This window comes from Hyperoodon ampullatus, assembly GCF_949752795.1.
Source record: "Hyperoodon ampullatus genome assembly, chromosome: 2".
In the NCBI taxonomy this organism is placed as follows: Eukaryota; Metazoa; Chordata; class Mammalia; order Artiodactyla; family Ziphiidae; genus Hyperoodon; species Hyperoodon ampullatus.
This window is the reverse complement of record NC_136915.1, coordinates 51992935-52065023: the sequence shown is the minus strand read 5'-3', so window position 1 is coordinate 52065023 and position 72089 is coordinate 51992935. Positions and strand designations below refer to the sequence as shown.

At 41.0% G+C, this 72089-nt stretch overlaps 1 protein-coding gene across 1 annotated transcript; it reads left to right on the top strand.

Annotated features, from left to right (window-relative positions):
* Nucleotides 1–19353: 19353 nt before the first annotated feature.
* Nucleotides 19354–58067, top strand: CYP2J2 (cytochrome P450 family 2 subfamily J member 2; the record flags this gene model as incomplete). The annotated part of the gene is made up of 9 exons (XM_079728387.1): nt 19354–19563; nt 37717–37879; nt 40652–40801; nt 41195–41355; nt 43976–44152; nt 45965–46106; nt 49079–49266; nt 52303–52441; nt 57889–58067. The coding sequence occupies 9 exons, from the start codon at nt 19354–19356 to the stop codon at nt 58065–58067; spliced, it is 1509 nt and encodes a 502-aa protein (XP_079584513.1).
* Between the last annotated feature and the right edge of the window lie 14022 nt (nt 58068–72089).

The following is a 72089-nucleotide window of genomic DNA, read 5'->3' as shown; positions in this document are numbered from 1 at the left end:
CTGCTGTGCACTAGACTTTATGCTATATCATCTAAGAGGTAAGGGAGATATATAGGACCCAAGCCTATTTACAGGATTCTAGCAGGCTTATGTGAAAGATAAAACCCTATACATTAACTGAAATATTAAGACACTATGGGAAGCTTCTGATTTAGTTATCTGAAATAGAGACATTTTTGCTTTATTTTTTAATGTGAAGGACCTCAAGAAAAAATGCCATAGACGGGTAAGTTGGAGGACTGTTTATTTCAAGCTTGGAAAAATTGGAAAGGTAGAATTTTTTCTGAGCCTTGAAGCCATGTGGAAATTGGACATACAAACATGTAGTCAGGAAAAGCTTTAGAGATAAATTAAAAGGAAGTCTTAAAGCAGTGTAGTGTGGTGGGAAAGAACATGAACATGGCAGTCAAATTAATCAGAGTCAAATTTTGGCCCTGTCACTTAGCCGTTGAGTGACCTTGAGCAAGTTAGTTAACCTCTCCATGCTTCCATTTCCTCAGCTGGTGTGGAAATTGTTTGCAAAAGTGGCTGCAACATTCCTTCTCATACTCCTTGTAAAGTGACTTCACCACTCTTCCCTTCAAAAGGAGGACTCTGGTGCCTCCCTTCAGTTTAGGCTGGTTACCTGTTTTGGCCAATAGAATATCACAAAGTGATGCTGTGCCAATCAAGCCTTGGGCCTGAAGAAGCCTTGCAGTGCCTGCTTTCCCCCTCTTGGAAGCCAGCCACCATAGAAAGAAACTCAAGCCAGACTACTGAGTGGTGGCAGACCACGTGGAGAGAGAGGCCACGTGGTGGAGAATCAAGGTGTCTCAGCAGAGAGCCAGCACAAGGCCTCAGACATTAACACGAAACCACATTGGATCTCCCAGTCTCAATCAAGCCCCTGCAGGCAGGACCGCAAGGATGAACATCTTTGCTGAGCTCTGGAAGTCCAAAGTCCTGACCCATAGAATTGAGAGCAATGCAATGGCTGTTGTTCTAAACCCCTACATTTGAGGATGATTTAGATACCTGCTACAGATGGTCAACAGCCCAACTATCTAACTCATTCTGTATATACCTCATAGAGTTTCGCTAGCAAAACAGAAACAACTCCATGAATTCCAAGGGTAAGGAGTTGGATATAGGAGTTGAGGAACTACACGTCACTGGAATAGCTGGGGGAGCAAATGTCAGGGAAGCCAACACTGAAGACTGAGCCCAAGGAACTGAAATGGGTAGTTCAAAATAGCTTGCCAGAAAGATGATGAAGATCTCTGAAAAGTTTCCATCAATAGTGTCAGTCTATAGCAGAAAAGTAAATGGTATCAAGAGCTTGTAAGAAAACCTCTGAGAAGCCCTCACCTGCCTTTGCTCATGGCTTCAGCTGACTCTTGCTTTTCCTTCCCTCCCACTTTCCCAATCTCCTACTAGTGACGCTCAGTGGCTAGCTCTAAACTGAAAACCCAGAGCACGGGGATTCTAGTACATGGATCCCATGGCTTCTTAGAGTCCTTAGGTGGAATGCTAGTGATGTCAAGTTGACAACAGAACATGCAGCCCAAGGAGCAATTTATTCATGGTTAGAAAGTCTTGATTCTCCCAGTCAGTTTCTTGAATTGGACCATGTCTTCTCCCTACCCCCCAAAATCTAGTCAGGTCAGATGATAGAGAACAAGGTTTAAAAAAAAAAAAACAAACCTGGGTATCCAAAAATGTCCAAGGAATATTCTCCTCTTTCTCTACTGAGCATAGTACACATAATAGCAGCAATCTTAGATAATCTGGAGGATAATCCCAGGTGACTAAGGTCATTATGAAAAGTCCCTGGCAAGAAGTCTCCTGCAAAGGAAAAGTAATAAAGGCTTCTAGCCATAGGAGATCAAGGTGTCTCACTACAGAGATTAGGACCTGCCATCTAGTAATTAGAGGTGACTGGTGTTTTATTCATGACTGAATTGTCTGGGGGACATGTGCAGACTTACTAGTAGTTATTGGCATTCACTTATCACTTCACCAACACTTTTTGAACTCCTCACATGAACTGAGAAGGTTGTCAGAGATAAACGGTTTCTTCCCACAAGTCTTGCAGAAAATTGGGACAAATAAATCAAAAATCAACAATTCACTAAAAACATTATAGTTGGAGAGAATGTAAAGATTTTATCTAAGCACCAAACAAGGAAACAACTGAGTCTAGGGGTTATGGGTGGAATTTGGAAAATCTCAAAGATAAATGGCTTTTATATGCATACATTTGAAAGATGATTAGAAATTCATAGCAGACAAAGGAAGTCAAGTACATTCCATGCACATGCAAAAGCACAGAAATGTGAAAGTGCATGGTGCAGCCTTGGACTCAAAGTTGTGCAGCTGATCTGAGATCAAGTATGTCAGGGTACAGGAGACAATGCTCAGAGCCAGTGTGGAAGCATAGGTTGGGCCAGGTTTTAAAGACTCCTGAATGCCATTTTGGAGTTGGAATCCTGTCCTTTAAGTCAGTATTTTCCAAATACGCTTGCATTTGCACTGAAGGTTGCACAAGGCTCTCTGTTGAGATGCTGAAAAAAATTCTGAACTTCTATTACTATTGCTACAACAGCCATTAAAATGAAGCACCCAAGTAAACTGAAATACAGTAATGCAGTGTTGAACAAAGAGTTTCAAAAACAATCAAGTACATCCAATCATATGGCTCTCACCATAAAATATGATTACTAGTGCAATAAGATTTTTATGTTTACAAAAATATTGTCAGAATTGTTCTTATTTTTAATCGTTTAATTTTTTTGTGTGTTTTATAACATACTTGATTCATGACTATAGTAGTACATCTATATGATTTATAAATACCTAAATGAATCTATGTTGTGGGTACATGCTGAGAAGTATTTTACTAATAAATGTACATAATCAAAATATTTGAAGGCCACTCCAGCAAGTAATGGAAAGCCAGCAGAGGGTTTTTTTTTGTAAAATAGTGGCCTATTAATGTAGATTTTTGGACATTTTGCTCTGGCAACTGTTTGGAGAATAAGTGAAGGAGAAGAAGAATGGAGGCAGGCAGGGAAACCATTTAAGAGGATGTTTCAATAGTCAAGGTGCGAAATAAAGATGTCTGAACTAGTTGTTTTCTATTGTTTAAAACTCGAGATAAAATGCAATTAAGAATATTTGAGGGCTTCCATGGTGGCACAGTGGTTGAGAGTCCGCCTGCCGATGCAGGGGACACGGGTTCGTGCCCCGGTCTGGGAAGATCCCACATGCCGCGGAGCGGCTGGGCCCGTGAGCCATGGCCGCTGAGCCTGCGCGTCCGGAGCCTGTGCTCCGCAACGGGAGAGGCCACAACAGTGAGAGGCCCGCGTACCGCAAAAAAAAAAAAAAAAAAAAAGAATATTTGAAAGCAAGAGGTACCAGCTTGCTACTGGGTTTCACGGTCCTAGGGTCTGGGGGATGTAAAGTCAAGAAAAGTATGACATTCCTCCCAAAATAACTCAGGCTCTTGGAGGCAGAAATACAGGGATCACACAGAATTTTTTAGTTGGGTCTTATGGGGGTTTCCTGTAGTACAAATGGAGGCAAAGGGTATTCTGGGCCATGGGATTGTGTATGCAGAAGCCCAGAAGGAAGAGAATGCCTGTCATGTGCAGGAAATAAAGAGAAAAACCTTAGATGGAACCAAGGATGGATAGGTTATCTGGCCCCAGATTACCAAGGGCTAGGAGTGCCGTGGTCCCAACAGAATTTTATCCTGTGATCAGTTCAAACTATGAATGTTCTCTAGAAAAATGCTGGCATGGCTAGAGTCTCATCAATGGCTTTACATCAGGTGACATAGTGGTTGGAAGAAAACAAGGATATAGCAGAGTTCTGAAAACTAAGAGGGCGGGCTTGCTTCTACAATTTCACTTTGTGACCACGTGGGGGCAGTCTCAACCCATCGCATCCAAGGAGTGGCTCAGAACTTCAGATTTCACCTGAACTTTCCAGATAACCCCACTCTCAGGTACTGTTCTGTGTTGCCTGTCTTTGGGAGAATGACCTTTTCAGAAATTAATGGTGTTTTATGGGTTTTTACTAAATAGCCTTGGAATTTCCCAGGTCAAATTTTAATCTGTTCTTTTAGTTTTCAAACTTCAGAGGTGACATTCCACAGGACCTGGCAATGCAGCCCCTGACATATCTTGCAAACACTCTTCGCTTTACAAAATTCAGCACACTATGTAGCCTAACCTCATATCATGCATTTTACAGATAAGAAAAATAAGTCCCAAGGAGGGTCATGGCCAGAGAAACAGTACAATTGGGGAATTAAAGTACCTAGAAAAATTAAAAACAAGAGGAGTGGGTGGGGCACAGACAGCCTGGGTCTGAGTCCTGTCTTCATCACTTAATGGATGAATAACTTCAGGCAAGTTCCTCCTCTTCTATGCCTCGGTTTTCCCATCTCACCTTCCTCAGATTAAATTAGTCTCTAAAATATTTTTAAATGCTTTAAATGTTACCAGTACTTAACAAGTACTACATGCATTGTGTGATCATTATAATTTCAAAGATTAAATTTTTATATTTAGAAATTCTATTGATGCTAACATAAATATGTCATTTTGTTATGTGTAAAATAACCCATTTTTACTTTATGAAATCTAATCTCTTCATTATCTTTTTGAATATTTGACCCACTTAACCTTAATATCTCTTTCAGATTGCTTTATTTTCTGTACTTCCTAGAATGTAAATTTTATTATTCTTCTTTCCTTTCCTTTTTTTCATCTGCTGACATAGTCGACAAATATTTATTGAGCATCTATTTATGTGCGAGTCATTGGCGATATCACAGTGAACAAAACAGAGTTTTATAAACTCTGTGCTCCTCATGGATCTTACATTCCACTGGGGGGCAGAGGGAGAGAGAATAAACAAAAATCAGAGCATGTGGTATGCTAACTGAGAATTCGTGCTATAAAGAAAAATAAAACGGACTTCCCTGATGGCGCAGTGATTAAGAATCTGCCTGCCAATGCAGGGGACACAGGTTCGATCCCTGGTCCGGGAAGATCCCATGTGCCACAGAGCAGCTAAACCTGTGCTCCACAACTACTGAGCCTGCGCTCTAGAGCCTGCAAGCCACAACTACTGAAACTGCGTGCCACAAATACTGAAACCCACATGCCTAGAGCCCGTGCTCTGCAACAAGAGAAGCCACCGCAATGAAAAGCCCGTGTACTGCAATGAAGAGTAACCCCCGCTTGCCGCAACTAGAGAAAGCCCGTGCACAGCAACGGAGACCCAATGCAATCAAAAATACATAAAATTTTAAAAAGAAAGAAAGAAAGAAAAAGAAAACAGGAAGGGGAGGAGTTGCAGTTTTACATAAGGTAGTCAGAAAAATCCTTTTTGAAACCACAATTTCCGAGCAAAGACCAGAAGGAGGGTAGGGAGAGAGCCATGTAGATATCTTGGGGAGGGGCTTTTTAGGCAGAAAAGAGCAGGGGCAAAGGCTCTAAGTCAGGAGTGTGCATGGCACATTCAAAGATGGCGGCATGTGGACTGCAGTAGACTGGACGATCCCCTGGGAGAGTACTAGATAAAGTCAGAGAAACCACAAGAGCCAGACGGTAGGGCCTGCCAGGACATCATGAGGATTGAAGTTGTTGGACAGCTATCTGAGCAGTTGAATGACATGATCTGATTTTGTTTTTTAAAGAACCTCCCTGCCATGAATATACGTGCATGAATGTGTATGAATGTTCCAAAGGCAACCACAGAAGCAGGAAGACCAGGTTTTTGCAATACTCCAGATGAGAGATGAGGATACTTGTGAAAGGGTGTCAGCAGAGGAGGCAGTGAGAAATGCTGGATATATTTTGAAGATAGACAACTCGATTTGCGAATTTACATTTGAAGTGTAAGAAACAGTGGAAATGAGTATGATTCAAAAGTTCTTTGCCTGAGAAACTAGAAGGATGAACTTCTCATTTCTGAGACCTGGAAGACACATCCTGAATCCCAGGTGCTTCTCTCCATCTTCACTCTTGCTGCTGAGTCATTATCCACCAGCCTATTCACTACAATAGTTTCCTAACCATTCTCCCTTCCTCTGTTCTTACACCTGCAAACCATTTTCTTCAAGGAAGGAGGGTCATTTAACAGAAAAAAAAAAAAAAAGCAGATCATGTCACTCTTTGATTAAAAATCTCCAGCGGCAGCCTTCTCTGGTGGCACAGTGGTTAAGAATCCGCCTTCCAAGGCAGGGGACACGGGTCTGAGCCCTAGTCCAGGAAGATCCCACATGCCGTGGAGCAACTCAGTCCGTGCACCACAACTACTGAGCCTGTGCTCTAGAGCCCGCGAGCCACAACTACTGAAGCCCACGCACCTAGAGCCCGTGCTCTGCAACAAAGAGAAGCCAATGCAATAAAAGCCTGCACACCACAAAGAAGAGTAGCCCCGCTCGCCACAACTAGAGAAAGCCCACGCAGCAGCAAAGACCCAACACAGCCAAAAATAAATAAATAAATTTAACAACAACAGCAAAAAAACCTCCAGTGGCTTCTAATCAAAATTAAAATAGCTCCCTCCCGGAAGGCCTCGGCCTCAGGACAGAGCAGTCCCACCCCCTGCGCCCAGAATGGAGCCCACGTTTCCGCAGACCTGGAACTCCCGGCTCGGGATCTCTTCCCTCCGCCATCACAGAACTGCCCTGGAGCCCGAGGGGAGGGCGGCCTGACTGAGGCTGCTGGCTGTGCAGGGGCCCCGGCGGCCGAAACCGTGACAGTCGTATGGAACGGCGGGCCAGATCACTCATCCTGGGGTAAGCCAGCTACCACGTTATGAAGAAACTCAAGCAGCCCTAAGGAGAGATCCATGTGGCAAGGAACTGAGGCCTCTTACCTACAGCCACGTGAGTGCACCAAAGTCGAGGTTCTTGTAAAGAGGGCAGCCCTAGGAGACAAGGGGAAGATGGCAGAAGAGTAAGACGCGGAGATCACCTTCCTCCCCACAGATACAACAAAAATACATCTACACGTGGAACAACTCCTACAGAACACCTACTGAACGCTGGCAGAAGACCTCGGAGCTCCCAAAAGGCAAGAAAGTCCCCACGTACCTGGGTAGGGGAAAAGCAAAAAGAAAAAACAGAGACAAAAGGATAGGGACGGGACCTGCACCAGTGGGAGGGAGCTGTGAAGGAGGAAAGGTTTCCACACACTAGGAAGCCCCTTCCCGGGCAGAGACTGCGGGTGGCGGAGGGGGGAAGCTTCGGAGCCGCGGAGGAGAGTGCAGCAACAGGGGTGCGGAGGGCAAAGCGGAGAGATTCCCGCACAGAGGATCGGTGCCAACCAGCACTCACCAGCCCGAGAGGCTTGTCTGCTCACCCACCGGGACAGGCGGGGCTGGGGGCTGAGGCTCGGGCTTCGGTCGGAGCGCAGGGGGAGGACTGGTGGCATGAACACAGCCTGCAGGGGGTTAGTGCACCACCGCTAGCCGGGAGGGAGTCGGGGAAAAAGTCTGAACCTGCCCAAGAGGCAAGAGACCTTTCCTTCCCTCTTTGTTTCCTGGTGCGCAAGGAGAGGGGATTAAGAGCACTGCTTAAAGGAGCTCCAGAGACGGGCGCGAGCCGCGGCTAAAAGCGCGGACCCCAGAGGCGGGCATGGGACGCTAAGGCTGCTGCTGCCGCCACCAAGAAGACTGTGTGCGAGCACAGGTCACTATCCACACCTCCCCTCCTGGGAGTCTGTGCAGCCCGCCACGGCCAGGGTATCAGGATCCAGGGACAACTTCCCTGGGAGAACGCACGGCGTGCCTCAGGCTACTGCAACGTCATGCCGGCCTCTGCCACCGCAGGCTCGCCCCGCATCCGCACCCCTCCCTCCCCCCGGACTGAGTGAGCCAGAGACCCCGAAGAAGCAGCTCCTTTAACCCCGTCCTGTCTGAGCGAAGAACAGACGCCCTCCAGCGACCTACACGCAGAGGCAGGGCCAACTCCAAAGCTGAGCCCCAGGAGCTTTGAGAACAAAGAGAAAGGGAAATCTCTCCCAGCAGCCTCAGAAGCAACGGATTAAAGCTCCACAAGCAACTTGATGTACTCTGCATCTGTGGAATACATGAATACACAACGAATCATCCCAAATTGAGGAGGTGGACTTTGAGAGCAAGATTTATTATTTTTTCCCCTTTTCCTCATTTTGTGAGTGTGTATGTGTATGCTTCTGTGTGAGATTTTGCCTGTATAGCTTTGCTTCCACCATTTGTCCTATGGTTCCATCCATACGGTTTTTTGTTTTGTTTTGTTTTGTTTTTCTCCTTAAAAATTTTTTTTCTTAATAATTATTTTTTATCTTAATAATTTTATTTTATTTTATCTTACTTTATTTTATCTTCTTTCTTTCTTACTTTCCTTCCTTCCCTCCTTCCTTCCTTCCTCCCTCCCTCCCTTCTTTCTTTCTTTCTTTCTTCTTTTTATCCCTTTTATTCTGAGCCATGTGGATGAAAGGCTCTTGGTGTGCCAGCCAGGAGTCAGAGCTGTGCCTCTAAGGTGGGAGAGCCAACTTCAGGACACTGGTCCACAAGAGACCTCCCAGCTCCACATAATATCAAACGGCAAAAATCTCCCAGAGATCTCCATCTAAATACCAGCACCCAGCTTCACTCAACGACCAGCAACCTACAGTGCTGGACACCATATGCCAAACAACTAGCAAGACAGGAACAAAACCCCACCCATTAGCAGAGAGGCTGCCTAAAATCATAATAAGTCCACAGACACCCCAAAACACACCACAATACGTGGACCTGCCAACCAGAAAGACAAGATCCAGCCTCATCCACCAGAACACAGGCACTAGTCCCCTCCACCAGGAAGCCTACACAACCCACTGAACCAATCTTAGCCACTGGGGACACACACCAAAAACAACGGGAACTACAAACCTGCAGCCTTCAAAAAGGAGACCCCCCAAACACAGTAAGATAAGCAAAATGAGAAGACAGAAAAACACACAGCAGGTGAAGGAGCAAGATAAAAATCCACCAGACCTAACAAATGAAGAGGAAATAGGCAGTGTACCTGAAAAAGAATTCAGAATAATGATAGTAAAGATTATCCAAAATCTTGAAAATACAATAGGCAAAATGCAAGAAACATTTAACAAGGACCTAGAAGAACTAAAGATGAAACAAGCAATGATGAACAACACAATAAATGAAATTAAAAAATACACTAGATGGGATCAATAACAGAATAACTGAGGCAGAAGAACGGATAAGTGACATGGAAGATAAAATAGTGGAAATAACTACTGCAGAGCAGAATAAAGAAAAAAGAATGAAAAGAACTGAGGACAGTCTCAGAGACCTCTGGGACAACATTAAATGCACCAACATTCGAATTATAGGGGTTCCAGATGAAGAAGAGAAAAAGAAAGGGACTGAGAAAATATTTAAAGAGATTATAGTTGAAAACTTCCCTAATATGGGAAAGGAAGTAGTTAATCAAGTCCAAGAAGCACAGAGAGTCCCATACAGGATAAATCCAAGGAGAAACACGCCAAGACACATATTAATCAAACTGTCAAAAATTAAATACAAAGAAAACACATTAAAAGCAGCAAGGGAAAAACAACAAATAACCCATAAGGGAATCCCCATCAGGTTAACAGCTGATCTTTCAGCAGAAACTCTGCAAGCCAGAAGGGAGTGGCAGGACATATTTAAAGTGATGAAGGAGAAAAATCTGCAACCAAGATTACTCTACCCAGCAAGGATCTCCTTCAGATTTGATGGAGAAATTAAAAACTTTACAGACAAACAAAAGCTGAGAGGGTTCAGCACCACCAAACCAACTTTACAACAAATGCTAAAGGAACTTCTCTAGGCAAGAAACACAACAGAAGGAAAAGACCTACAATAACGAACCCAAAACAATTAAGAAAGCAGGAATAGGAACATACATATTGATAATTACCTTAAATGTAAATGGACTAAATGCTCCCACCAAAAGACACAGACTGGCTGAATGGATACAAAAACAAGACCCATATATATGCTGTCTACAAGAAAGCCACTTCAGACCTAGAGATACATACAGACTGAAAGTAAGGGCATGGAAAAAGATATTCCATGCAAATGGAAACCAAAAGAAAGCTGGAGTAGCAATTCTCATATAAGACAAAATAGACTTTAAAATAAAGACTATTAGAAGAGACAAAGAAGGACACTACATAATGATCAAGGGATCGATCCAAGAAGAAGATATAACAATTGTAAATATTTATGAACCCACCATAGGAGCACCTCAATACATAAGGCAAACACTAACAGCCATAAAAGCGGAAATCGACAGCAACACATTCATAGTAGGGGACTTTAACACCCCACTTTCACCAATGGACAGATCATCCAAAATGAAAATAAATAAGGAAACACAAGCTTTAAATGATACATTAAACAAGATGGACTTAATTGATATTTATAGGACATTCCATCCAAAAACAACAGAATACACATTTTTCTCAAGTGCTCATGGAACATTCTCCAGGATAGATCATATCTTGGGTCACAAATCAAGCCTTGGTAAATTTAAGAAAATTGAAATTGTATCAAGTACCTTTTCCAACCACAACGGTATGAGACGAGATATAAATTACAGGAAAAGATCTGTAAAAAATACAAACACATGGAGGCTAAATAATACACTACTTAATAATGAAGTTATCACTGAAGAAATCAAAGAGGAAATTAAAAAATACCTAGAAACAAATGAAAATGGAGACACGACAATGCAAAACCTATGGGATACAGCAAAAGCAGTTCTAAGAGGGAAGTTTTAACCATACAATCCCACCTTAAGAAACAGGAAACATCTCGAATAAACAACCTGACCTTGCACCTAAAACAATTAGAGAAAGCAGAACAAAGAAACCCCAAAGTTAGTAGAAGGAAAGAAATCATAAAGATCAGATCAGAAATCAATGAAAAAGAAATGAAGGAAACGACAACAAAGATCAATAAAACTAAAAGCTGGTTCTTTGAGAACATAAACAAAATTGATTAACCATTAGCCAGACTCATCAAGATAAACAGGGAGAAGACTCAAATCAACAGAATTAGAAAAGAAAGAGGAGAAGTAACAACTGACACTGCAGAAATACAAAAGATCATGAGAGATTACTACAAGCAGCTCTATGCCAATAAAATGGACAACCTGGAAGAAATGGACAAATTCTTAGAAATGCACAACCTTCCAAGACTGAAGCAGGGAGAAATAGAAAATATGAACAGACAAGTCACAAGCACTGAAATTGAAACTGTGATTAAAAATCTTCCAACAAACAAAAGCCCAGGACCAGATGGCTTCACAGGCGAATTCTATCAAACATTTAGAGAAGAGCTAACACCTATCCTTCTCAAACTCTTCCAAAATATAGCAGAGGGAGGAACACTCCCAAACTCATTCTACGAGGCCATCATCACCTTGATACCAAAACCAGACAAGGATGTCACAAAGAAAGGAAACTACAAGCCAATATCATTGATGAACACAGATGCAAAAATCCTCAACAAAATACTAGCAAACAGAATCCAACAGCACATTCAAAGGATCATACACCATGATCAAGTGGGGTTTATTCCAGGAATGCAAGGATTATTCAATATATGCAAATCAATCAACGTGATACACCATATTAACAAATTGAAGGAGAAAAACCATATGATCATCTCAATAGATGCAGAGAAAGCTTTTGACAAAATTCAACACCCATTTATGGTAAAAACCCTCCAGAAAGTAGGCATAGAGGGAACTTTCCTCAACATAATAAAGGCCATATATGACAAACCCACAGCCAACATCGTCCTCAATGGTGAAAAACTGAAAGCTTTTCCACTGAGATCAGGAACAAGACAAGGTTGCCCACTCTCACCACTCTTATTCAACACAGTTTTGGAAGTTTTACACACAGCAATCAGAGAAGAAAAGGAAATAAAAGGAATCCAAATTGGAAAAGAAGAAGTAAAGCTGTCACTGTTTGCAGATGACATGATACTATACATAGAGAATCCTAAAGATGCTACCAGAAAACTACTAGAGCTAATCAATGAATTTGGTAAAGTAGCAGGATACAAAATTAATGCACAGAAATCTCTCGCACTCCTATACACTAATGATGAAAAATATGTAAGTGAAATCAAGCAAACACTCCCATTTACCACTGCAACAAAAAGAAGAAAATATCTAGGAATAAACCTACCTAAGGAGACAAAAGACCTGTATGCAGAAAATTATAAGACATTGATGAAAAAATTAAAGATGATACAAATAGATGGAGAGATATACCATTTTCTTGGATAGGAAGAATTAGCATTGTGAAAATGACTCTACTACCCAAAGCGATCTACAGATTCAGTGCAATCCCTATCAAACTACCACTGGCATTTTTCACAGAACTAGAACAAAAAATTTCAAAATTTGTATGGAAACACAAAAGACCCCGAATAGCCAAAGCAATCTTGAGAACGAAAAACGGAACTGGAGGAATCAGGCTCCCTGACTTCGGACTATACTACAAAGCTACAGTAATCAAGACAGTATGGTATTGGCACAAAAACAGAAAGATAGATCAATGGAACAGGATAGAAAGCCCAGAGATAAACCCACGGACATATGGTCACCTTATCTTTGATAAAGGAGGCAGGAATGTACAGTGGAGAAAGGACAGCCTCTTCAATAAGTGGTGCTGGGAAAACTGGACAGGGACATGTAAAAGTATGAGATTAGATCACTCCCTAACACCATAAACAAAAATAAGCTCAAAATGGATTAAAGACCTAAATGTAAGGCCAGAAACTATCAAACTCTTAGAGGAAAACATAGGCAGAACACTCCATGACATAAATCACAGCAAGATCCTTTTTGACCCACCTCCTAGAGAAATGGAAACAAAAACAAAACTAAACAAATGGGACCTAATGAAACTTCAAAGCTTTTGCACAGCAAAGGAAACCATAAACAAGACCAAAAGACAACCCTCAGAATGGGAGAAAATATTTGCAAATGAAGCAACTGACAAAGGATTAATCTCCAAAATTTATAAGCAGCTCATGCAGCTCAATAACCAAAAAACAAACAACCCAATCCAAAAATGGGCAGAAGACCTAAATAGACATTTCTCCAAAGAAGATATACCACCTGCCCACAAACACATGAAAGAATGCTCAACATCATTAATCATTAGAGAAATGCAAATCAAAACACAATGAGATCATCTCACACCAGTCAGAATAGCCATCATCAGAAACTCTAGAAACAATAAATGCTGGAGAGGGTGTGGAGAAAATGGAACCCTCTTGCACTGTTGGTGGGAATGTGAATTGGTACAGCCACTATGGAGGACAGTATGGAGGTTCCTTAAAAGTCTCCAAATAGAACTACCATATGACCCAGCAATCCCACTACTGGGAAAACCATAATTCAAAAAGTGTCATGTACCACATGTTCATTGCAGCTCTATTTACAATAGCCTGGAGATGGAAACAACCAACGTGTCTATCACCGGATGAATGGATAAAGAAGATGTGGCACATATATACAATGAAATATTACTCAGCCATAAAAAGAAATGAAATTGAGCTATTTGTAATGAGGTGGATAGACCTAGAGTCTGTCAGAGTGAAGTAAGTCAGAAAGAGAAAGACAAATACCATATGCTAACACATATATATGGAATTTAAGAAAAAAAATTGTCATGAAGAACCTAGGGGTAAAACAGGAATAAAGACACAGACCTAGTTGAGAATGGACTTGAGGATATGGGGAGGGGGAAGGGTAAGCTGTGACAAAGCGAGAAAGAGGCATGGACATATATACATTACCAAACGTAAGGTAGATAGCTAGTGGGAAGCAGCCGCATAGCACAGGGAGATCAGCTCAGTGCTTTGTGACTGCCTGGAGGTGTGGGATAGGGAGGGTGGGAGGGAGGGAGATGCAAGAGGGAAGGGATATGGAAACAGATGTATATGTATAACTGATTCACTTTGTTATAAAGCAGAAAACTAACACACCATTGTGAAGCAATTATACTCCAATGAAGTTGTTAAAAAAATTGATGGAAGATCTAAATAGACATTCAGACATTTCTTCAAAGGAGACATACAGATGGCCAAGAAGCACATGAAAAGATGCTCAACATCACTAATTGTTAGAGAAGTGCAATCAAAACTACAATGAAATACCACCTCACACTGGTCAGAATAGTCATCATCAAAAAAATCTGCAAAAAATAAACGCTGGAGAGGGTGTGGAGAAAAGGGAACCCTCTTACAATGTTGGTAGGATGTTAATTGATATAGCCACTATGGAAAACAGTATAGAGGTTCCTTAAAAACTAAAAATAAACTATCATATGATCCAGCAATCATATCTGGAGAAAACCATATTTCAAAAAGATACATTCACCCCAGTGTTCACTGCAGCACCACTTACAATAGCCAGGACATGGAAGCAACCTAACTGTCTTCTCTGGTTTTAACTGAGTCTTTTATATAATTCCATTTTGTCTTCTCTCTTAGCATATTGATTAAATTTTTCTTTTTCTAAATTTGTCCAGCAGTTGCCCTAGAGTTCATAATACACATTTTCTAGTGACCCAAATCCACTTTCAGGTAATATCAAACCGCCTCATCAGTAGTGAAATTATACTTTATAACAGAGTATTCCTAATTCCTTCCTTCTGTCCCTTACAACATTCATATCACTTATTTATAAGCTATAATCCCTGAATACATGGTTAATATTTTTATTTTGAACAAACTTATTTATCAGATCAATTAAGAAAAAGAAAACAAAATATTTATTTTACTTTGTTTTTTTCTAATGCTTTTTTTTTCTTTATACAGTTCTGATTTTCTGACCTGTATCTTTTTCCTTCTTTCTGAAGAACTACTTTTTACCTTTCTTGTAAGGCAGATCTACTAGCAACAGATTCCCTCAATGTTTGTTTGAGAAAATCTTTACTTCTCCTTAACTTACAAAAAAAAAATTAGATATTTAGGATTTCTTCTACAAAACCGTTTTGGCGAATATTAAAATGTTATACAGTTCTGCATCTGTGGATTCAACCATCCGTGGATTCAACCATCTATGGATTCAACCAACCAAGGATTGTGTAGCGCTGTAGTATTTACTATTGAAAAAAATCTGTGTATAAGCAGACCCTTACAGTTCAAGCCCATGTTGTTGTTCAAGGGTCAGCTGTACTTGCAATTTGAATATAATAATATAAACACAAAAGACAAAATATCCACTGTTAAACACTGATCCTCCATGACTAACTCTATTTAAATATTGTGTGTTTTATAGAAAAGGTTTTTCAGATTTTTGTCACTACTTGTAGTACGTACTTTTATTCTTCACCAAAATCTTCAACAAATCTAAAAGGCTGATATAAAAAGCAGTTGCTTTTTTTTCTTCTTGGATATTCTAAAACATGTTAGCTTAGATTACCCTTTAGATTTTCAGGGCATTAAAGATATACAAATAAAGTACAGAAGAATATTTGTTAACACATTTAGATTAAGTTTGTTCACAATTATTACAGGAAGCCCTTCAACTCTCAGATAATGAGAAAAAAAATCCTGATGGGCCAAGTTATTTCTTTCTAAAAATAATATACCACATCAATTTTTAAAATAAATCCTTGGACTTCCCTGGTGGCCCAGTGGTTAAGAATCCACCTGCCAATGCAGGGGACTCACGTTCGATCCCAGGTCCGGGAAGATCCCACATGCTGCAGAGCAACTAAGCCTGTGTACCACAACTACTGAGCCCATGTGCCACAACTACTGAAGCCCGTGCGCCATGACGAAGAGTAGCTCCTGCTTGCAACAACTAGAGAGAAAGCCCACGCACAGCAACGAAGACCCAGTGCACCCAAAAATAAAGTTAAATAAATAAAATAAAATAAATACTAAAAGCATTCAGAAAACATTTGTCTTTTAAATGTCAAACAATGTATTTATGTGGTGGAAGAAGATATAAAAGATAACTATAGAATTTTAAAATTTCAAAATAAATTTTCAAATTAAGAATTTATTATTGTCGTTTAGGAAATATGCCTTACTTTTAAACTCAAATTCACTTCAAGTACTTGACATATAATTTAATACCAAAAATAATCTAGCTAAAGTACTTCTTAATATTTATACAGTATAACCTCTGGATAGACAGGTTTCACATAGAGTTTTCAATTAATGCTGAAAAAAAATCACTTTATAGTAGTAATCACAATTAACTCATAATCAATTACCAATTTATCTAGGAATTCATGTGGCATAAGAATAAATGAAGGGACTAATCTGATAACTTCCCAGCATGCAATTAATATTCCACTTAGTTGCTTTACATGCTTTCATGTGTGTGACTTGATCGACAAAAAATATGTACACAATATCAACATTTTTCTTTTTCTTTCTTCCTTTTCTTTCTTTTTTGTTTGTTTTTTGTTGTTGTTGTTTTTTAAGAGCAACTCAGTGATTTGGGGGATCAGTTGGTACAAGACAGAGAACATAAAGGGAAAAGTATAAAGTACAAAATAACACTGAACACCAATACCAGTAATCACCTCATTATTGTTATAACTAAGGATATTATTAATTTTGTGTTATTCACTTTTCTTTAGAACATAAAGTCACTAACTTGAACCTGAGGTATAGACACAATACACACACAACCTTATACAAAATACTTTTTAAAGTCATACTACATTTTAAAATATTAGGAACCAAATACCTGTGTTGACTTGTATTTTAACTTAATGGAACAAGAAGAGAACAATATTCAACCAGGGAAGGTCATACTGATCATGGTAAAAGCTCTTAAGGTGGAAAATGTCTTTTTTTCCCTTTGTACTTACCACAGGCTATACAATGTCCTAAGAGTATTCACTATATGAAAAAATATTAATCACAGCTTTGAGACCTTACTTCAGAAGGAACCAAGGAGAAAGCAAATTAGGTGAAGCTTCATCTTTATTTTCAAAGAAGTGTTCTTAATCTTTCTTCTTGTAGAAGAAGTTTAAATCAGTTTATTATAAATGTATCAAAACCATTACCTTTTTAGGTAAAGTCCAGCACTTGATTTATACAAAGTCCATGAAAAGAAGTCAATAGAGATCAGCTAATCTTAAATGTTACATCATCCATTCCAGCCCATGGCAGAATCTCTCACTTGCAGCATTGTTTAAATGCAAACAAAACAAAACAAGACAAACAACCCCGCCAAAAAAAAAAACACAGAAGACAAAACAAACAAACAAAAAAGGGAAGGAGGGAGATAACAAACCTAAATGTTCATTGATATGGAAATGGGTAAATAAACTGTGGTGTAAAAATAGAACTAGCATGTGATCCAGGAATTCCACTTCTGGGTATTTATCTGAATAAAATGAAAATACAGAAGATGATGGCATCCCCAAATTGCTTGCAGCACTATTTACAATATCCGAAATATGGAAACAATCTAACACCCGTCAATGGATGAATGAATAAGAAAAATGTGGTATCTATATATATTTTTAAGGAAATCTTACCATTTGCAACAATGTGGTTGGACCTCAAGGGTATTATGCTATGTGAAATAAGTCAGACAGAGAAAGACAAATATTATATGATCTCACTTATATGTAGAACCTGAAAACAGAGACAAAAACAGAGCTCATAGATACAGACTGAAGGTTGCCAAAGGCCAGGAGAAGGGGATGGGTGAAATGGATGAAGGGGGTCAAAAGGTACAAACTTCCAGTAATAAAATAATCATCTGTATGTAAAGTATTGCACGGTGACTGTAGTTAATACCATATTGCAAATTTGAAAGTCGCCAAGAGAGTATATCTCAAAAGCGCTCATCACAAGAAAAAAAATTGTAACTGTGTATAGTATTGGTTGTTAGCTAGACCTTTTGGGTGATCATTTTGCTCAGATGAATCATTGTGCTGTACACCCAAAACTAATACAATGTTATATGTCAATTATACCCCCCCCCAAAATTGTGGGGTAGTGATAGAACTACATAGCTTTTAAAGTGAATAAACTAAAGCCACGTGTATCAACCCAGATAGATCTCAAACACAAAGTACTGAGAAAAAAAATCGATTGTAGAATTATTTTAAAAACAGCATTTATATAAATATTAGAAACACTGCATGGATGCATAACAACTATAGTGAAACAGGAAGATGTGGACTGGAAGGATAAAAACTTAAAAACTAAGCTCTGACTAGTATCTCCCTATAGACTTTGGAAGATAGAAAAGAACCTGAATGCTCTTTTCTTTTCTTTTTAAAGAAATATTTTAAGCAGGTTGTCTATATATATGTTGAGAATCTGAGTGTGTGCTATACTATTCCAGTACTATGCTTCACGTTTTGAGTATCTCACAAATGGTGAGACACAGGTAGGCACACAGGATAGCATAGAAGGTTGGAACCTGGGGTCCTACACCATCTTGAGGCTTCAGAGGAAGAATCTCACTACGCAAACCAAAAAGGACAAGGACTAAGACACCTACCTTCAATGTTCATTAAGCACCTATTAAAGACTAGCCTCAGTGTTAGAGCTTTGATGTAATGCTTCTTAAACTTCGTAACAGTTACAAATACAGGGCCTCCCTTAAATGTGCTGCAGACCGGTGGATTCATTTATTTACCACGTATTTGATATTAACCTCTGTCTCAGTTTCTGCAACTGCAAGATGGAACGAAGCATATCTGTATAAATTGTCAGAATTAAGCTATTCATCTAAAGAAGTCTGTTATTATAGTAAGCGCCCAGGAAATATCAGGTGCTGCTGTTTTCCTATTTTATTACCAGGCGCGGTTCCAGTCCTTTGGTGAGACGGTGATAGAAAAACACAGAGCTCAAGTGTCCGCGGCCCTCTCTGAGATGCGATGACATAAACCCAGGAGCCCCGATGGTCTCACAGAGAGACAGGCTCTCTAACTAGCTAATAAAAACGCTTGTAGCCAGGCCTTTTCCGAGACCCTTGCTGTTCTCCCAGGAATCCGGCCACAGGCATCTGGTGGGCGGCAGGCGGGCTGGGAGAAGGCAGAGGGGAGTAGAGGACCGGGTGGAGGCGGGTTGGGGGCGCGGCAGGAGGCGCGGCCTGAGGAAGAGCCCAGATGGGTCATGCAGACCAGGCTCCCAGGGTAGGGGCGCGGCGGAGTGAGGGTTGGAGAGGGGGGGCGGGGCAGGGCGGGGCAGGGCGGGGCGGGGCCGAGGGCAGGCGAGGAAGGAGGGCAGTGCTGGCAGCTTAGAGGCTGAGAGCTGCCGGGACCTTCGCTGGACCAGACCGCGGAAGAGCGAGCCGAGGTCGCCGCCATGCTCGCGGCGGTGGGCTCCCTGGCGGCTGCCTTCTGGACCGTTCTCCGTCCCCGCACTGTCCTGTTGGGGGCCGTCGCCTTTCTCTTCTTTGCTGATTTCCTCAAAAGGCGGCGCCCGAAGAACTACCCGCCGGGACCCCCGCGCCTGCCCTTCGTAGGCAACTTCTTCCATCTGGACTTTGAGAAGGGGCACCTGTCGCTTCAGAGGGTAGGAGTGGGCGAAGGTGCCAAGGCCGCGTCCTGACCCTGATCTGCAGGACAAGGGCCATTCCGGGTACCGAGGGCGGGAGGCTGGGGGGCTCTGAGGCTAAAGAGGGCACCCGGGTAGCTTTGAGCCTCGCTCTCCTCACCAGCCACCGGCATGATTCCACTTCTAGGGATGAAATTTTGTTAACTGTTTACTATTTAAGTGTGCCAGACACGGTATGTTCTTTAAGTCATTTAATTGTGTCTTGTTACATATTATTGGGACATTATATTTATAATATAATCACTTTTTAATATTATTATCCTTGGGGGGAAAAATCCGGTACTTTCCCTCTCGGAGGCTCCGTTTCCCATGTGTGAAATGGTGATACTTCTACCTAAATCCTCACCGCTTTTCAACTGAATTGCTCCCATCCCCACAAGGAATGAGCCCCTCACATTCAGCCTTCTCGCCCTGCAATCCACTCTCACTAAAGTAATCATTTTAAAATGTCACTCCTCTGCTTAGGCTTTCTCAAGGCTTCTTGCTGCTTCCCAGCTTTCAGACTCCTTAGGGAGCCACTTGGAAATCTTGCTGTAGCCTCTTTCCACTTCTTTATAATCATCTTCCATCAGGGCTGCCTAACTGTGGCCACTCTGAATTCCTTAGAATTCCCTCCAACATCCAGCACTTTCTCAAGCATTTTCAGCTGCTTCCCTGACTCTCAGCACAGGTACCTTGCTGACAGACAACACTGTGATAGGTGGGTGTGAACATTAAATAAAACAATGAATGGTCAATATTAATACAGCTTATTATAGGTGCCCAACAAATAATAGTTCCCCTTTCCCTAGAAATGCCTGGAGCACTTTAAACACAAGCCTATAATATAAACTCAGATCAGATGGAGAAGGTTTTTATCACTTTCTGGGAGAAACACACATTTGGTACAGGATTAGTCTACAGAATTTTAAGGCTAGGCACCTAAACCCATACCCTTCTTTAATAAATGTGTTGTTTAATTTCCAATATTGGGAGATTTTCCTGTTTTCTTTCTGTTAGTGATTTCCAGTTGGAGTCCATTATGGTCAGAGGACATATTTTGCATAATTTCAATTTTTTAAAAATAAGTTAAGGTTGGTTTTATGACCCAAGATACAGCACCATGCATACTTGAAAAACAATGTGAATTCTGCCGTTGTTGGATGGAGTGTTCTATATTGTATGTCAATTAGATATAATTAAATGACTGCGTTCTTTAGTTCTTCTGAACCCTTGTTGACTTCTTGTCTACTGATTCTATCAGTTACTAGGAGAGGGTTGTCAAAGTCTTCAACTATAATTACTTGTTTTTCTGTGTCTCTAGTCAGTTCTGGTAGTTTTCATTTGTGTATTTGGCAGCTCTTTTAGATGGTGTATACACATTAAAATTGTTATTTCATCTTGGTGAATTGGCTCTTTATTGTGTAATGTCACTCTTTATCTCTGGTAATTTTCTTTGCCTGAATTTTACTTTATCTGATATAATATAGCCACACCAGTTTCTTCTGATTAGTATTTGCATAATATATGCTTCTCCAATCTTTTACTTTTAATCTACTTATACCATTTTATTTGAAATGAGTTTCTTGTAGATAACATATAGGTGGGTATTTTTTTTTCATTCTGCCAATATCAGACATTTGATTGGTGAATTTAGATCATTTATATTTAATGTAATTATTGATTTGTTAAAACATAAGTCTGCCAATTTATTATTTGTTTCCTATTTTTCACTTTGTTTTTTACTCCTCTGTTTCTCCTTTCCTGTCTTCCTGTGGGTCACTTGAACATTTTTTGAGAATTTCATTTTAATTTTTCTATAGTGTTTTTGAGTATATCTCTTTGTATTGTTTTTAAGTGCTTGGTGTAAAGATTACATGCTATGCGTACATAACTTATTGCAATAAGTATCAACAGTTTACCACTTCAGGTGGAATACAGACACCTTAAAACTCTTTAGGTCCTTTTACCTTCCCCCACTTTATAATATATAAATTGTCTTAAATATCACCTCTACAGACATTGAGAACCACCTCAGACAGTATTATAATTTTCTTTTAACTGTCAAACATGATTTGTTAAATTCAAGAAGAGAAGATTAGTCTACAGTATTTACCCATTTATTTACCCTTTCTGTTGCTCTTTCTTTCCTAACTGAAGAACTTTCTTTAGCTATTCTTTTAGAACTGGTCTGCTGGCAAAAAAAAAAATTCTCTTAAATTTCCTTCATCTAAGAATGTTTTATTTCACCTTCTTTTCTGAAGTATATTATCACTGGATATAGAATTCTAGGTTGACAGTTTCTTTTATTAATCCCTTGAAAATGTGCTACCTCTTTCTGGCCTCTCTAGTTCCTTATGAGAAAATCTGTTGTAATTTGAATTGTTGTTCCCCATGAGTAATGAGTTGTTTTCCTCTGCATGCTTTCAAGAAGTTTTCTTTGTTTTTATTGGTTTCAGAGATTTGATTATATGTCTTGGTGTTGAATTCTTTGGATTTATTGGGTTCACTCACAACTTCTTGAATCTGTAGGTTTTTCTAGTACCAAATTTGAGAATTTTTCAGCCATTATTTCTTCAAGTATTTTTTCAAGTCCATGTTATTTTCCTTTCCTTCTGGTACTCTTTGGCACTGATTGCACAACTGACAGATCTTTTGTTATTCTAATATCAGTCCCTGAAGCTCAGTTGTTTTATCTTTTCTCAATCTATTTTCTCTGTGTTGTTCAGCTTGGACACTTTCTATTGATGTCTTCAATTTCACTGATTATCCTGTCATTACCACTCTGCCACTGAGTTGCTCTATTGAGTTTTTTGTTTACATTATTGTATTTTTCAGTTCTAAAATTTCTCTTTGGTTCTTATGTATATTTTCTAGTTCTTTGTTAAGATTTTCTATTTAAAAATTTTTTTGAGAGTATAATTGTTGATCGAAACATTTTCAATAGCTGGTTTAAAATCTTTATCCTATAATTCCAACATCTTTATCATCTCAGTATTAGTTTCAACTCATTCAATTTGAGTTTTCTCTGGTTCTTGGTAACATGAGTAATTTTGGACTATATTCTGGACATTTGGTGTATTTTGTTATGTGACTCTGGACTCTATGTAAATCTTTTATTTTGGCAGATAGTCAATCTGTTTATGTTCAGAATGTTCACTTTTGTGGATTGTGGTTCAAATGTCAATTTAGGTTATAAAATCTTTGCAATGCTATACTGGTCTACCGCACTTATGTGTTGTCCACCCCGATAGGACTCCAACCCACATTCTCATCAGTGCAGGCTGGAGAGAATGAGGATGGGGACAAAAGATTGGGGCCCCTCTGAGTAGGGTAACCTCTTCCTTACTGCAGGGGGTGGGGGGAAGTCAGTAATCTAACCATATCATCTCCATGGGATACAGGTGCCTCCTTATTTCTGTAGAGTGGTAGAAATCAGAATTTTGCCCACTGACTACTTCAAGGAGTCTCTTTACTGTAGTTCAGGGGTGATAGTCACAATTCAGCTCATAGAGTCAGCAGGGAAGGGGCACCGCCTTATTGCAAAGGTAAGATGAAGGCAAGTTTCCATGCATCTTCTTCACTGCTGTAGCCCCTCATTAGGATGTGGGAGGGTCACATCTCTTATGGTATTTGTCTCCAGAAAAGGAAGGTAGAAAGGTTGAAATGCTCTGTCCTGGTGGACCACCCTTTATCTGGTCCTTTGACTACAGAGAACAGGGTTTTATTGGTGTTACTTTTTGTATGTGTCAGTATCATGATGAGGAGGAGGAGTAAAATGGGATGCTTTTACTCACTCTTGTCTGGAATTAGAAACTTGGTCTGTGCCCTTGTTTTACCATTAAGATAGATATGGCTAAAGAGGTTACATGATTTGCCTCATGTCATAAAACTGGCCAGGGATGAAACTGAGGCTAGGGTCTTATCTCTGGCCCAAAGATTTTTCATCAGAAGTGTTCAATTTTATTTTATATAGGTTTGCAATGAAATATTTTTGGCTGTAAAAAAAATGGAGTTAAATGGTGTGATTTAGTTGTAATTAAATTTACATGCCAGCAATTTGGAAACATTAAGTACCTATCATTAACTACCTATCATTACCTATCTATCTATCTCTACTTACCTATCTATCATTACCTATCAGCTATAACATTAAACAAGGACTTGGACACAGGACTATTTGACTCATATACCTATTCTCTGACTTATGCTACCTGACTTTTCACGATGTAGTTAGAGGATAATTGACTTACCCAGGGGTTCATTTATCCAACAGACATTTATGAAGTGCTTATTATATGACAGGCACAGTACAAGACAGTGTATGATGAAATGTGTGTTATAAACTTTTGGTAACCAAATGAGATAACATGAAGTGCAATCACTGTGAATGGGAAGCCCTGGGGATAACCTCTATAGAATGTTGAAATAAATTTGGCTGAACTGGAAAGAAATGTTAGGCAAGTGGTTATATGGAGTAAAGTGGACAGGAGATTTTTAAATGGGAGGAAGTGACATGAGCTAAAACAAAGTGAGAGGGCCGTGAAGAAACTGGCCTATTTGTAAGGTGTGATGGGAACCATGAACCATTCTTGTTTTTCCCCTTTTTTTCTAAACTTCCTCTACCACAGCTATATGTGCATGTATTTAAATAAGAGAAAATCTTATTGGACTAAAGTGGGAGAATGGTAGATAAGGTGGATAAATGTATTATGAGGATATACATTAAGCTGCTTATAATAAAAAGGCCCCAAAATACAGTGGTGTAAAAAAGGAGTGAAATTTATTTCTCTCTCAGAAGTGAGTTCAGATGTAGGCAGGAAGACCAGGGTAGGAAGGCTGCTTTGTACCACAAGGCCATCCAGAAACCCCAGTTCCTCCTATCATGTTGCTCTCGTCCTACAACATCTTCATGTATGAGTTCCAGTCCATGGACAGGGGAAAGGAGCAGGTGGTGAGAAGCAACTTTTCTTCAAGGACATGACCCAGAAGATGCACACATCACCACTACTTACGTCCCATTGGCCACACCTGGAGAAGCTGAGAAATGTGGTTTTGATTGGGAAGTCATGTGGCCAGCTAATATTTAGGGAGCTTCATCACTCAGAAGGAGAGAGAGAGAATATCTTCATGCTTTCAGTTAAGGATGAGACATACAGACAGAGTTAGGAAGAGCCCAAATGTATGACCACCAGCTAGGCACTAAATCTCTGTGCTTCTTTTTCTGAAAACAAAGAATACATTGTAGGGTTATTATAAGAATCAAACAAGTTCATGACTATCAGTTTACTGCCAGGGTGCCTAGCACATAGTTGATGCTTCTTTCTATATCTACCACCCTCCTCCTTTCTTCAAAAATTTATAGTAACAAACTCAAGGAAAAGCCAGTTGAGGTTGCATACCCTGTCTGGCCTGATTGCTGTGTGGGCTGCATTAATCCACTCTCTGGCCACTTCCCCTCCATTCCTTTGTCCAGATCTAATGAGAGTGCTTTTGCTAAAATATACTCCCAAATATATCAATAACAATAAATAATTTTATAATTTTTTTTAGTATTATGGTTACTTATCCCCACCATCCCAATGATGGGAATTAGTAATATCCCCCATTTTATAGATTTGGAAACTGGGACACAGAGAAGTTAAATAACTTGACCAAAAATCACATAGAAAGTGAAAGCAGAAGCTGGATATAAATGGATTTGTATGACTTCAAAAATCCAAGTTCTTAAGCACTCACTGCCCTTACCTCTCCTATTCAGTTTTCTAGTTGCAAACAAAACAAGATCCAAAATATTTCACTGGACATTTGTATATCCTTGGTCTAGCTCACATTACCTTGCCAGGCTTGTTTCCCCTCTCCGTACACAAATGAGAAGGTATTTTTTCCCAGAAACCTATCCTAGCCTTTGGTCCCCTTATGTGCTTCCTGCTTTCCCCCATTTAATAATTTATTGTACAGAATGGTAATAATAAGAACTGGTTACTTATCTGTATGCCCCATTAGATTGGGGGCAACTTAATATTAAGGACCTGTACCTCCAGCACCCGGCCTTGACCAACCACAGGGTTAGTACTCTTTAATGAACCTATATTGCAGTCAGAAAAGAGAGCTCACTTGTTCCTGAAAGCCCCCATTTTCCTGTCTTTGCATTGGTGTATGCTATTCCCACAGCCTAAAATCTTTGCCTTCACAACACATATCCTTTTTCAGGTACCCACACCTTCATTTACAATCTGGCCCAAATATCAGCTCCTCTTAGAAGCTTTCTCCCGTACCTGGAGTGGAATTCTTCTCTTCTTTCAATAGCTTCATGCCCCTTGCTTCAGCATTATAACATATATCATCTTCCACTATGCGTTAGTTTTTTTCTGTAGTCAGCCTTCCCCGAGAGGCTTTGACACTTCAGGAAAACACCATAGCATATTGATCTCTGTATTGCCCTCACATATAACTTAGCAATGTCAGAAGGTGCCTGACAACTCAGAAAGCATTTCATAAAAACCTGTTGGACTGAACTTGAATCTGATTTCCACAGGCTGTTCCCAGAAACCTAGCATAACCCCAAGAACTACCAGTGAGACCAGTATTCTTAGCAGGAGTTCAGAGACCCCAGGGGACTGGTGAACTGCATTTATGCATAAATGTATTCATGTGTACAGGGTTTTGCTTTACCAGATCCATGACATACTAGATTTTTGAAGGATCTTATGACTTAAAAAGTGTAAGAAGTGTTATGAAGCTTTATTCCCTATGTCCTTAGGTTTCTTTTTTGTGCTTCATTGGATAGAAATGCTTTGTAACTATAAAAGCAATACAAATGCATTGAGTGACACATTTTAAAGTACAGTTTAGCCAGTGAGAGAGAATCTTAGCTCCTTGAGCACAGAGCTCAGTGCTGGTGAGTGTTCAGAGGAACAGACCCTCTCACCTACTGCTAGTGGGAATAAGAATTGATACACTCTTCCTTTTTTCCTTTTTCTTTTTTCCTGTCTTTGTTTTGTTGGCTTTTGAGTTTAAGAACTTAAATTAAGTAGAATCTTCCTCAACTTTATATCTCGTGGTTCAGTCTCTTGTCTCACTAACTCACCACTTCTAATTTTTTTTATTCTAAACATTTATTTTGCTCTACTTTATTATTTAAATGCTTCATCTTACATTTGGAATATTTATCGTTCATATGAAATTTCCTGTAACCTATTACTTTTATTTGCCTTTTATAGCTACTGTGCTATTCCTTTTCTCTTGATCTTTCTATTTTCATTTCTGATTTTAAGCCTGTTTTAGCCTCCTGAACCACCTTTTTTTAAATTGAAGCATAGTTGATTTACAATGCTATGTTAATTTCTACTGTACAGCAAAGTGATTCAGTTATACATATATACAGATTCTTTGTTATATTATTTTCCATTATGGTTTATCACAGGATATTGAATATTGTTCCCTGTGCTATACAGTAGGACCTTGTTGTTTATCCATCCTATTCATAATAGTTTGCATCTGCTAACCCCAAACTCCCATACCATCCCTCTCCCACACCCTGCCTTAGCAACATGTCTGTTCTCTATGTCTGTGAGTCTGTTTCTGTTTCGTAGATAAATTCGTTGTGTCATATTTTAGATTCCACAAGTGATATCATATGGTATTTGTCATTCTCCTTCTGACTTACTTCACTTAGTACGATAATCTCTAGTTCCATCCATGTTGCCACAAATGGCATTATTTCATTCTTTTTATGTCTGAGTAATACTCCATCGTACATATGCACCATATCTTCTTTATCCATTCATCTGTCAGTGGACATTTAGGTTGTTTCCATGCCTTGGCAATTGTGAATAGAGTTGCTATGAACATAGGGGTATGTGTATCTTTCTGAATTATAGTTTTGTCCAGGTATATGCCTAGGAGTGGGATTCTTGGGTCATATGGCAACACTATTTTTAGTTTTTTTGAGGAACCTCCATACTGTTTTCCATAGTGGCTGTACCTTCCTACATCCCCACCAATAGTGTAGGAGGCTGAACAACCTTATTTTTAACCTCTTTTTTTTCCCTTACACTGTCTTTTTCTTAAGAACTTGTTTGTTTTTGTACATCGAAATGTATTCTCTACCTTACAAAGCCTTCTCAGATGACACTGGGACTTACATTTACCTCCAAGTAGAGCCATTGGCACAGTGACTGGCATGATTACTTAAGAATTGGTAGACATCACCACCGTTGGTACCAGGGCTGCAGGAGGTCCTTTGATGTATCCACGTTTACACAGTTAATCACGCCATAAAAATGTTTGATGTAGTTCTGTTGGACTAGAAATATATGTGGGCAGAGAGTTGGTAAGAGGTGAAACTCTGTAGAAGTTCATTTCAGTAAACATTACTGGAGTGCCAAGTCCCCTCCAAGAACAAGCTGAGATTCCAGGTTGTATACATTGTCAGTTAGGAGTCCTTTAGCTTAACCTGAGATTTTCAGCCATTCCAAAAATATTTTTACTGTATATTCTGAAATAGTCACGAAATCCTTTCTGTAAAACCTAAGAAGTTCATCCAGGCATTCAGCATGATGAAATAAAAAGTCTTGATTTATGCAGACCCGTTCCTGCCATTTGTTAGAACAAGATGTGCACTTTTAGAGGCACACCAGACTAAGATGGAATCTTGGCTCTGCTCTTTCTAACAAGACAGACTTACTGTGCTAGTGATGAACAAACATGGATGGAAGACTGTAGACCAACAAGACAATGGAAAGATGAAGTTCAGGCTTGGTCTTTAATATGGGAGCAGGGTGGTGGAATGAGACTAAATCCATGGTATCTGCTCTGAAGGGGTGACACAGTCCAGGGAGCTTGAGGTGACATGGGAGAGCATAAGTGCATGGCAGCTAGGGAGGTGGGGCCACAGATACCTGGAGGAAATGAGCGCTTCTGTTTGGTACCACAGCCTTAGTAAGACACAGCCCTGCAGTCTGCAGGAATGGGCAGGTCTACTTAGATTCCTCTCTTGAGGAAGCATGTCAGGGAAGACTTTGATTTATGATCCTTGACTGCGGTCCAAGCTGTATTTGCACATACCTGAACATTTGTGTACACTCCTGACACACCCACACACTCTTCCATTCTCTCTCACTCTCACTCTTCCTCTCCCAGCTCCCTCACCCTCGTTCTCACATTCATTCTGTCACATCCACTAAACTCTAAGGTCCAAGCACCATCTCGGGTTCATGGCTTTGTTCTTAAATCTTACATAATGCTTGGCAAATTTCACCAACACCCAATAGCTTTGTCATCTTGGCTAAGTTACTTCTGCTAGGAGTATAAAAGAAGCCTGAATTCTCACTCAGGCAAGATGGTTCTTCGGGACACGAGTCTGTAGTCTTCTCGGTCTGTGGGCTTTCTGAATAAAGTTGCTATTCCTTTGCCCGTACAACTCATCACTCCATTTATTGGCCTGCTGTGAGGCAAGTAGTACGAGCTTGGACTCAGTAACACATTTTGGCCCAGCCAGCCAGGAGCCTTGCTGCTTGTGGCTAGTCAACCCCAGTTGGGCCCTAGCAGCTGCTGGAACCACTTGTCCTAAATATCTTCTCTTCAAAATTTCTTAAGTGGCACCGGCTCCCCCAGGGCTTGGCAGTGGATTGAAGAATCGACATTTGGGATCCGAGGGGCTTCATACAATAGGGTAAGAAAATGATGTCATAGCCACAGCAATAATAAAGAGCAGAGGGGCCGGAGGAAGATGGCGGAAGAGTAAGACGCGGAGATCACCTTCCTCCCCACAGATACATCAGAAATTCATCTACACGTGGAACAACTCCAACAGAACACCTACTGAACGCTGACAGAAGACCTCAGACCCCCCAAAAGGCAAGAAACTCCCCACATACCTGGGTAGGTCAAAAGAAAAAAAGAATAAACAGAGACAATAGGATATGGACGGGACCTGCACCAGTGGGAGGGAGCCGTGAAGGAGGGAAGGTTTCTACACACTACAAGCCCCTTCGCGGGCGGAGACTGCAGGTGGCGGAGGGGGAAAGCTACGGAGTAGCGGAGGAGAGCACAGCAACAGGGGTGCGGAGGGCAAAGCAGAGAGGTTTTGGCACAGAGGATCGGTGCCCTCAGGCACACACCAGCCCGAGAGACTTGTCTGCTCGGCCGCCAGGGCGGGCGGGGCTGGGAGCTGAGGCTCGGGTATCGGCTTTCAGTCGGAGCGCAGGGAGAGGACTGGGGCTGGCGGCAGGAAGAGACCCTGAAGGGGTTAGTGCTAGCCCGGAGGGAGTCCGGGGAAAGGGTCTGGAGCTACCGGAGAGGCAAGAGACTTTTTTCCCTTTTGTTGCCTGGTGCGCGAGGAGAGGGCATTCCCCTCCCTCCCCTCTGCCTGAGTGAGCCAGAGCCCCCCAATCAGCGGCTCCTTTAAACCCGTCCTGTCTGAGCGAAGAACGGACGCCCTCCGGCGACCTACGCGCAGAGGCGGGGCCAGGTCCAAGGCTGAGACCCGGGAGCTGTGAGAGCAGAGACAGGGAAATCTCTCTGTGCAGCCTCCGAGGCAGCGGATTAAAGCTCCACGGTCCATTTGATGTGCCCTGCGTCTGTGGAGTGCATGAATGGACAGCGAATCATCCCAAATTGAGGAAGTGGACCTTGAGGACAAGATTTAAGACTTTCCCCCCCCCTTTTTTTTTTTTTCCTCTTTTTACAACGAATTATCTCAAATTAAGGAGGTGGACTTAGCAAGATTTCAGACTTTTCGCCCTTTTCCTCTTTTTACAACGAATTATCCCAAATTGAGGAAGTGGACCTTGAGGACAAGATTTAAGACTTTCCCCCCCCCTTTTTTTTTTTCCTCTTTTTACAACGAATTATCTCAAATTAAGGAGGTGGACTTAGCAAGATTTCAGACTTTTCGCCCTTTTCCTCTTTTTACAACGAATTATCCCAAATCGAGGAGGTGGACTTGGAGAGCAAGATTTTTGATTTTTCCCCCTGCTCTCTTTTTGTGAATGTGTATGTGTAATCTTCTGTGTAAGATTCTCTCTGTATAGCTTTGCTTCCACCATATGTCCCAGGGTTCTATCGGTCCGTGTTTTTTTTCAATAATTACTTTTTAATTTTAATAACGCTACTATATTTCATACTTTATTCTATTTTACTTTACCTGCTCTTTCTTTTTTTCCTCCCTTCCCTTCCTCCCTCCCTCCCTCCGCTCCTCCTTTCCTTCTTTCTTTTTCTTTCCTCCATCCCTCCCTCCCTCCCACCCTTCTTCTTTCCACTTTCTTTTTCTTTCCTTCCTCCCTCCCTCCCTCCCTCCTGTCTTTCTTTCTTTCTTTCCTTCCTCCCTCCCTCCCTCTCTTCTTCCATTCACTCTTCCTTTTGCTTTCATTCCTCCCTCCCTCCCTCCTTTCTTTCCTTCTTTCTTTCCATCCTTCCTCTCTCCCTCCTTTCTTTCTTCCTTCCTTCCTTCCTTCCTTTCTTCCCTTCTTCCTTTCTTTCAATCTCTCTTTCTTTCTTCTACTAATTATTTCTCTCTACTTTTTCTCACTGTTATTCTGAGCCGGGTGGATGAAAGGCTCTTGGTGCTGCAGCCAGGAGTTAGTGCTGTGCCTCTGAAGTGGGAGAGCCAACTTCAGGACACGGGTCCACAAGAGACCTCCCAGCTCCACATAATATCAAGAAGCGAAAATCTCCCAGGGATCTCCATCTCAACACCAGCACCCAGCTTCAGTCAACGACCAGCAAGCTACAGTGCTGGTCACCCTATGCCAAGCAACTAGCAAGGCAGGAACACAACCCCACCCATTAGCAGAGAGGCTACCTAAAAACATAATAAGGCCACAGACACCCCAAAACACACCACCAGACGTGGACCTGTCCACCAGAAAGACAAGATCGAGCTTCAACCACCAGAACACAGGCATTAGTCCCCCCCACCAGGAAGCCTACACAACCTACTGAAACAACCTTAGCCACGGGGGACAGACACCAAAAACAACGGGAACTACGAATCTGCAGCCTGCAAAAAGGAGACCCCAAACACAGTAACATAAGCAAAATGAGAAAGCAGAAAAACACACAGCAGGTGAAGGAGCAAGATAAAAACCTACCAGACCTAACAAATGAAGAGGAAATAGGCAGTCTACCTGAAAAAGAATTCAGAATAATGATAGTAAAGCTGATCCAAGATTCTATTTCCCAGATCCAAAATCTTGGAAATAGAATAGACAATATGCAAGAAACAGTTAACAAGGACCTAGAAGAACTAAAGATGAATCAAGCATCGATTAAAAACACAATAAATGAAATGAAAAATACTCTAGATGGGATCAATAGCAGAATAACTGAGGCAGAAGAACGGATAAGTGAGGTGGAAGATAAAATAGTGGAAATAACTGCTGCAGAGCAAAATAAAGAAAAAAGAATGAAAAGAACAGAGGACAGTCTCAGAGACCTCTGGGACAACATTAAACGCACCAACATTCGAATTATAGGGGTTCCAGAAGAAGAAGAGAAAAAGAAAGGGACTGAGAAAATATTTAAAGAGATTATAGTTGAAAACTTCCCTAATATGGGAAAGGAAATAGTTAATCAAGTCCAGGAGGCACAGAGAGTCCCATACAGAATAAATCCAAGGAGAAATACGCCAAGACACATATTAATCAAACTGTCAAAAATTAAACACAAAGAAATCATATTAAAAGCAGCAAGGGAAAAACAACAAATAACACACAAGGGAATCCCCATCAGGTTAACAGCTGATCTCTCAGCAGAAACTCTACAAGCCAGAAGGGAGTGGCAGGACATAATTAAAGTGATGAAGGAGAGAAACCTGCAACCAAGATTACTCTACCCAGCAAGGATCTCATTCAGATTTGATGGAGAAATTAAAACCTTTACAGACAAGCAAAAGTTGAGAGAGTTCAGCACCACCAAACCAGCTTTACAACAAATGCTAAAGGAACTTCTCTAGGCAAGAAACACAACAGAAGGACTATACCTACAATAACGAACCCAAAGCCATTAAGGAAATGGGAATAGGAACATACATATCAATAATTACCTTAAATGTAAATGGACTAAATGCTCCCACCAAAAGACACAGAGTGGCTGAATGGATACAAAAACAAGACCCATATATATGCTGTCTACAAGAGACCCACTTCAGACCTAGAGACACATACAGATTGAAAGTAAGGGGATGGAAAAAGATATTCCATGCAAATGGAAATCAAAAGAAAGCTGGAGTAGCAATTCTTATATCAGACAAAATAGACTTTAAAATAAAGACTATTAGAAGAGACAAAGAAAGACACTACATAACGATAAAGGGCTCGATCCAAGAAGAAGATATAACAATTGTAAATATTTATGCACCCAACATAGGAGCACCTCAATACATAAGGCAAATACTAACAGCCATAAAAGGGGAAATCGACAGTAACACAATCATAGTAGGGGACTTTAACACCCCACTTTCACCAATGGACAGATCATCCAAAATGAAAATAAATAAGGAAACACAAGCTTTAAATGATACATTAAACAAGATGGACTTAATTGACATTTATAGGACATTCCACCCCAAAACAACAGAATACACATTTTTCTCAAGTGCTCATGGAACATTCTCCAGGATAGATCATATCTTGGGTCACAAATCAAGCCTTGGTAAATTTAAGAAAATTGAAATTGTATCAAGTATCTTTTCCGACCACAACGCTATGAGACTAGACATCAATTACAGGAAAAGATCTGTAAAAAATACAAACACATGGAGGCTAAACAATACACTACTCAATAACGAAGTGATCACTGAAGAAATCAAAGAGGAAATTAAGAAATACCTAGAAACAAATGACAATGGAGACACGACGACCCAAAACCTATGGGACGCAGCAAAAGCAGTTCTAAGGGGGAAGTTTATAGCAATACAATCCCACCTTAAGAAACAGGAAACATTTCGAGTAAACAACCTGACACTGCACCTAAAGCAATTAGAGAAAGAAGAACAAAAAACCCCCAAAGTTAGCAGAAGGAAAGAAATCATAAAGATCAGATCAGAAATAAATGAAAAAGAAATGAAGGAAACGATAGCAAAGATCAACCAAACTAAAAGCTGGTTCTTTGAGAAGATAAACAAAATTGACAAACCATTAGCCAGACTCATCAAGAAGGGAGAAGACTCAAATCAGTAGAATTAGAAATGAAAAAGGAGAAGTAACAACTGACACTGCAGAAATACAAAAGATCATGAGAGATTACTATAAGCAACTCTATGCCAATAAAATGGACAACCTGGAAGAAATGGACAAATTCTTAGAAATGCACAACCTACCAAGACTGACTCAGGAAGAAATAGAAAATATGAATAGACCAATCACAAGCACTGAAATTCAAACTGTGATTAAAAATCTTCCATCAAACAAAAGCCCAGGACCAGATGGCTTCACAGGCGAATTCTATCAAACATTTAGAGAAGAGCTAAAACCCATCCTTCTCAAACTCTTCCAAACAATATCAGAGGAAGGAACACTCCCAAACTCATTCTACGAGGCCACCATCACCTTGATACCAAAACCAGGCAAGGATGTCACAAAGAAAGAAAACTACAGGCCAATATCACTGATGAACATAGATGCAAAAATCCTCAACAAAATACTAGCAAACAGAATCCAACAGCACATTCAAAGGATCATACACCATGATCAAGTGGGGTTTATTCCAGGAATGCAAGGATTCTTCAATATACGCAAATCAATCAATGTGATACACCATATTAACAAGTTGAAGGAGAAAAACCATATGATCATCTCAATAGATGCAGAGAAAGCTTTCGACAAAATTCAACACCCATTTATGATAAAAACCCTGCAGAAAGTAGGCATAGAGGGAACTTTCCTCAACATAATAAAGGCCATATATGACAAACCCACAGCCAACATTGTCCTCAATGGTGAAAAACTGAAACCATTTCCACTAAGATCAGGAACAAGACAAGGCTGCCCACTCTCACCACTCTTATTCAACATAGTTTTGGAAGTTTTAGCCACAGCAATCAGAGAAGAAAAGGAAATAAAAGGAATCCAAATTGGAAAAGAAGAAGTAAAGCTGTCACTGTTTGCAGATGACATGATACTATACATAGAGAATCCTAAAGATGCTACCGAAAAACTACTAGAGCTAATCAATGAATTTGGTAAAGTAGCAGGATACAAAATTAATGCACAGAAATCTCTGGCATTCCTGTACACTAATGATGAAAAATCTGAAAATGAAATCAAGAAAACACTCCCATTTACCATTGCAACAAAAAGAATAAAATATCTAGGAATAAACCTACCTAAGGAGACAAAAGACCTGTATGCAGAAAATTATAAGACACTGATGAAAGAAATTAAAGATGATATAAATAGATGGAGAGATATACCATGCTCCTGGATTGGAAGAATCAATATTGTGAAAATGACTCTACTACCCAAAGCAATCTACAGATTCAATGCAATCCCTATCAAACTACCACTGGCATTTTTCACAGAAGTAGAATAAAAAATTTCAAAATTTGTTTGGAAAAACAAAAGACCCCGAATAGCCAAAGCAATCTTGAGAACGAAAAACGGAGCTGGAGGAATCAGGCTGCCTGACTTCAGACTATACTACAAAGCTACAGTAATTAATACAGTGTGGTACTGGCATAAAAACAGAAAGATAGATCAGTGGATCAGGATAGAAAGCCCAGAGATAAACCCACGCACATACGGCCAACTTATCTTTGATAAAGGAGGCAGGAATGTACAGTGGAGAAAGGACAGCCTCTTAAATAAGTGGTGCTGGGAAAACTGGACAGGGACATGTAAAAGTATGAGATTAGATCATTCCCTAACACCATACACAAAAATAAGCTCAAAATGGATTAAAGACCTAAATGTAAGGCCAGAAACTATCAAACTCCTAGAGGAAAACATAGGTAGAACACTCTATGACATAAATCACAGCAAGATCCTTTTGGACCCACCTCCTAGAGAAATGGAAATAAAAACAAAGATAAACAAATGGGACCTAATGAAACTTCAAAGCTTTTGCACAGCAAAGGAAACCATAAACAAGACCAAAAGACAACCCTCAGAATGGGAGAAAATATTTGCAAATGAAGCAACTGACAAAGGATTAATCTCCAAAATTTATAAACAGCTCATGCAGCTCAATAGCAAAAAAACAAACAACCCAATCCAAAAATGGGCAGAAGACTTAAATAGGCATTTCTCCAAAGAAGATATACAGACTGCCAACAAACACATGAAAGAATGCTCAACATCATTAATCATTAGAGAAATGCAAATCAAAACTACAATGAGATATCATCTCACACCAGTCAGAATGGCCATCATCAAGAAATCTAGAAACAATAAATGCTGGAGAGGGTGTGGAGAAAAGGGAACGCTCTTGCACTGCTGGTGGGAATGTGAATTGGTACAGCCACTATGGAGAACAGTATGGAGGTTCCTTAAAAAACTAAAAATAGAACTACCATATGACCCAGCAATCCCACTACTAGGCATATACCCTGAGAAAACCATAATTCAAAAAGAGACATGTACCAAAATGTTCATTGCAGCTCTATTCACAATAGCCTGGAGCTGGAAACAACCTAAGTGTCCATCATCGGATGAATGGATAAAGAAGATGTGGCACATATATACAATGGAATATTACTCAGCCATAAAAAGAAACGAAACTGAGCTATTTGTAATGAGGTGGATAGACCTAGAGTCTGTCATACAGAGTGAAGTAAGTCAGAAAGAGAAAGACAAATACCGTATGCTAACACATATATATGGAATTTAAAAAAAAAAATGTCATGAAGAACCTAGGGGTAAAACGGGAATAAAGACACAGACCTACTTGAGAATGGACTTGAGGATATGGGGAAGGGGAAGGGTAAGCTGTGACAAAGGGAAAGAGAGGCATGGACATATATACATTACCAAACGTAAGGTAGATAGATAGTGGGAAGCAGCCGCAGAGCACAGGGAGATCAGCTCGGTGCTTTGTGACCGCCTGGAGGGGTGGGATGGGGAGGGTGGGAGGGAGGGAGATGCATGAGGGAAGGGATGTGGGAACAGATGTATATGTATGACTGATTCACTTTGTTATAAAGCAGAAACTAATAAAAAAAAAAGTTACTTCTGCTAGGACTCATTTTTCTTACTGAAAGACAAGGAAAATCATTACTACCATAGGGTAGTTGTGAGGTTAATGAAATAAAATGTGAAAAGTTCTTATCATGGCACCCAGTGGACGTGGTTGTCTGTGACCACCAGCTCCTATCTCTCACACATCATCCCTGTGCTCTTGTCCTATCTGTCACATGAGCAAGTGCTTCCATATCCCTTCGCACACAGAGCCCATTCATTCCCCAGAGGCTCGAGTGGCTGTCTGCCAGGTACCAGGGAACAAAGTGCCTTTCACATCGCTGCTCTCATTCTTCTTCACAGAACGCTTTGAGGGAAGAATAATTTTCTCCTTTTATAGCTGAGGCTCCGAACAAGTGAAGCAACTTTCCCTGGAGCTCACAGTTAGTCAACCATAGAGTTAAGATTTGCACATGGCTTCAGAACTAGTGTGCTCTTCTCCATACCTGGTCCCAGCCCTATAATGAATTTTTTGTCACCTAGAACATGTTGAGGAAGGGGACATTCTCTCCTGGTTAAACAGATATGATTTACTAAGAAGTCCATGTTCACTAAACATATCTCAGCCTTCTCTGGTGAGTCACATGTATGAATTCTCTCCCTTCACTAGATTTTAAGATGCTTGCAGTTAAAGACCTTGTTTATTTTGTTAAATCTTTAGGCCTTATTCTCAGGACTAATGGTGGATACTCACTCAATTCGAGGAAGTTGAACATATGGATGAATGTTTATAAGGAATGTCTATGTCCTGTAGTGGATTCAGCCCGAGTCTAGTTGAGAGGAGGAGAAATGGAAACAGGTAGAAACATCCCCATCAGACCGTCAGACCTAAGTGCACACACAGGTGTGCACACAGACACCCCCTCCCCCATCCAAGCTCCCACAGCTACACAAATCCTCTATTCCTGGACACACAGACATGTGCATATTCTGTGACTATTTTACTATTTTTCAGTTTGTGAAGAAATATGGGAACCTTTTTAGCCTGGAATTCGGTGACTTGCCTTCAGTTATTGTAACTGGATTGCCCTTAATCAAAGAAGTCCTTGTCCACCAGGACCAAAACTTTGTGAACCGCCCTATAACCCCTATTCGAGAACGGGTTTTTAAGAAAAATGGTAAGTTTCTTGACTAATATAAGATGTGTACTTTTGATATTCTTGTAGTCTGTGAAAGGTACCTTTGTGACTGTAATTCTCCAACACTCCCAGGGACCAGGCCCATCATAAAATTCCTGCCCCTAAAAGAAGCTGAGTGGCCACATTTCCCTGTTACAGATACCCCCTCAGGGAACCTGGCAGGGTTAGCCCTAATGTCAGGGATTTGAGGGAAGCTGCATCACCTGCATGAACCCACTCTGGCTGCTATAATTAGTAAGTATTCACATCACTCAGTGATGTGATGTGTTTTTTAAGAAAGGCAATGTGTTCTCGCTGTCTCTTTCTGTTTTCCCATTCAGATCTCTTCCCTAGGAGAATGGATGTGTATCTGCTTCCTTCTGCTGATTATGTAATCCCTTCTTGCCTCTAGTTCCTTATGCTCTATTATTAAGGCTGTGCCCCACAAGGTATATTAACCCTTCCATCTATATTAGAAGAGTTTGGCATGAACACTTAAAATGATCATTAAATAAACGAACACATTTAAAAATCTAAATGAAAAACTCAGATTTATTTTTCTACCAAAGCACCATATTTTTCAGGTGCTTCTCAATTCCTCTTTGAAATATTTCATCCATTAACTCTACATCCATTCACTCTATTTATTATCAGCCATGTGAAGCCCAGTGCTAGGCACCAGTGCCAGAACAGTGAGTAGAATGGCAAAATCCTGTTCTTCTGTAACTTACATTCCATTCAGGAAAACAATATCAATTACTCTAATAATTTCAGACCTTAACTGTTATGAAGATAAGAGCAGGGTGCACTTCTTAGGTGTGTCTAATCTAATTCAGAGACTCAGGAAAAGCTAATGTAAGTAAATGACACATGAAGAAGCAATCAGTCAGAGGGAATAGAGTATGAAAAGTCTCTGAGGTGGGAAGAATGACAGTGAACTGAGGAATTGAAAGGTGGCCAGTATGGGAAGCACAGGGATTAAACTGAGATAATTAAATGGAGATGAAGGTGCTGAGTTTGGCCAGGAATAGTTCATGCATCTCCTTGTTAAGGATGTTGCTTTTTATCATAATAATAATGAAAGCTCTTGAACAGTTTCAGTAGAGAAAGGAATCATCGTACTTACATGGTATATTTTAAAGACTTCTTTAGGCTGCAATGTCAAGAATGGAATAAAGGCAGCAAGAGACTATTGCAGCATTTTAGGTTAGAGAAGGTGGTGGCTTGGACTAGGGAGATGTCAAGAAATGACACTACAGTAGGTTAGACCAGGAGAGTGGCCGTGAAGATATATGGATTTAAGGTATTCAGGAGGCAAATCCAATGAGACATGATGACCTAGACAGAGAGAGAATGAGGTATTGAGGTAGATACCCAAATGGGTAGGTAAAGGAAAGGAGGAACATTTAGAGGAGCACAAGGTGTTGGCTGGTCTGGGTGGGGCGTTGTATATGGAGCAATCATGAATTCAGTCATAGAAATGCTGAGTTTGAAATGCCTTTCAATCAGCAGAGTCAAGCACACAGTTGTATGTATGTCTGGAGCTGAGGGACAGAAAGAGCTAATGAGATTTTCCCCAAAATGGAGCATAGATAAGGGGAGAAGAGGCTTGCAGAACTTGAATGGAGAACTAGATCATTTTGAAATATAATAGAAGATGAATTAACAAAAGATGTGGTACATTCTCTGCAGTCAGAGAATTAGGAGGAAAATTGGAGAGTGTCACATCCTGGGAAAAGAGAGAAGAAAGAAGTGTCTCATGCTGCTGACACATCAAGATGAGGTTGAAAAGGATCCTGGACTGGACAGCAGGGAAGGCCATGTCCTTGAGGTGGTAGAGGCCAAAGGCAGATATTAGAAGGAGTTGAAGAGTGCTCTGGAAGTGAAGAAATGAAAGAAGTGTGGCCTCACCTGTATTATGAAATAAATGATCATCTACTGAACACACCAAGATTTTTTTTCCTTTGCCTGTGTTGTTCTTTATGCATAGATTTTTCACTCTTTCATGCTCTTGAATGATTCATTTATTTATTTTTTATTTTTTTGCGGTACACGGGCCTCTCACTCTTGTGGCCTCTCCCGTTGCGGAGCACAGGCTCCGGATGTGCAGGCTCAGCGGCCATGGCTCACGGGCCCAGCCGCTCCATGGCATGCGGGATCTTCCCGGACCGGGGCACGAACCTGCATCCCCTGCATCGGCAAGCGGACTCTCAACCACTGCACCACCAGGGAAGCCCCTGATTCATTTATTTTTTAAGGTCCAGCTTAGATAGGATGTCTCCTAAAGGCCTTGCCTCCTTATGAGTATGAATTTTGTCTGATCCCTAAGTGCATTCTTAGTATGTTGCATAACATAATTACTTACAGTTACTTATGTGACAAGTAATCAAAACATGGGCTTTGGAGTTAGGCAGAACTGAATTTGAATGCCTGTTCAGCTGCTTACTAACTCTGAGACCTTGCAGAGTTTCCTTTTATCCCTTGTGCCTCAGTTTCCTTATCAACAAAATTGTTGGGAAGGTTGGCAGTTATGATAGGACCTACCTCAGAGAGGTCCTGTGAGTGCTAAATTACGCAATGCATTAAAAATGTTAAAGTGTCAAGCATTAGAAGCAGTCAGTAAATGCTAGCCACTATATCTATTGCTTTGGGATTATTTCTCTGAATAGTTTTCAAGAGCCTTAATGCCCTTCTTCTTCCATCCATCTGATGCATTATCCCCCATGGCTCTTGTTGGCTTTCTTTTCATAATGTTGGCTTTCTTTTTCCCAGGCTTGATCATGTCCATAGGCCAGGTGTGGAAGGAACAAAGAAGGTTTGCCCTGACAACGCTGAAGAGTCTTGGTTTAGGAAGGAAGAGCTTAGAGGAGCGCATTCAGGAAGAGACCCACTTCCTCATCCAGGCAATAGAAGAGGAGAACGGTGAGTGTGTCATAGGACAGGTGCAGGGAACTGTGGCTCATTCATTCACTAACCAGGTGATTAATAAGAGTCTACGTGCCTGTCCTGCTCCCAGCACTGTGTAGGGCACTGAGAGGATAACAGTGAACAGCTAACCATGACCTGCCCTCATGGAGCTCAAGAATTAAGAATAAGATGGGCATTAAACTTATTATTGGTTTTAAATCCTGGTCATCAGTTTGACTTCCCAGGCATTGACTGAATACTTGCTGTATGTTAGACCCTGTGTTGGGTGCTGGGGCCACAGTCTCAGAGGTGGTTCTGTAGGCAGTATGTCATATGTCATGTAGAGTAGACTCTCAGGGAAAGAGAAGGAAACCAATCTGAAGGATCCATCACTTCTTCTGCCTCTAGGACAGCCTTTCGACCCTCACTTCAAAATCAACAATGCAGTTTCCAATATTATTTGCTCCATCACATTTGGGGAGCGCTTTGACTACGAGGATAATCAGTTCCAGGAGCTGCTGAGGCTGCTGGATGAGGTCACATGTCTCGAGACATCAATGTGGTGCCAGGTGAGGCAGTCCTCACTTCCTATCTTGGATAAGGATATTGGGCTGATGTCAGACACAGATGAGCTCTTCCTTTTTTTTTTTTTAAGCTAACATATAACCTTTTAAAATTTACTTTAACACAAACATGTTTGTAGTCAATCTGTTGAATTTAGTATTTTACATAATATTGTTAAATATTGACTATAGACAAAGAACGTTTCTAACATTTGTGTAAGGCACAAAACTTTACATGAAGTGAGCCTATGTTGTTTTCTTTAAAAAGCACAATATTGCCATCACCTTTGTGTCTCTCCTCTCCATGTCCCTCCCTAGCCCTCCATGTCCATCCCCCCTCAGAAGTACTCTTTTTTGCCTGACGGTCCTTGGCACATTGTTTTCAGATTCATATATTAGTTGCACTTTTAAAAAAAATCTGCTTACTTTTCTATTTTATGAATATGACCCTGTTTGTTATTCTGTTCCCTATTAATAAACACTCGGGGGATTTCCAGTTTGGGGATCTGGAATGAACATTCTTGTCAATCCTTCATGTGGACACATCCACTCCTTTCTCTTGCATTTACACCTGTAAAAAATACTTAAAGTTTTCCCAGGTGGTTGCACTACTTACATCTCCATCCACATTTGATATTATCAGTCTTCTGACTTTGTAGGGTATAGATTTAGAGGGGTCAAACTCACCCCATCCTTGGTGGGCCCTGCTCTCCACTTTTGTCCTGCCAGTGCTGTGAGTCTGTCAAAATCTCTACGCAGCTTCTTGGCCTCTCAGCAACATTTCTGGATTTGGAAGACACTTCTAGGGGAAAATCAGCCCCAAGGGTTTTATTTATTCTTAACAAGTATCTTTAGCTGAAGACTTATGGATCCATCACACCAATACTGATAAAGTAGTTAGCATGATTCCTGGCACATTAAAGGGGCATAATGAATGTGAGCTATTATGATTTATTGTCAGTGTTATTTTTGAATAATGTTCCTTGTTCTCACTTCTAACCGTGGTAGCCCCCCATCCAGTGATTCCAGTTTCTTCCCTCCGGTTAAGACAGAACCTAGGAAGTCATGGGAGTTCAGTGGGTACCCGGCTGACTGTTCCCAGGGAACAGAAATCCTGGGAAGGTAGGATGGGGCAGTAGGGCAGGGGTAAGAAGCATTTCTTAGAGACCCAAAGTAGACCAGGCACTTTGATGGACAACTCTTCATACTTTATCTCAGATAATTTTTTACAGCAGTCCTTTAAAGATGAAATGGATCATCCTGATGCGTGCAAGCAGATATGGGAATATGTAAGCACATCCCATAGGAATCTACTGGCTCTGTGTCAAGTGCAGTATGGATCTCATGTCATTTAGTCATGAAAATAAACATCGGGCCCCACTGGCAGCTAAACTAGCCACAAATCACATCACTAGGCCCCACTGGCAGCTAAACTAGCCACAAATCACATCATTACTACTATTATTATTACTATTATTACCAAAGTATTATAGCTAGAAAGAAACAGCTAATTGTCAAACCCATGCCTGTTTCATTTAAAATCTAGGCAACTTTCTATTACCTTACGCTATCTATTTTCTACTATGTATTATTAGAGAAAATATATTCAAAGACCACTTTATTTCAGTAAAAAATATCTTAGCCACATGGAGATTACATCATAGTGGGGGCAGACAAATAAATACACGTACATATTTAACAGAGATAGATACATAGATAGATACATACATACATAGGTATGTAGATACATAGATACATATACATAGATAGACATTTTGCACACACACACACACACACACATACACACCCAAATATATATACATACACATACTAATGATATTTGTCACAGAAAAAAATAAAACAAAATAAAGGAATGGAAAGAGAGTACCAGAAGTGCTACTAACTGTAAGATTATCAGGTAAGACAGGTCCAAGTAGGTGACATTTGAGCAGCACATTAATGAATTAAAGGAACTGAAGTTATACAGATTTCAGAGGAAAACCATTCTAGATGCAAGGAATAGCAAATGCAGTGTCCTAAACAAGAATTTTTTTTTATGTTTTCACAGATGCCAATGGGGCTGGACTTGAAAGACTAAAAGAGAGTAAGATGGCAGGGAGTGATAGCAGAGGAGGTGGCAGGAGGGTGAGAGGCCAGCTCATGTAGAGCTCCAGGCTAGGAGAATGGTGTAGAATTTTGTCTAAATGTCATGGAAAGTCATTGGAGGACTGAGAGCCAAAGAGTGAAATAATCAATTAAACAGCTAAATGATCCCTCTGGCAGCTCAGTGGAAAATAGACTGGGAATGGGGTTAAGGATAGAATCAGGAAACCTGTTGGAGGCTTTACAGCATCCAGGTAAGAAATGTTGGTGGTTTGTACAAGGAAGACAAAGCACATGGAGTAGTGAGAAGTGGACCAAGACTGGTTATATTTTAGAGGGAGAGCTGAAATACTTTGCCCGAGGGGAAAGAAGAGGGTTGAGAGAGAGAAGAAGAGCCAAGGGTGACTCCAAGTGTTAAATTTAAGTAAATAAAAGAGATGGAAAGAGAATATGGTTTCATTGTCTTCAAAAGTAGAAAACTGGCACTCCCTTGTCTCCATGACTGTTTTGTTTTCTCCATCAGCTCTACAATGTCTTTCCAAGGATAATGAATTTCCTTCCTGGACCCCACCAAAAGCTCTTCAGGAACTGGGAGAAACTGAAAATGTTTGTTGCCCGTGTGATTGAAAACCACAAGAGAGGTTGGAATCCTGCTGAAGCAAGAGACTTCATTGATGCTTACCTCAAGGAAATAGAAAAGGTGAGGAAACCAGAGCTCTTACCTGAGTTTTACTCTTAAAGAGCAAATGAGGGGATTCTGGTTTCTTATTGCTGCTGTACAAAATCACCACAAACGTGGGGCTTAAAACAACACACATTTGTTCCCTTACAGTTCTAGGGGTCAGAAGGCTGAAACCAGTTTCACTGGGCTGAAGTCAAGTTGTGGGTGGGACTGGCTCCTACTTGAGGCTTTAGGACAGAATCCACTGATTGACTTTTCCAGTATCTAGAGGCTGCCTGTAACTCCCTGCTGCAGGGCCCCTTCCTCCGTCTTCAAAGCCATCAATGTAGCATCTTTTCTGCCACCATCCTCACATCTTCTCTTTATGACTTTCTTGCCTCCCTCTTATAAAGACTCTTGTGATTATATTGGGCCCACTGGGATAATCCAGGATAATCTTCCCATATCAGTATCGTTAATTCACTATATCTACAAAGTCCCTTCTGCCATGTAACATTCACGGGTTCTAGAGATTAAGATATGGACATCTTTGTAGGTCATTATTCAGCCTACCACAGGGGAGGAAAATAGAGGCAATACTTCATAGAGTGTAGGAATAACATTAACTCAGAATTGATTTATGAGTTAATTGATGAGACAATTAGAAATAAAGATAGAGGTTTAACAGTATTTGGCTTAAGGGCTTTGGAAAGCCCAAATACTGCCTTCTCATGATCTAGTCTCTGTCCCCTGCGTATATCTGAGGGAGATACACACAAAAGGAAGAATAAGTGCTGTTTCATCATTAGTCGGACCGGTGCCCAGTTACCTACCCCTTCCCCCAGCTCCCAGTGCAGAGCACAAGTGAATCTGTGTCAGTTGCCAGAGATTAGCCTCAAATCCGACGGACCTTTGCCTTCCTCCTTCATCGCCATGTCATCCGCTTTTTAATATCACTATAGGAAAGAAGCAGGAATAAAGCAAAATGGGATGTATATCCTTTACCATAGTAACACCTCTGGTTAACACACATCACTGCGTCTGTGTCATTACCTTTGACTCATCAGATTATTCATTCATTCTCCTGGAGTTGGCAGAAATGTGGATTTCTTTCCAACTCCACTCTTGTTTCACCTGACTGGCATAACGTTAATAGAAGCGTTGATTACTCCTCAGAGGGGGAGACATCACTTGCTATATGGTGTGCAGGTGTGGGACCACAGAGGGAGGAATGTTGATGCATTGAAGCTTCTGGAGGAACGTGGCAAAGCTGCTGGAGTGCCATGAGGAATGGCTGTTGGAATCAGAGAAGTTTAACCTAAAAAGGAAAAGACTAACAGGGAGATATGAGAATTATTGTACTTTAGAGAAATTCAGTTATTCTTTCTGGTATCAGTACAAACATTTGTTGAGAATTTGCTATGTGTCCTTTCCATCTTGCATAATTCATAATGCCATCTTAAAGGGTGAGTATTGTTATTTCTATTTTGTGAAATAGGATATAAGCACAGAAAGGTTTATTAACTTGTTCAAGTCGTACAGATAGTGAATGGTGTGGCTAATACTGGAACCCAAGGCTGTTTTTCCAGTGTAATACTAGATTCTCCCAAATTATGGGTGTAAAAAAATTTGTTGTGTTGTTTCATCCACCAAAGCTAATAAAAGCTTCCAGCACTTGGGGCAGGAGGACTCTAGTGATGTTGCAGTAATAAGCCTCTGCCTCCTGAGATGACCAAAGGGAAAGTCATTTCTCCTGGGCTCTCTCCTTCCACGTTTTCTCTAGGATGAGGGCCCCTGTGTTGTGGCAACTAAGAACCATCTGAATAAACAAATAATCATTGTGCTTTCTAGCATAAGGGCAGTGCTACTTCAAGTTTCCACGAAGAAAACCTCATCTACAGCACCCTGGACCTCTTCTTTGCTGGAACGGAGACAACTTCGACAACCCTGCGCTGGGGTCTGCTCTACATGGCCCTCTACCCCGAAATCCAAGGTGAGCGTGTCAGTGGATGGGCCTGGGCCAGGTCAGAATGGTGCCCCATGGAAGACAGTCCCAAGGTGGGGCCAGAAGATAGCATGGTAAGATGGAGAGATAGGTAGGAGAGTTACCGGGCCAGGTGGACTTGAGAACGGGAACCTTCTGTGTTTTTTCTGTGAGGATTGTGATGGGTCCATGTAACACAACTATAACAGAGAGTCCCAGCCCTCAGGAAACTCCCAGTCCAGTGGGGAAAATAGTGAAGTCCACTGACATTGTGGTGAGGTCCAGGAAAGAGTTCCATTCCACTTACGTAGGAAATCTGGTCACAGCCTTCCCTTCTTTTAAGTAATGTCTTCCATTGCCCTGTGGACAATGCTCATACTCCTTAATCTGGTATATCATGCCCTCTGCTGTGCCTCTTTCTGCCTGTCCAGCCTCGACTCTACCCACCCTGCATGGGAGCATCATTAAGTCATATGTCACTTAATTTCACTGTCCTTATTTGTACCTCTGGGCCGTCACACCTGCTCTTCCCTAGAAGAATAATACCAAAATGTATTTCCCTAATTTCTCAGCATGGTAAACTCCTAGCTATGCTTGAAGAGTTTACTCAACCACAGCCCCTCTAAGATGTTTCCTCACACTTCTGGGAAACTACTAGCATTTCCTTCCTTTAGAGATTGCCTAATTGCACCTCCATTATTTTGCTTACCACACATTATTTATATATCTTCCCCACAGACTGTAATCCTTTTGAGGACAGTGACTGTTACAATCACTTTTCATTTTCTAGGCCCCAGAACAGTTTAAGCACATGAAGGATAAAAACTGCTGGGATGCAGTTCTGCAAACTGTGGGTGAAAGTTTATTAACAGGACATAAAGTCAATGTAGTGGATCGAGACTAACTTTATACCCTAAATTAAAAAAAATAAATTAGGGAAATCAGAGTGCTTTCTGTGTATTAAGAATAAGGCATTTTTGTGAAACTTTCTTTCCTTATACATATGAATAAATGTTTGCTTTATATGTGTGTATATTTATGTTTATGTGTCCTGAGTCATGCACTTATAAAATGCACTTGTAACTGTGAATTACAGGGTTTTCTTTAAATTTATTTATTTATTTATTTTTAAATTCTCTGTGTTTTTATTTATCAGATACTTTTTTTCATAAATTTTATTTATTTATTTATTTATTTTTGGCTGCATTGGGTCTTCTTTGCTGTGCACGGGCTTTCTCTAGTTGCGGCGAGCGGGGGCTACTCTTCGTTGCGGTGGCTTCTGTTGTTGCGGAGCATGGGCTCTAGGCACATGGGGTTCAGTAGTTGTGGTGCGTGGGCTCAATAGTTGTGGCTTGCGGTCTCTAGAGCACAGGCTCAGTAGTTGTGGTGCATGGGCTTAGTTGCTCCATGGCATGTGGGATCTTCCTGGATCAGGGATTGAACCCATGTCCCCTGCATTGGCAGGTGGATTCTTAACCACTGCAGCACCAAGGAAGTTCTTTTTAAATTTAAAAGCCACCTAATTAGCGTATTGATATAGCTTCCCTATTAGAGGCTCCAAAATAACAATGGCTTAAAATGGCATAAAAAGTAGATGCAACACAAGTTTCTATCAATGGATGAATGGATAAGCAAAATGTGGAATGCAATGGAATATTAATCAGCCTTAAAAAGAAAACATTCTGGGCTTCCCTGGTGGCGCAGTGGTTGAGAGTCCGCCTGCCGATGCAGGGGACACGGGTTCGTGCCCCGGTCCAGGAAGATCCCATATGCCGTGGCCCGTGAGCCATGGCCGCTGAGCCTGTGTGTCCAGAGCCTGTGCTCCGCAACGGGAGAGGCCACAGCAGTGAGAGGCCTGCGTACCGCAAAAAAAAAAAAAAAAAGAAAGAAAGAAAGAAAAAAACATTCTGACACATGCTACAACATGGATCCACCTTGAAGACATTATGCTAAACTAAGTAATCCAGTCACAAAAGGCATATTCTGTGTGATTCTATTCATATAATGTATCTAAAGTGGTTGAATTCATAGAAAGCAAAAGTAAAATGGTGGTTGTCAGTGCCTGGGGAAAGTGCAAAATGGCATCCTCTTCAATGGATGTAGAGTTTCAGTTTTGCAAGATAAAAATTTCTGGAGATGTATAGCACAACAATGTGAATATACTTAACATTATTAAACTGCACACTTAAAATGATTAAGATGGTAAATTATATATTATGTTTATTTTACCACAATTTTAAAAGGTTTTAAATATTCAGTTTAAAAAAAAGGAGTTTTATTTTTCTTTCAAATGAGAAACTCTAAGCTGGACTCTGCAGAACCCTTTTGGGGTCCAAGCTCTTTCCATTGTGTTGCTCTGCTGTATCTAGAATGGTGCCCTTGTTGGCACTCTCAAAGATGGCTCACATCTAAGGTTGCCTTTCCACCAGTAGGAAGGGACGAAGGAGGAGGAAGCACACACCCTTCCTTTAAGGGCCTCTTCCAAGTATTAAACATCCCCTCTACTTACATTCTATTGGTCAGAACTTAGTCACAGGGGAATCTGGGAAATGTAGTCTTTAGCTGTACAACCAGGTATCCAGCTAAAATATCTATTTTTGTAGAACAAGAAGAAAACAGATATTGGGGCGTAATTAATGGGATTTTTTTTTTCATTTGTTGGTTGCTTCCCTAAATCAGTTCATGTAAATCTCAAAACATCCTAAAGCGGAAGTGGATTTATCCTAAGGAATGAGAAGAGCAAACTGAGGCTCAAAGAATTTCAGTAATGTGCAGCAGGAGTGTTGTAGAGCAAGAATTTGCCACCAGATTTGTCTCACACCAGGGCCCACTTTCCATTCACATACCTCCCTGAGGAGCTAGTCTAGAGAGCCTACGATAACTTTAGCCATTTTGATCCCGGTTATTCCATTCCTTAACTTAACGAGGCTCAAGGAAAGTTATGGAATAATAGAATAATAGAACCTCCTCTGCTTTTCCAGAAAAAGTCCAAGCTGAGATCGACAGGGTGCTTGGCCAATCACAGCAGCCAAGCACGGCAGCTCGAGAGTCCATGCCCTACACCAACGCTGTCATCCACGAGGTGCAGAGAATGGGAAACATCATCCCCATGAATGTGCCCAGAGAGGTGACAGTGGACACCACCCTGGGTAGATACCACCTGCCCAAGGTAATTAGGGCCTCATTCACAGCCTCAGATCTCCAAGTTCATATTTGTAAATAGTGGGAATCTCAACTGGAAAAGTAACATGTGTTCTTGTCCTAGAGAATCACTTAAATAGGGAGAGATATTATGCCTGATGAAATACTAGTTTTGTTCCCTGGGTATGATCTTAGAAAATTAGTTCAACTGGATGTTAATAGGTGTTATGGAGGGGAAGGAGGATTCCTAGGTCAACTGTGTTTAGGCAAAGCCTGGCTTTTCTTTGCTATGAGATTTCTTACTACGTGACATGCATTGTGAATATTTCTGGGGATACAGCAAGAAGCAATTCTCAGTCAGACTTTGCCATGAGGTCCATTTCTTTGCCTTGGGAGAGCTTCTTACAGGATAGGGACCTGCCAGACTTACTTTAGAAAATTCTGCTTCATAATCCTGGGTTATAGAATGTTGAAATATGAAGGGACATTTGAGACCTCCTGGGCCAACATCACATTGATGCTGGTGTTTCTAACATAATATCCCCACTGGTATTTTTCCAGCTTTGACTTACAGCCCTTTGATGGGACTGTCTCACAGGGAAAGCAATCCAATTGTGTGCAGTATTAAATATCAGAAAAGGAGAGAAAGGAACCAATGCTTTTTAAATAGGATTATGTTCCAGGACTATATAGGTTATTTAAAACGTCTTAGTCCTTGGAATAATTCTGTTATCCTCATTTCATAAATTTGGAAGCCGAGGCTCAGAGAGTAATTAATCTTGCATAAGATCTCTCAGCTACAGTGACAAGAGTTGGGCTCCAGGAACGGAACTGTTCTGATTCCCAGCCTCATCTTTTTTGTACTACACCATGTTCTCTCCACAGGAGTTGCTTTACTTTGACTTTAAAAGAGACTCCCTGAAATATTCCTCAATGGGTCCCTGTTAAATTCCCGGTCCTCACAAAGGAAATTCTGCTCTCACTCTGCTCTCACACCACTCTTAGGATCTCAGCAGACAGCTCTCCTATGCCCCCTAGTGTCCTCTCTGCACACTGCACATTTACAGTCCTTTCTCCACCTTGGTGGCCTCTGTGGATCCATTAGATCCAGTTTGTCTAAGGTGCTCTGTTTGTTGTACCTGGGGATGATCTCAAGGCAAAGCCAGAGGAGCTTCCACATTGGACACCCCTTAGTCACCATCCCTGCAGAGCCAGGAAAAGCAGCTATTCCTGCAGCAATTGCATTTACTATTTTCTTGCTGATTGATCATCTTGTGGGTGAAGGCTGAGGTAAATTATCTCACAGGTGATCTTTGCATTTTTATAGCAATTCATTTAGCTCCAGGGAATCATCCCAGCTCAACAGATTTTTTCTAACATTGATTTTTAATATTGGCTGGAATTATCATCCTGGGAACTGTGAGATCCCATTGACTATACATTGTAGAGGCTAGGAGCCATAAGTCTGATGTCAAAAGTCCTAATTCAAATCATTGTTCTACTTCCTCCCACCCTGTGACTTTGGGCATCTTATTCAACCTCTCAGAGCTTCAAATTCTTTATCCATAAAAGTGCATTTAAATCCACCTCACAGGTGAACAGGTAATGAGATCATGCATGTATAATATTTAACCTTGTGCTGACTATAGAAAGTGCTCAAAATAGCAGTTATTATTCTTTATTAATTCATCAGATGTTCATTAAGCACCTAAAACGTTCAGCACTCAGAAAACAACTCAGAGGAAAATAATCATGCAAGTTTATAAGTACAAACCATGGTAACTGCCCAAAGGAAAAAACTCACTGGCTTTTTAGAAAGATGCAAGCTAGCTGCAATGAGGAATGGGAACAAGCACAGGCAGAGAAGACTTCCCAAAGGAAGTGAGGTTTGAGCTGAGGATTAAAGGATGATTAAGAGTCAACTCGATGACAGAGTGGGGAGGAAGGACATTTCAGGCAATGTGAACAGCACGTAAAAAGGCACAGAAAGGGCTTCCCTGCTGGCGCAGTGGTTGAGAGTCCGCCTGCCGATGCAGGGGACACGGGTTCGTGTCCCGGTCCGGGAAGATCCCACATGCCGCGAAGCGGCTGGGCCCGTGAGCCATGGCCGCTGAGCCTGCGCGTCCGGAGCCTGTGCTCCGCAACGGGAGAGGCCACAGCAGTAAGAGGCCCGCGTACTGCAAAAAAAAAAAAAAAAAGAAGACACAGAAATGAGTGGGAACATGTGGCATGTTTGAGAAACTGAAGGAAGCTTGATATAGTGGGAGCGCAGGCAGAAGGAGGGTCGCTCAGACAGGGAGCAGGTGATATGTCCTTAACCTAAGAGTGATGGGAGCTATTGAAGAGTATCTATCAGGTTCCAGGTGTGGTGGGTGGACGGGTGTGGAATGTTCAAAGCTAACTCTGCTTTCAGTGTGTGGAACACATTGAAGGGGAAGAGAGGAAATGGACATAGTTAGGGCTATTATAGGAGTTTAACCAAGCAAGGTGATAGCCTGGACCAGAGGGCAGTGGTGGACATAAAATGGAGTGACAGAATCAAGAGAAATTTCAAGTACAGTTGACCAGCCTAGTTTAAGGACTGGATGAAGGCAGAATAAGGGGAAGGGAGACACTAAGGAGGACTCCTGGGTCTCTTGTTATGTATCTGGAAGGATAGTGGTTCCTTTCACTGGGCGACCTCATCCTATTATTAAACTCTCTGTAGAACGGACTAGACGTTGGAGGGAAGAGAGTGGGAGATGTCACATTTTTCTCTTATTGATGCATACATGGTCCCTCCCAAATTATACGCTGACAAGTCCCTGCAGAGATCCATTCTGCAGTCGAGTAGTCACACTTCCCCAGGTAAAATTCCCAGCAGACAATTCCAGTCCATCATGGTAAGCTGTCCCATGGCAAAGAGCAGGGTCCTAGGGGTTGGGCTCAGAGGGAGCGGATTGGGGAGGCTGAGGGAGTTCAGGGTGCTCTCAGCCTTGGTGTGGGAGCTGGGGGGACTGCCACCCCTCTGCATATGTGTGTTGTGTGGGTCAAGTCTTACCTGAGTCCTTGCTGCCTTCTCCAGGGGACCATGGTCCTGACCAACCTGACTGCACTGCACAGGGACCCCGCAGAGTGGGCCACCCCTGACATGTTCAATCCGGAGCATTTTCTGGAGAATGGACAGTTTAAGAAAAGGGAAGCCTTTCTGCCTTTCTCAGTAGGTGAGTAGCAAGAAATAAGAGTGTGGGAACCCAGACTCTCAGCCCTTCCCTATTCTTCTCCCTGGTGTGCTTTGCTTTAGTTGGAATGTCTCCAGGTCCAACAGGAAGAAATAACTCACAACCTAAAAGTTGAGAATGTTTTATTCGGGACATTACTGAGGACTCTACCCTGGGAAGGCAGCCTCTCAGATAGCTCTTAGGGACTGTTCCCAAAAGATAAGGAAAGAATGAGGATATATAGGAGTTTTTGCTGGAAAAAAACCATGTAGTCAAACATCAAAAGATTACTGCTAGTCACAAAAAAAAAAAGAAACAGATATCTCAAGTTTATGATTTTAGTGTCTTTCTTTTTATGGGAAGATGCAAGAGTTTGGGCTCATTGAAATTATTCCTGTATATGTATCCTAACACTCTAGGGCCAGTATCCTCTTTTTCTGCAGCCTGAATTCCACTCAGAGCACATCACTGGGGTCAGCTGCAGTGACTGATGGCTCATGGAGGGCAGCCTTCACTGTTTAACCAGAATGGCAAGCAGCAGTGTTCAGTCCACACCAGATAGTCCACTCCAGCATGACTTACTCTTTTTTTTTTCTTAGAGCATGTTTTTTTTTTGTTTGTTTGTTTGTTTATGTATTTATTTTTGGCTGCGTGGGGTCTTTGTTGCTGCATATGGGCTTTCTCTAGTTGTGGCAGGCAGGGGCTACTCTTCGTTGTGGTGCACAGGCTTCTCATTGTGGTGGCTTCTCGCGTTACAGAGCACGGGCTGTTGGCGCTCAGGCTCAGTAGTTGTGGCTCACGGGCTCTAGAACAAGGCTCAGTAGTTGTGGTGCACAGGCTTAGTTGCTCTGTGGCATGTGGGATCTTCCCAGACCAGGGCTGGAACCCGTGTCCCCTGCATTGGCAGGCAGATTCTTTTTTTTTTTTTAATTTATTTATTTAGTTTTGGCTGCATTGGGTCTTTGTTGCTGCACGTGGGCTTTCTCTAGTTGCAGCGAGCCAAGGCTACTCTTCCTTGTGGTGCGCGGGCTTCTCATTGCAGTGGCTTCTCTTGCTGCGGAGCACGGGCTCTAGGCACACGGGCTTCAGTAGTTGTGGCATGTGGGCTCAGTAGTTGCGGCTCGCAGGCTCTAGAGTGCAGGCTCAGTAGTTGTGGCTCACAGGCTTAGTTGCTCCGTGGCATGTGGGATCTTCCCAGGCCAAGGCTCGAACCCGAGTCCCCTGCATTGGCAGGTGGATTCTTAAGCACTGTGCCACCAGCGAAGTCCCAGCATGACTCACTCTTGCTATTGGTTGCAACTCAGGATTCACTGGGTGGAGCATCACCAGGACTCATGCCCTTAATTCCTAAGTCCTGGCTTGACTCTGATGGAGATTTCAGCTTCATGTTGTGCTGTCCCCCAGAGCACTGGAACAAGAGCTCAGACCCTGCCTGTCTCCCAGATAGAAGGTTAAACACTTGCCTTTTTAATAGAGTTTTAAATGTTCCAAGATCTTTTTAGGGCAACCCATTCACACAGAACTAGAGCCAATTGCTAAGAAGAGGCTGGGGGAGGGGCAAGGAAAAGGGCTACTTGCTTCTCATTATGGGCATCACAAGTGACTCTAAGTGCCACAGGCTTAACTAGATGAGATTCTACTCTATAACAGGTCCCTGAAGAGGTCCTTTTGCTGTTTCAAATTCTAATGACCCTTTAAAAACCTAATTAATACATTTATATGGTATACAACTTGAAATGTACAAAAGAAGATGCAGTGAAAACTCTCATGTTTCCAAGCCAGCCAGTTCCAAAAGGGTGTTTTAATTTATAACAATGTAAAATTAGTAAGAAAAATTTTAGTATATTCCATGTATTGAGTTAAATATGTTGCAGAGATCAATTCAACTAATTTCCCAATTTCTTAATTTTATAAATATTTCCTGAGCATCTATCATGTGTCAGGCATTCAGCCCTGAGGATATGACAATGAATGAAGTAGAAAAAAATGTCCCTTAAGGAGCATGTGTTCTAGTGTAAACTTACAAGTTTCAAATTCCTATTATCACCACATTGGAGATAAGCCCTGAGGCTTGGCAGGGCCGTTTATAGCATCTAAAAAGCTATAAAGCTCACAAGGCAGAGCTAGAACTCAATGTTAACCAGGTTTATCAAACACTAAAGCCTGTGCTCTTCCTAGCAGTGTCTCCTAAAAAAGGTAACTATGCTACACTGAGTTGACACTCAGAAATTCATGATAGGTTTCTTATCATTAAATTAAATATAGATTGATTTGCTGAGACAGTATTATTTTGTTGATCATGCCACTAAAGTACAGAAAGGGAGGCCCTTGAATTTGAACCCATGTATGCGTGATCCAGAGCCCAGATTTTCCTGCTATAGGACACTGTCCTGAGTGTATCTGGACTGATTCTGGTTAGATCTTCTGTGTCTTTCTTCCTCTGGTTCTATGCCACTTTTCCTCACGTTGGACAAGTCACTTCCTAACATGAAAGCAGACATGAGATATGGGAATACCTTCCAGTCTTCCTGTCTACCCGAGCTTCAGATTTCCTATTATAGTGCAAAGTTTCACCTGTGTATTTTAAGTATTATAATTATTCTTGACTCACTGTTTTTTTTGCTATTGAGAGTTATAACACACCCTTTTAATTACAGGTTTCATTTGCAAGCAAATTATCTCATTTAATCCTTACAGCAACACAGTTATTAATAGTTAGACAGGCAATTGATCAGTATGCTGTTTCTTAATGTAAGGAAACTAAGAATAAGAGAGAATTGTTTCTTATTCAAGATCACATGCCCAAAGAATTGGCTGAACAGGGCCTAAGACTCAAGTTCCCTCGTTCTCATCTAGTGCTCCTTCCTGCATAATTACAATGTAACTCATTTCCCCACTTAAAGGCCCTTCCATTTTAAGATTCATCAAGTTCATAGCATATGTATCAATTATTACATTGCTGCATAACAAAGGTGGAAAACTCAGTGACTTAAAACAGTAAGTGTGTATTATTGCTCACGATTCTGCAGTTGAGCTGGGAGCTCAACTGATCTTAGCTGGCCTCTCTGGCCTTTTTGGGAGGTCAGCAGGCTGAAGGCGGATCTAGGATGACCTCAGCTGGGACAATGGGGCTCTTTTCCAAGTTTCATCCTCTAGCAGGCTAGCCGGCTGGTGTTCATGTGGAAGATAAAGACCCCAAGAGGGAGAACAGGAAGCACACAATGCCTCCTAAGGGCCAGGCTGGGAACTGGCAACCATCACTCCCCCCTGCATTCTGTTGCCAGTGCAAGTCATAAGGTGAGACCCGGTGCAAGGGGAAGGGAAAGTAGCACAATTTTTATGGGAAGAGCTATGCAATCACATTGCAAATGATGGGGGTACAGGGAGAGAGGGGAAATTGGAGCCATTTTTGCAAGCAATTGGTCTCACTGTCTTTCTGCCTGAGAAGAATGAAATTCTTAGAAGGCAAGCAATCTGGGGATTCCCTCAGCTGTGACAGAATGAGGCCTAGCTAAACAGTTTTCAAGAGATAGAAACCTGAAAGATGCACTGACGTAAGAAGTCACCACCACTGTCTGGCTTTCCCCCGCCTTACTCCCGGCTTTGGTGCACAGCTGCTTTGCCTCATTCAGCACTTTCTAAAAACAGCCTCCCTGAAGGGATGGGGTGTGGACAGCTCCTGCCCTTCTCCTGCAAAATGTGATCAGGTGTGGAATGAGGATACATACACAATCAGGGCAAATAGCAAAGCTGTTACTGCAAATTTATATTTTCTTTTCCTCGTATAAGTTTTTCCCACTTGATCCAACAAAGCAGCAGACAGCTTCATGAAAGGCAAGAGGCTGAGTCCTCATTTTTCAAAAAAATGTTTAAAAAGTCACTGGATCATAGGAGATAAGGTTAGGAAGAACTTTTCCCAAAAAACCCTAGGTCAGTGTTCTCATTTTACTAATGAGGTAATTGACCGGGTTAGTTAGTGGAAGCATCAAGGAGAAGGTCTATGTTTCCCGTGGTCCAGGATGAAGCTTTGAAATCAAGTAGCCCTTGTTTTCATAATTTTAAAAGCAAATTCTTATCTCCTGTCTTACTGGTATCCTTGCCCAGCCACATAATGTAGTTAGGAGAGAGATTATCTCATATGTTTGACATGTTTAGGTCTGTAAGAATAAAGGGTTTACTCATAGCCCAGAGCTGGTTACTGGTGGAACCTGTACTTTAATCCTGGTTCCTGACTCCCTAGGTCCAGTTTTGTCACAGTATCTGGATTCTTCTAGGAAAATCTTGGGTATTTACAATACATCTGATCTGGTACTATTTTAATGAAATTTCCTCATTGTACAGTTTGTGATGGGTAAAGAGATAAGGATGAGGGGAACAGAGATAAATAGGCACACGCTGGTGGGAAACAGGCACAAAACAATATAAGTATGATATAATTCTGAAGCATATTTCAATTTACTAAACACTTTTGCAGATACTCTCTAATTTTATTTCCTCAACAGCTCATTACAGGCAAGGACAAAATAAAGGCATGCGTATATAAACTATTTCCAGGAAAGTTTCATGACATGGGGAAACACAAAGTAGTCAAAGCAGCGCACAGAATTAGCTACAGAGAGTAATCCCAGTGATGGTGTGCTGGAGAATCCTTACAAGGACCACGAGGAAATATGTCAAAATGTTAACAAGGGTTCTGTCTGGATTATGAGATCTTCTATTGTGTTTATACTTTTCACAATTGTTTTTCTTTTTGTAGTGAATATATATTACTTAGGGAGAAAGTAAGTTATTAAAACACCCACAAAAGGGCTGGTGGTAGAGACCAGCGTGGGGTGCTCTTACACAAGTCAGGGGAGCAGCACGTTCATGAGGGGGAGGGCGTGGCGGAAACCCGGAAGATGTGAAGCACAGGTGAGATGAGATGGCGTCTGCCCTGCGCAGGTAGCCATGGCAGAGAGATTTCCAGTCATTAAGGAGGGAAACGTGATAAAGAGAAAAGATGCCTCATACTTGAGAAACCTTGCTCTGATGTTTACTTGCTTATACTTTTCAACAATTTTCTTTTAACAATTGAGAAAAATTACCTAGAATTTTGTTCTTTGTCTGCTTTTGTCATTATTGTTTGCTAATGGATTTTTGAAAGGCCTTAGGCTAGACTTCACTTGCTAGATCAACCCAGGCCTCTGACTTCTTTCATCTACACCCTGTGCCTCACCTGTGCCTCACCTGCCTGATCACTGAAGGCATCGGAGTGTGTGATTGTGGATTAAGCTCGCTGGGCTTTGGTTAACTCAGGTGGCTGCGATCAAATAAGCCGAGTACATAAAGCCCCAGGGCCTAGCGGGCCCTCCATTTGCTCAGGTCTCACAAGACGTGGTAGAAGGTTTCAGTCCTTGCTGGGCACAGACGCCGCCCGAACAGGTAACTCACCTTATATTTTTGTCTTTCAGGTAAGCGGATGTGCCTTGGAGAACAGTTGGCGAGAACTGAGTTGTTTATTTTCTTTACTTCCCTTGTGCAAAAATTTACCTTCAGGCCTCCAAACAATGAGAAGCTGAGTCTGAACTTCAGAATGAGCCTGACCATCTCTCCAGTCAGCCACCGCCTCTGTGCCGTTCCTCGGGCATGAAGTTGTCGGGGAGGGAGAGGGGAAGGAAAGCAGGAAGAACGGCCACGTCCCCCCAAGGCAGGACCGCCTGCTCAGCAGTGAGGGAACAGCATGCAGTGCCTCTGAGGACAGGTCATAGGAACTGGACTCAGAGGAAACAGGATCCAAACCCCAGCTTTGCCATCTCCAGTGGAGCCTTGAGCAAATCAGGTATGTTGTGAGTGATTTGCCTCTCCAGCCAGGAAATAAAAGGAGAATAGTGATTCCTTCTCTAAAGGAAGAATTGCTGTAAAAACCAGAGTGATTTGGAAACCATAAAGCACATCATAAAAGTCATAGCTGTGATCTGCCTCCTTCCTGCTTCCTTCCTTAGACGGGGACTTGCTTCTGGCCTGTTGAGATGGCCCGGGTCAGAGTGATGCAAAATGGTGGACAAGAGAAGTCAGGCCCTGGGGCAGCCACAGAGGTCAGCTAGAAAGGCCCTCACACTTGGTAGCACTGGGCAAGCTCATCCTGTTTCTGCCTCCGAATGGCCCCTGCGAAGTCAGCAGGGCAGGTAGGATTCGTGATTTATAGGCAGGTTTCTATGGAGAAGAAATTTCTCTGATTTACCTAAGGATACACTCCTTGGCCTCAGACCCCAGGACCAAGAAGAATGTGACCACTTTAACCAAACCTGGAAAGCAGGTTTGGGGGGAAAAATGTGGAAATATTTTCTGCCTTCAAAGTGCCTCCTAACCTTAAATCCCTTCTCAGGCATTATTTATTCCCAAGCCATTTCATACTGGATTTGACAATGTGGTGGGTGTGATCATTTCTCACAAATTGATGTCAGCTTTTGGTTGGCAAGTATTCCCTGCCTAAACACAACAGCTGAGCCTTGGTAGAACATTTTATAGCAGGAACTAGAAATGTCAGAATCCTGCTCAACCCTCCTTCATGTAGTCATTGAGGGGAGAAAATGGCATCAACTGGAAGGCCAGGTACCCCTGACAGTCCATGGGGTTTTGATGCCAACCCCCATGCAGACAAACACAAACAAACCTGGTAAACAGGCCTAAACCATACAGAAGGTCTTTTTTTTTTCTCAGGTGGTTAGACTTAAATAATTTAAATAGGTCAGAACAAAATGGGCCATGAAGACCTGGGGCTTTTCATTCCTGTTGCTTGAGATTCAGAGAAAAGCCAATTCAGTGAAGACCATTAGAAAGGGAAACAGGGAGGGAGGGAGGAGAGAGAGAATTAGAATGAGGTGGGGTGGGGGAGGGAAGAAGCAAGAGAGAGAAAATTGGTGGTCGGAGGGTGGCAGGCAAGAGAGAGACAGAGACTGAGTCTAGCTGGTGCTCACCTGAGTCTGTCTGAGAGAGCTGAGAGTATGTCTGGATGCAGTGGTAACCTTTCCTAATACGTAGGAGTTAGATTTGGTCCTTCCTGGTTGCTAGAACAACAGAAAGGGAGAACCAAAGCCACCCACCAGAGGGTACTTTCTTTGTAACCTCCTGGAAAGTTGCATCTCTAGAAAACAACCCAAATGATATTTCTAGAATAAAACCAATCAAACCAGGCCTTGAACTTCCAGAACACCTGAGATCTTGTCTTCCACTTCTTTTTTTTTCCCTCAGTCAGATCATCCACGTAGAAGACTGAGAAATTGGCCAAAAGACTTTCCATTATGTGCTCAGTCTCCTCAACTGTTAAATGAAGGACTTTGTTGGGTGATCTCTGAATTCCATTCCTGCGCTGCTGTTCATTTTCCATGATTCTAAGTGGGCAGGCGTTTACCTACTCTCTGTGGAATCAATGGAAAACCCCTGGACACTCATCCTGACCTAATAGATGCAATGGGACCCAGAGCCAAGTAGAGTGTGACCACAATTAACCAGAAAGCTTGGGGACACATGACTGAGAGTAGTTGAATTTTCTGGCCATGTAAAATGTCTCCTTCTTTCCCCAAAGCTCATTGGAGAAACTGTAAAATACGAATTCTCTTTCTGTGCAAGCATGACACAAAGATTTTGTTTTCTTCCCTTTTGTAACTCTCTTGTTTCCGGTCTATTTTGGAAGCTCCTGCTCCCCTTTCCCTCTTCCTCTGTATCTGTGTCTGACACATAGGAGGCCCCCAATCCACCAGGGCCCTCCATGTGCATTGCCCTTGAGGGGGTCATGCTTTTCCTCTACCTAATGTCTCTCTCCCAATCTTGGGCATCTGCAAATTCAGCTCCTTTTATCCCCTATTACCAGTGCAGGCAGTCCTCTTGCTAGGATCCAAGATGACCCCAAGCTGGCTGTGCAACAGGGTCCACAATATGTCACATTATGACAAAGATGACATTCTGTGGAGGTCCCTCCCCAAAGAGCCCTCTCAAGAGAGCCACTGCAGTCGCCCTCACTGAGCCTATTGCCTATAGGAAGTTTCAAACCTCCATGTGGCACTCGTTCTTGTACTCCAGGAACTCCACACAGCACAGGTAAATCCCTCTTGGCTTGAAGCCTCCTCCGTGGTGAGGGGTAACTATGTCCCTCCCTCCTTTGTGGGAGATGGGTGGGAAGTAAGGAGGACCCTCCTGTTAAAGAAAACCAGAGCTGAACAGTAGTAAAGTGTCAAAACCAGATTTCATTCACGACTATTGCAATAGGAGAGAGTCTTCAGTATAGAACTGGGCTCAATTCTGCATAGAGCATGGACAGGTGGGGCTTTACAGCCAAGGAGCAGGGTGGGGTCAGTGGATGGAAAAGGACAAGGTTAAACTGACTACGCAGGAGTCTGGCTGAAGGCAGGCCCGGGTGATCAGATATTGAGGGTAAGGGTTTCCCTCTCGTCTGGCTGAGCAAGAATCTTGCTGCAACTTGCAAGCCTGACAAGGACAGTCACCAAAGTCAACGCCTAGAGAGTTTAGAGCAGCCTGACTAAAGTTTACTCCAGGAGAGTCCTTTCCTCACCTTACCACCTATTATATACCCTCTTTCCAGGCAGTGGGCTACAGGGTTACAAAAGCTGTTTCCACGTACCCGTGGCAGGGCCCGTACAGGGAGGGTCCCAGTGCCTTACTTTAGACCTGGGGCCTCACCAGCACTTGGCAGGGACCACTTGACTGGCAGCAACTGGGACTCCAGCTGAAACTGAGAAAGAAAGAAGCCCTTTTTCACATTCCTTTACAAATGTGCTATCCGGGCCACAATCAGACCGTGATAAATGCTATTTCTCTTTTTATGTTGAATGAAAGTGTAGATGAATGACACAGGACTCCTCAGGACATTGCTGTCTCCCAAGGTCAGCACTGTGAATGGCAGGAACAGGCCAGGACTGTAAATGTAGCAGAAATTGGAAAAATGCTGTACAGCTGTGACATACTTTACAAGGGATTCTTTGCCTAGTTTTAACTTTTACTCTATCACACGTATTCCCTGGTGTTTCTGCCATTAAGTCTCTGAAAGTAAAGTTCCAAATATATTTGTAATGAAAGATGAGCCTTCATTTTATTCTGATTAGCTTTGGATGAAAAGTCTACAATAATTCATATTTTTTTTCCTATTCATTATGAGTCTTTTGTTCTCTGGCTGTTTTGTAGATTTTTTTCTCTTACTATTGCTCCTTAGCAGTTTGGTTATAAAGTGTCTTCGTAGAATTTTCTTTTTGTTTATCCTAATTGCAGTTTGTTGACGTTACTGGATCAATGACTTTAATATTTTGAGAACATTTGGATACATTTTGGTCTTCAAATTATTTTTCAATAAGTAAATAAATTATTTCTTCAAATATTATTTATGAACTCACACCTTGCCCCCATATACATAGGATTCAGTTTCACATATGTTAGACCCCTTGACGTTGACTTACTGGATCCTGAAGTTATGTTAATTTTTTTCAGCCTCTTTTCCCTCTGTACTTCAGTTTGGATAAATTCCATTGCCCTATCTTTTTTTTTTAATTGAAGTATAGCTGATTTACAATGTTGTGTTAATTTCTGCTGCACAGCAAAGTGATTCAGTTATATCTATATATATATTATTTTTCACGTTCTTTTCCATTATGATTTATTACAGGACATTGAATATAGTTTCCCTGTGCTATACAGTAGGACCTTGTTGTTTATCCATTCTATATATAATAGATTGCATCTGCTAATCCCAAATTCCCAATCCACCCCTTCCCCACCCATCCTCCCCCTTGGCAACCACAAGTCTGTTCTCTATATCTGTGAATCTGCCTCTGTTTTGTAGGTAATTTCATTTGTGTCATATTTTAGATTCCATGTATAAGTGATATCATATGCTATTTGTCTTTCTCTGACTTAAGTCACTTAATATGATAATCTCTAGGACCATCCATGTAGCTTCAAATGGCATTATTTCACTCTTTTTTGTGGCTGGGTAGGATTCCATTGTACATATATATACCACATCTTTTTTATCCATCCAGCTGTTGATGAACATTTAGGTTGCTTCCATGTCTCAACTATTGTAAATAGTGCTGCTGTGAACATAGGGGTGCATGTATCTTTTTAAATTATAGTTTTGCCAGGATATATGACCAGAAGTGGGATTGCTGGATCATTTACTTTTAGTTTTTGAGGAACCTCCATGTTGTTTTGCATAGTGGCTGCACCAATTTACAGTCCCACCAACACTGTAGGAGGGTTCCCTTTTCTCCACACCCTCTCTAGCATTTATTTGTAGACTTTTTGATGATGGCCATTCTGACGGGTGTGTGGTGACACCTCATTGTACTTTTGATTTGCATTTCTCTAGTAACTAGTGGTGTTGAGCATTTTTTCATGTGCCTAGTGACCATCTGTATGTCTTCTTTGGAGAAATGTCTATTTAGGTCTTCTGCACATTTTTTGATTGACTTTTTGTTGTTGTTGTTTTTGAGTTGTAAGAGCTGTTTGTATATTTTGGAAATTAAGTGCTTGTTGGTGGCATCATTTGCAAATATTTTCTCCCATTCAGTACGTTGTTTGTTTTGTTTATGGTTTCCTTTGCTGTGCAAAGCTTGTAAGTTTGATTAGGTCCTATTTGTTTAGTTTTGGTTTTATTTCTACTGTCTTAGGAAGCTAAGCTAAGAAAGCATTGGTACAATTTATGTCAGAGAATGTTTTGCCTATGATCTCTTGTAGGAGTTTTATGGTGTCATATCTTATGTTAAAGACTTTAAGCCATTTTGAGGTTATTTTTGTGTATGCTGTGAGGGTGTATTCTAACTTCATTGATTTACATACAGCTGTCCAACATTCCCAGCAATAATTGCTGAAGAGACTGTCTTTTTCCCATTTTATATCCTTGCCTCCTTTGTCAAAGATTAATTGACTGTAGCTGTGTGTGTTTTTTTCTGGGCTCTCTATTTTATTCCATTGATCATATGTCTGTTTTTGTGCCAAGACCACACTATTTTCATCACTGTAGCTTTGTAGTATTGTCTGAAGTCTGAGAGGGTTATGCCTCCTGCTTTGTTCGTTTTCCTCAGGATTTCTTTGGCAATACTGGGTCTTTCATGATTCCATATAAATTTTAGGATTATTTGTTCTGGTTCTGTGAAAACATGGGTAATTTGATAGGGATCTCATTGAATCTGTAGATTGCTTTGGGTAGTATGGCCATTTTAACAATGTTAATTCTTCCAATCCAAGAGCATGGAATTTCTTTCCATTTCTTTGAATCATCTTCAATTTCCTTTATTAATGTTTTATAGTTCTCAGCATATAAGTCTTTCACCTCCTTGGTGAGGCTTATTCCTAACTCTTTTTTTTTTTTTTGGATGCAATTTTAAAAGAGATTGTTTGTTTACATCCCCTTTCTGATACTGCATTGTTAGTGTAAAGAAATGCAACCAATTTCTGTATGTTAATCTTTTATCCTGCTACCTTGCTGAATTCATTTATTAGATCTGGAAGTATTTGTGTGGAGTCTTTAGGGTTTCAACATATAGTATCAGTATCATGTCTTCTGCATATAATGACAGTTTTACCTCTTCCTTCCACTTTGGATACCTTTTATTTCTTTTTCTTGTCTGATTGCTGTGGCTAGGATTTCCAATACCATGTTGAATAGAAAAGGTGAGAGTGGATATCCTTGTCTTGTTCCAGATTTTAGCAGGAAGGCTTTCAGCTTTTCACTGTTGAGTACTATATTGGTTCTGGGTTTGTCATAAATAACTTTTATTATGTTGTGATATGTTCCTTTTAATCCCACTTTGGTAAGCGTTTTTATCATGAATGGATGTTGAATTTTATCAAATGCTTTTTCTGCATCTATGGAGATGATCATGTGGTTCTTGGCTTTTGTTGACGTGGTCTATCACATTGATTGATTTGCAAATGTTAAACCATCCTTGTGACCCTGGAATGAATCCAGCTTGGTCATGGTGCATGATTTTTTTTATGTGTTGTTGGATTTTGTTTGCTGATATTTTGCTGAGAATTTTTGCAGCTATATTCATCAAAGATATTGGCCTGTAATTTTATTTTTTGGTAGTGTCTTTGTCTGGTTTTAGTATCAGGGTGTTGGGGACTTCATAGAATGTCTTTGGGACTATTTCCTCCTCCACAATCTTTTGGAAGAGTTGGAGAAGGATCAGTATAAGTTCTTCTTTTTATGTTTGGTAGAATTTACCTGTGAAACCATCTGATCCTGGACTTTTGTTTGTAGGGAGTTGCTTTTTTTGTTTGTTTGTTTTCTTACAGATTCTGTTTCACTTTTAGTGATTGATCTGTTCAAATAATCTATAACTTCTTGATTCAGTTTTGGTGGGCTGTGTGTTTCTAGAAAGTTGTCCATTTCTTTAAGGTTGTCCTATTTGTTGACATATAATTATTCATAGTATTCTCTTACGGTTTTTGTATTTCTGCAATACTGGTTGTAATTTCTCCTCTCTCATATCTTATTTTGTTTATTTGGGTCCTCTCTCTTTTCTTCTTAGTAAGCCTGGCCAGAGGTTTGTCAATTTTGTTTACCCTATTAAAGAACCAGCTCCTGGGACTTCCCTGGTGGCACAGTGGTTAAGAATCTGCCTGCCAATACAGGGGACACGGGTACGAGCCCTGGTCTGGGAAGATCCCACATGCCGTGGAGGAACTAAGCCCATGTGCCACAACTACTGAGCCTGCACTCTAGAGCCCGTGAGCCACAACTGCTGAAGCCTGCATGCCTAGAGCCCATGTTCCACAACTAGAGAAGCCACCGCAATAAGAAGCCCATGCACCGCAACGAAGAGTAGCCCCTGCTCGCTGCAAGTAGAGGAAGCCCATGCGTAGCAACGAAGACCCAATGCAGCCAAAAATAAACAAATTTATTTAAAAAAAGAGAAAGAACTAGCTCTTGGTTTTACTGATTTTTTATATTAATTTTTTAATCTCTATTTTATTTCCTCTCTGAAATTTGTTATTTCCTTCCTTCTGCTGACTTTAGTTTTTGTTTGTTCTTTTTTTCTAATTCTTATAGGTGGTGGGTTAGGTGGTTTAATTGAGATTTTACTTGTTTCTTAAAGAAGGCTTGTATCTCTATGAACTTCCCTCTAAGAACTGCTTTTGCTGAATCCTATAGATTTTGTTTGGTTGTGATATCATTGTCATTTGTCTCAAGATTTTTTTTTCCTCTTTGATTTCATCATTGACCCATTGGTTTTTTAGTAGAATGTTATTTAGTCTCCATGGGATTGTTTTTTTCTTTTTTTTTAAAGAATTATTTTAATTATGAAAATTTAAAAATTGAATGATTTGTAATCAGTATATATATTTTAAAGTATGCTCTCTGACTCAATAATTCTAAGAAGTTTTTGTTTTTGTCTTCTGGTTTATTTTTTTTTATAATTGCTTCACAATAGTATATTAGTTTCTGCTTTATAACAAAGTGAATCAGTTATACATATACATCTGTTCCCATATCCCTTTCCTCTTGCATCTCCTTCCCTCCCACCCTCCCTATCCCACCCCTCCAGGTGGTCACAAAGCATCGAGCTGATCTCCCTGTGCTATGCAGCTGCTTCCCACTAGCTATCTACCTTGCGTTTGGTAGTGTATATATGTCCATGCCTCTCTCTCGCTTTCTCACAGCTTACCCTTACCCCTCCCCATATCCTCCAGTCCATTCTCAACTAGGTCTGTGTCTTTATTTCTGTTTTACCCCTAGGTTCTTCATGACACTTTTTTTCTTAAATTCCATATATATGTGTTAGCATCTGGTATTTGTCTTTCTCTTTCTGACTTACTTCACTCTGTATGACAGACTCTAGGTCTATCCACCTCATTACAAATAGCTCAATTTCACTTCTTTTTATGGCTGAGTAATATTCCATTGTATATATGTGCCACATCTTTATCCATTCATTGGATGATGGACACATAGGTTGTTTCCATCTCCGTGCTATTGTAAATAGAGCTGCAATGAACATTTTGGTACATGGCTCTTTTTGAATTATGGTTTTCTCAGGGTATATAACCAGTAGTGGGATTGCTGGGTCATATGGTAGTTCTATTTGTAGTTTTTTAAGGAACCTCCATACTGTTCTCCATAGTGGCTGTACCAATTCACATTCCCACCAGCAGTGCAAGAGTGTTCCCTTTTCTCCACACCCTCTCCAGCATTTATTGTTTCTAGATTTTTTGATGATGGCCATTCTGACTGGTGTGAGATGATATCTCATTGTAGTTTTGATTTGCATTTCTCTAATGATTAATGATGTTGAGCATTCTTTCATGTGTTTGTTGGCAGTCTGTATATCTTCTTTGGAGAAATGTCTATTTAGGTCTTCTGCCCATTTTTGGATTTAGTTCTTTGTTTTTTTGCTATTGAGCTGCATGAGCTGTTTATAAATTTTGGAGATTAATCCTTTGTCAGTTGCTTCATTTGCAAATATTTTCTCCCATTCTGAGGGTTGTCTTTTGGTCTTGTTTATGGTTTCCTTTGCTGTGCAAAAGCTTTGAAGTTTCATTAGGTCCCATTTGTTTATTTTTGTCTTTATTTCCATTTCTCTAGGAGGTGGGTCAAAAAAGGATCTTGCTGTGATTTATGTCATAGAGTGTTCTGCCTATCTTTTCCTCTAAGAGTTTGATAGTTTCTGGCCTTATATTTAGATCTTTAATCCATTTTGAGCTTACTCTTGTGTATGGTGTTAGGGAATGATCTAATCTCATACTTTTACATGTCCCTGTCCAGTCTTCCCAGCACCACTTATTGAAGAGACTGTCCTTTCTCCACTGTACATTCCTGCCTCCTTTATCAAAGATTAGGTGACCGTATTGCTTGGGTTTCTCTCTGCGCTTTCTATCCTGTTCCATTGATCAATCTTTCTGTTTTTGTGCAAGTACCATACTGTATTGATTACTGTAGCTTTGTAGTATAGTCTGAAGTCAGGGAGCCTGATGCCTCCAGCTCCGTTTTTCATTCTCAAGATTGCTTTGGCTATTCAGGGTCTTTTGTGTTTCCATACAAATTGTGAAATATTTTGTTCTAGTTCTGTGAAAAATGCCAATGGTAGTTTGATAGGGATTGCATTGAATCTGTAGATTGCTTTGGGTAGTAGAGTCATTTTAACAATATTGATTCTTCCAATCCAGGAACATGGTATATCTCTCCACATATTTGTATCATCTTTAATTTCTTTCATCAGTGTCTTATAATTTTCTGCATACAGGTCTTTTGTCTCCTTAAGTAGGTTTATTCCTATATATTTTATTCTTTTTGTTGCAATGGTAAATGGGAGTGTTTTCTTGATTTCACTTTCAGATTTTTCATCATTACTATATAGGAATGCCAGAGATTTCTCTGCCTTAATTTTGTATCCTGCTACTTTACCAAATTAATTGATTAGCACTAGTAGTTTTCTGGTAGCATCTTTAGGATTCTCTATGTATAGTATCATGTCTTCTGCAAACAGTGACAGCTTTACTTCTTCTTTTCCAATGTGGATTCCTTTTATTTCCTTTTCTTCTCTGATTGCTGTGGCTAAAACTTCCAAAATTATGTTGAATAATAGTGGTGAGAGTGGGCAACCTTGTCTTGTTCCTGATCTTAGTGGAAATGGTTTCAGTTTTTCACCATTGAGGACAATGTTGGCTGTGAGTTTGTCATATATGGCCTTTATTATGTTGAGGAAAGTTCCCTCTATGCCTACTTTCTGCAGTGTTTTTATCATAAATGGGTGTTGAATTTTGTCAAAAGCTTTCTCTGCATCTATTGAGATGATCATATGGTTTTTCTCCTTCAATTTGTTACTATGGTGTATCACATTGATTGATTTGCGTATATTGAAGAATCCTTGCATTCCTGGAATAAACCCCACTTGATCATGATGTATGATCCTTTTAATGTGCTGTTGGATTCTCTTTGCTAGTATTTTGTTGAGGATTTTTGCATCTATGTTCATCAGTGATATTGGCTTGTAGTTTCCTTTCTTTGTGACATCCTTGTCTGATTTTGGTATCAAGGTGATGGTGGCCTCGTAGAATGAGTTTGGGAGTGTTCCTCCCTCTGCAATATTTTGGAAGAGTTTGAGAAGGATGGGTGTTAGCTCTTCTCTAAATGTTTGATAGAATTCGCCTGTGAAGCCATCTGGTCCTGGGCTTTTGTTTGTTGGAAGATTTTTAATCACAGTTTGAATTTCAGTGCTTGTGATTGGTCTGTTCATATTTTCTATTTCTTCCTGATTCAGTCTTGGCAGGTTGTTCATTTCTAAGAATTTGTCCATTTCTTCTAGGTTGTCCATTTTATAGGCATAGAATTGCGTGTAGTAATATCTTATGATCTTTTGTATTTCTGCAGTGTCAGTTGTTACTTCTTTTTCATTTCTAATTCTATTGATTTGGGTCTTCTTCCTTTTTTTCTTGATGAGTCTGCCTAATGATTTATCAATTTTGTTTATCTTCTCAAAGAACCAGCTTTTAGTTTGGTTGATCTTTGCTATCGTTTCCATCATTTCTTTTTCATTTATTTCTGATATGATTTTTATGATTTCTTTCCTTCTGCTAACTTTGGGGGATTTTTGTTCTTCTTTCTGTAATTGCTTTAAGTGCAAAGTCAGGTTGTTTATTCGAGATGTTTCCTGTTTCTTAAGGTGGGATTGTATTGCTATAAACTTCCTTCTTAGAACTGCTTTTGCTGCATCCCATAGGTTTTGGGTTGTCGTGTCTCCATTGTCATTTGTTTCTAGGTATTTTTTTATTTCCTCTTTGATTTCTTCAGTGATCACTTGGTTATTAAGTAGTGTATTATTTAGCCTCCATGTGTTTGTATTTTTTACATGTCTTTTCCTGTAATTTATATCTAGTCTCATAATGTTGTGGTCGGAAAAGATACTTGATACAATTTCAATTTTCTTAAATTTACCAAGGCTAGATTTGTGACCCAAGATATGATCTATCCTGGAGAATGTTCCATGAGCACTTGAGAAAAATGTGTATTCTGTTGTTTTTGGATGGAATGTCCTATAAATATCAATTAATTCCATCTTGTTTAATGTATCATTTAAAGCTTGTGTTTCCTTATTTATTTTCATTTTGGATGATCTGTCCATTGGTGAAAGTGGGGTGTTGAAGTCACCTACTATGAATTTGTTACTGTCGATTTCCCCTTTTATGGCTGTTAGTATTTGCCTTATGTACTGAGGTGCTCCTATGTTGGGTGCATAAATATTTACAATTGTTATATCTTCTTCTTGGATCGACCCCTTGATCATTATGTAGTGTCCTTCTTTGTCTCTTCTACTAGTCTTTATTTTAAAGTCTATTTTGTCTGATACGAGAATTGCTACTCCAGCTTTCTTTTGGTTTCCATTTGCATGGAATATCTTTTTCCATCCCCTTTCAGTCTGTATGTATCTCTAGGTCTGAAGTGGGTCTCTTGTAGACAGCATATATATGGGTCTTGCTTTTGTATCCATTCAGCCAATCTGTGTCTTTTGGTGGGAGCATTTAGTCCATTTACTTTTAAGGTAATTATCAATATGTATGTTCCTATTCCCATTTTCTTAATTGTTTTGGGTTCGTTATTGTAGGTCTTTTACTTCTGTTGTGTTTCTTGTCTAGAGAAGTTCCTTTCGCATTTGTTGTAATGCTGGTTTGGTGGTGCTGAACTCTCTGAGCTTTTGCTTGTCTGTAAAGGTTTTAATTTTTCCATCAAATCTGAATGAGATCCTTGCTGTGTAGAGTAATCTTAGTTGCAGGTTTTTCTCCTTCATCATTTTAAATATGTCCTGCTAGTCCCTTCTGGCTTGTAGAGTTTCTGCTGAAAGATCAGCTGTTAACCTCGTGGGGATTCCCTTGTGTGTTTTTGTTGTTTTTCCCTTGCTGCTTTTAATATGTTTTCTTTGTATTTAATTTTTGACAGTTTGATTAATATGTGTCTTGGCGTATTTCTCCTTGGACTTATTCTGTATGGGACTCTCTGTGCCTCCTGGACTTGATTAACTCTTTCCTTTCCCATATTAGGGAAATTTTCATCTATAATCTCTTCAAATATTTTCTCAGTCCCTTTCTTTTTCTCTTCTTCTTCTGGAACCCCTATAATTCGAATATTGGTGCATTTAATGGTGTCCCAGAGGTCTCTGAGACTGTCCTCAGTTCATTTCATTCTTTTTTCTTTATTCTGCTCTGCAGCAGTTATTTCCACTATTTTATCTTCCATGTCACTTATCTGTTCTTCTGTCTCAGTTATTTTGCTATTGATCCCATCTAGAGTATTTTTAATTTCATTTATTGTTTTGCTCATCATTGCTTGATTCATCTTTAGTTTTTCTAGGTCCTTGTTAACTGTTTCTTGCATTTTGTCTATTCTATTTCCAATATTTTGGGTCATCTTTACTATCATTATTCTGAATTATTTTTTAGGTAGACCACCTATTTCCTCTTCATTTGTTAGGTCTGGTGGGTTTTCATCTTGCTCCTTCACCTGCTGTGTGTTTTTGTCTTCTCATTTTGCTTATCTTACTGTGTTTGGGGGTCTCCTTTTTGCAGGCTGCACGTTGATAGTTCCCATTGTTTTTGTTGTCTGTCCCCAGTGGCTAAGGTTGGTTCAGTGGCTTCTGTAGGCTTCCTGCTGGAGGGGACTAGTGCCTGTGTTCTGGTGGGTGAGGCTGGATCTTGTCTTACTGGTGGACAGGTCCACGTCTGGTGGTGTGTTTTGGGGTGTCTGTAGCCTTATTTTAGGCAGCCTCTCTGCTAATGGGTGGTGTTTTGTTCCTGTCTTGCTAGTTGTTTGGCATAGGGTGTCCAGCACTGTAGCTTGCTGGTCGTTGAGTGAAGCTGGGTGCTGGTGTTGAGATGGAGGTCTCTGGGAGATTTTCGCCATTTGATATTATGTGGAGCTGGGAGGTCTCTTTTGGACCAGTGTCCTGAAGTTGGCTTTCCCATCTCAGAGGAACAGCACTGACTCCTGGCTGCAGCACCAAGAGACTTTCATCCACAAGGCTCCTCAGTTTGGGATGATTCATTGTCTATTCATGTATTCCACAGATGCGGGGTACATTAAGTTGATTGTGGAGCTTTAATCCACCGCTTCTGAGACTGCTGGGAGAGATTTCCCTTTCTCTTCTTTATTCTCACAGCTCCCGGGTCTCAGCTTTGGATATGGCCCTGCCTCTGCGTGTAGGTCACTGGAGGGAGTCTGTTCTTCGCTCAGACTGGACGGTGTTAAAGGAGCAGCTGATTCGGGGACTCTGGCTCACTCAGGCTCGAGGGGAGGGAGTGGTACCGAGTGCAGGTCATGCCTACAGTGGCAGAGGCTGGCGTGACATTTCACCAGCCTGAGGCATGCTGTGTGCTCTCCCAGGGAAGCCATCACTGGATCTTGGGACCCTGGCAGTGGCGGGCTGCACAGGTTCCCCGGAAAGGGGGCGTGGACAGTGACCTGCGCTCACACACACAAGACCTGTGCTCTTGGCGGTGGCAGCAGCAGCCCCAGCAACCCACGCCCGTCTCTGTGGTCCTTGTCTTTAGCCGCGGCTCGCGCCTGTTTCTGGAGCTCCTTTAAGCAGCGCTCTTAATCCCCTCCTCTTGCGCACCAGGAAACAAAGAGGGAAGAAAAAGTCTCTTGCTTCTTCGGCGGGTCCAGACT